The sequence below is a fragment of the Aegilops tauschii genome, chromosome 1 (genome assembly GCF_002575655.3).
Source record: "Aegilops tauschii subsp. strangulata cultivar AL8/78 chromosome 1, Aet v6.0, whole genome shotgun sequence".
In the NCBI taxonomy this organism is placed as follows: Eukaryota; Viridiplantae; Streptophyta; class Magnoliopsida; order Poales; family Poaceae; genus Aegilops; species Aegilops tauschii.
This window is the reverse complement of record NC_053035.3, coordinates 413,595,495-413,667,583: the sequence shown is the minus strand read 5'-3', so window position 1 is coordinate 413,667,583 and position 72,089 is coordinate 413,595,495. Positions and strand designations below refer to the sequence as shown.

Genomic DNA, 72,089 nt, shown 5'->3' with positions numbered 1-72,089 from the left:
CTCCGAAAGAATTCCAGCCTCTTCTAGGAACGGGGTGTGCGGCCATTCGCACGGCCGTACCTCCGCCAACCTCCGAGGGTGGAGATCACTGTCATAAGACTCCCCAATAACACCCTTGGAGTTCTTCTTAGAGCCAAACTTCTTGAAGATATTCATGTCCGCGTACAATTTTTCTTATGAATAAAAATCTGAATTTTTAGTTCACAAAATTATCTCAACAAAACTTCACAAAATTGATAGCAACTACTCATAGGGATACATAGAGGCCATAGCAAGCATTCAAACTACTTAGAACACTAAGAATTCAACATGCAAGCTCATCTACAGCAGCACCAAGAGTAGCTAATTATTCAAATTATAAACCACTAAAACAAACTAATTAGACAAATGGTGGAGTCACATACCAAGCAACAATCCCTCGAAACAATTTCGGAAATGGAGCTCCGAGCAAAGAGATCGAAATCCGCGGGTTTGAGCTCAAGAACACGGGAGAGAGAGCAATGGAGATTTTTTTTCTGGAGGTAAGTGATGATGTGGGCTAAAGAGATAAGTGAGGGGGCCACATGGGGACCACAACCCACCAGGGCGCGCCTAGGGGTCCTGGCGCGCCCAGGTGGGTTGTGCCCACCTGGTGCACCTCCCTCTGGTATTATTTGCACCAAAAATTCATAAATATTCAGAAACAAATCATGTTCATTTTCAGGGCATTCTGAGAACTTTTATTTTTGGGTCATTTTTTATTGCACGGGAAATTCAGAAAACAGACAAAACATGGCATTTTATTTTATTTAACTAATAAAAACAGAGAATAAAAAGTAGGGACAGAAGGTAGTGCTTACTAAATTCATCAATTTCATACCGCTCAAAAATGATTCATTATAAGGTTGATCGGGTCTTATTAACAACCAATTTCGATTAGCATGAAACCGAAGAACTTTAGTAAATCACTAATTTACCTCAATGGGGATATGGATGTCCCTAACGATAAGCATTTCATATTTCTTTTTGATAGTAGGTAGAGGTATTTGAAAACTTCCAATAGTGATTGTCGGAGATTTTTCAGTTACATTAATACCATTCACTTGGAATTGTTTCTTCGGAAAGTGCATCGTATGCTCATTACCATTAATATAAAAGGTGATCTTGATTTTATTGCAATCAATAACAGCCCCTGCAGTATTCAAGAAGGGTCTACCAAGTATAATCGACATGTTGTCATCCTCGGGCATCTCAAGTATAACAAAGTCAGTCAAAATAGTAACATTAGCAACAACAACGGGCACATCCTCACAGATACCAATAGGTATGGCAGTTGATTTGTCAGGCATTTGCAAAGATATTTCAGTAGGTGTGAGTTTATTTTAGTCAAGTCTTTTATATAAAGAGAAAGGCATAACACTAACACCAGCTCCTAAATCACACAAAGAAATTTTCACATAATTCTTTTTGATGGAGCAAGGTATAGTTGGTATTCCCGGATCTCCAAGTTTTTCAGGTACTCCATCTTTAAAAGTATAATTAGCAAGCATAGTGGAGATTTCAGCTTCCGGTATTTTTCTCTTATTAGTGATGATGTCTTTCATATACTTTGCATAAGGAGGCATTTTCAAGATATCAGTCAAGTGGGTACGCAAAAAGACTGGCCTCAGCATTTCAGCAAAGCATTCAAATTTTTCATCATCATTCTTTTTAGTTGACCTTGGTAGAAAAGGCATAGGTTTTTGAACCCACGGTTCTATTTCTTTACCGTGTTTTCTAGCAATGAAGTCTCTTTTATCATACTTTTTATTTTTAGGTTGTGGGTTATCAAGATCAACAGGTGGTTCTATCTCAACATCATTATCTGGTTCTTTTTTATTTAGTTGAGTGTCTTCATGAACATTAGCATTATCTGTTTCATTATCACTAGGTGGATGTTCATTACCAGACTGAGTTTCGGCATCAGAGATAGAAGTTTCATTTTCATTATCAGGAGGTTTTTCTATTTCAGGTTCACTAGAAGCATGCAAAGTCCTATCATGTTTCTTCTTCTTTTTCCTTCTAGAAGGACTAGGTGCACTAGTGTTATTTCTTTGTGAGTCTTGTTCAATTCTTTTTGGGTGTCCCTCAAGATAAAGTGGTTCCTGAGTCATTTTACCTCCTCTAGTTGCAACTCTAACAGCAAAGTCATGCATATTATGATTCATTTCATCAGGTAATTCTCTTTATGATTTAGCAACTTGTTCTAACTGAGTTTGAACCATAGAAGCATGTTTTCCAACTCCTCTAACATCATTTGAAATTCTAAATAACAAGTCACTCAAGCGAGCAATCATATCAGAATTATATTTCAATTGTTTCATAACATTTCCTTTGAAGTGATCTTGTTTTCTAATATAGTTTTCAAACTCATAAAGGCATTGACTAGGATGCATATTGTGAGGATTATCATTATCATTGAACTTCATTAGAGAATTTACCTCTACCACCTTAGGCAGTGGTGGTGTATTAAGCCCATGTATTTCTTCAATAGTAGGTAAATTTTTAACATCCTCATCTTTAATACCTTTTTCCTTCATAGATTTCTTTGTCTCTTGCATATCTTTAGGACTAAGATATAATATATCCCTCTTCTTTGGAGTGGATTTAGGCGGTGGTTCAGGAATAGTCCAATCATCATAATTTTTCAATATGTTATTCAATAATTCTTCAGCTTGAGCAATAGTTCATTCCCTGAAAACACAACCAACACAACTATCTCGGAAGTCCCTAGAAGCATCGGTTAGTCCATTATAGAAGATATCAAGTATTTCATTTTTCTTAAGAGGATGATCAGGCAAAGCATTAAGTAACTGGCAAAGCCTCCCCCAAGCTTGTGGGAGACTCTCTTCTTTAGTTTTAACAAAGTTAAATATTTCCTGTAAGGCAGCTTGTTTCTTATGAGCAGGAAAATATTTTTCAGAGAAGTAATAAATCATATCCTAGGGACTATGCACACAACCAGGAGCAAGAGTATTGTACCAAGCTTTAGCATCACCCTTTAATGAGAAAGGAAATAATTTTAGAATAAAGTAATAGCAATTTTCTCATCATGAGTAAAAAGGGTGGCTATATCATTCAAGTTAGTAAGATGTGCCACAACAGTTTCAGTTTCATAACCATGGAAAGGATCAGATTCAACCAAAGTAATTAACTCTGGGTCGACAGAGAATTCATAATCCTTGACATCAATAAAGATAGGTGAAGTAGCAAACTTAGGATCACATTTCATTCTAGCATTCAGGGATTTTTCTTTATACTTGCATAGTAATTTCTCTAGATCATCTCTATCCTTACAAGCAAGAATATCTCTAGTTGTCTCCTCATTCATAACATAACCTTCCGGTACCTTAGGCAATTCATATCTAGGAAGGCTAGTTCTAGCAGGTGTTTCAGGAGTTTCAGTTTCAAGCTCATCATCAGATTCAACAACATTATGTTGTATTACTCTAGCAATTTGTTCATCAAGAAATTCACCAAGTGGCACATCATCATTATCAAGCAAGGTACTAGCATCATCATAAGCATTATCCATAGTAGAAGTAGCATCATCAATAACTTGTGACATATTAGAATTAATAGCATGTGGTGGTGTTGCAAGTTTACTCAAAACAGAGGGTGAATCTAAAGCAGAACTGGATGGCAGTTCCTTACCTCCCCTCGTCTTTGAGGGAAATATCTTAGTCTTTGGATCCTTCAGATTCTTCATAGAGATAAATTGATACTAATCCCAAGTGACTCAACAAATATTGCTATCCTCCCCGGCAACGGCACCAGAAAAAGGTCTTGATAACCCACAAGTATAGGGGATCGCAACAGTTTTCGAGGGTAGAGTATTCAACCCAAATTTATAGATTTGACAGAAGGGGAGCCAAAGAATATTTGAAGGTATTAGCAGCTGAGTTGTGAATTCAGCCACACCTGGAGATTAATTATCTGCAACAAGTAATCAGTAGCACGGTAATATGATAGTTTTGATAGTAGTGACAACAGTAACGATAACGGTAACAGTGACAACAATAATTTTGTAGCAAGTGTAACAGTGATGATAGCAGTAGTAACTTAGCAGAAACAATATAAGATAAATTCGTAGGCATTGGATCGGTGACTTGTTGGATGATATTCATCATGCGACAGTTATAACCTAGGGCGATACGGCACTAGATCCAGTTCATCGATATAATGTAGGCATGTATTCCGTAAATAGTCATACGTGCTTTATTAAAAGAACTTGCATGACATCTTTTGTCCTACCCTCCCATGGCAACGGGGTCCATAATGGAAACTAAGGGATATTAAGGCCTCCTTTTAATAGAGAGCCCTAACAAAGCATTAACACATAGTGAATACCTGAACTCCTCAAACTACGGTCATCACCGGGAGTGAGCCCGGTTGTTGTCAATCCGGGGTTGCCGGGTCATAACACGTAGTAGGTGACTATAACTTGCAAGATCGGATCTAAAACATGGATATAATGATGATAACATAAACAGTTCAGATCTGAGTTCATGGCACCTCGGCCCAAAGTGACAAGCATTAAGCATAGCAAAGTCATAGCAACATCAATCTAAGAACATAGTGGATACTAGGGATCAAGCCCTAACAAAACTAACTCGATTACATGATGAATCTCATCCAACTCCTCACCGACCAGCGAGCCTATGAAGGAATTACTCACTCCCGGTGGGGAGCATCATGGAATTGGCGATGGAGAAGGGTTGGTGATGACGAAGAACGAAGATCCCCCTCTCTGGAGCCCCAAACGGACACCAGATCTGCCCTCCCGAGGAAGAATGGGGCTTGGCGGTGGCTCCGTCTCGTGGATCGCGATAATTCTTTCTCCCTGATTTTTTCCTCCAAAAATAGGAATTTATAGTGTCAGGGTTGAGTTCTGCGGGGCCACCAGGTGGGTACAACCCACCTGGGCGCGCCAGGAGAGGGGGGCGCACCCTGCTGAGTTGTGCCCACCCAGGGGGCCCTCTCTGGTGGGTCTTGGCTCCAGTAATTCTCTTTTATTCCATAAAAAATCCTCACAAAGTTTCGTTCATTCCGAGAACTTTTATTTCTGCACAAAAACAACACCATGGTAGTTGTGCTGAAAACAGCGTCAGTCCCGGGTTAGTTTCGTTCAAATCATGCAAATTAGAGTCCAAAACAAGAGGAAAAGCGTGAGAAAAAGTAGATACGTTGGAGACGTATCATTCTCCATCTTCTTCTTTTCTTCCCGTATCTTGAAATATTCTTCAGCGTTGACAACATTTTCTCTAAGCCTATCTCTATTCTCTTCCGCATACATGCTCCAAAGCTTTGCTAGGCACATCTTCAAAGACTGTGGCCACTCTTGATCAACCCACTCCGTGTAGGAACACATCCTTTCATTCTATAATATTTAAAACTAAATCAGCTACAATTGTAGGAAAAAAATGGGTTTCTAGCAACTTAGAAAATCACCACATACATATTTTGAAAAACTGAAGAAACACATTAATTATGACATATCTTCTCAAAATGTTCAATGTGCAAATGAATTAATTGCTAATGAGACAACCAAATTCAGCAACCTCACAAGCTAAAATTAACTGCAACAATGCTACAAGTTATTAGTCAGCTATAATAAAAATTTGACCATTTGATGAGGAAGCTAGATATAACTCCAACAACACAGCAACAGTGTTTGAATGACATAAATTTAATACTAACAGGTATGTACATGCACAAATTTTGTAAGATAGAACTAATAGCACTATGACCCTCCACTATGTAGGCCAAAAATGGTGCCAAATTAACTTTTGCTACATTTGGCACCGGTGCTCTGCACAGCCGAGCCGATGCCAGCAAAAAAATTCAGGGAACCGGAGCACCTAGTTGCTCCGATGCCCAGTTCCTTCCTGCCATAAAGTATTAGTATTTTACTGCTTGGCTGCTTGGATGTGTGGAGCAAAGATAACTACACAAACTACTTTATTCATGCATGGGTCCTACGTTTTTCAAATGTGGCAAACACACACTGCTGAAGTGGTGCCAAATAATTTTCTCAGGGCACCGCTGATAATATGATGATACGTCTCCGTCGTATCTACTTTTACAAACACTTCTGCCCTTGTTTTGGACTCTAACTTGCATGATTTGAATGGAACTAACCCGGACTGACGCTGTTTTCAGCAGAATCGCCATGGTGTTATCTTTGTGCAGAAACAAAAGTTCTCGGAATGACCTGAAGCTTCACGGAAATTATTTTTTGGAAAAATAAAAAATATTGGTGAAAGAATAAAGGCCAAGGGGCCCACACCCTGTCCACGAGGGTGGGAGGCGCGCCTGCCCCCCCCCCCCCCCAGGGCACGCCCCCTGCCTCATGGGCCCCCTGGAGCTCCACCAACCTCAACTCCAACTCCATATATTCGTGTTCGGGGAGAAAAAATCAGAGAGAAAGATTCATCGTGTTTTACGATACGGAGCCGCCGCCAAGCCCTAAACTCTCTCGGGAGGGCTGATCTGGAGTCCGTTCGGGGCTCCGGAGAGGGGAATCCGTCGCCATCGTCATCATCAACCATCCTCCATCACCAATTTCATGATGCTCACCGCCGTGCGTGAGTAATTCCATCGCAGGCTTGCTGGACGGTGATGGTTTGGATGAGATTTATCATGTAATCGAGTTAGATTTGTTAGGGTTTGATCCCTAGTATCCACTATGTTCTGAGATTGATGTTGCTATGACTTTGCTATGCTTAATGCTTGTCACTAGGGCCCGAGTGCCATGATTTCAGATCTGAACCTATTATGTTTTCATGAATATATGTGAGTTCTTGATCCTATCTTGCAAGTCTATAGTCACCTACTATGTGTTATGATCCGGCAACCCCGAAGTGACAATAATCGGGACCACTCTCGGTGATGACCGTAGTTTGAGGAGTTCATGTATTCACTATGTTTTAATGCTTTGGTCCGGTACTCTATTAAAAGGAGGCCTTAATATCCCTTAGTTTCCAATAGGACCCCGCTGCCACGGGAGGGTAGGACAAAAGATGTCATGCAAGTTCTTTTCCATAAGCACGTATCACTATATTCGAAATACATGCCTACATTACATTGATGAATTGGAGCTAGTTCTATGTCACCCTATGTTATGACTGTTACATGATAAACCGCATCCGGCATAATTCTCCATCACCGATCCAATGCCTACGAGCTTTTCACATATTGTTCTCCGCTTATTTACTTTTCCGTTGCTACTGTTACCATTACTACAAAACCCAAAAATATTACTTTTGCTACCGTTACCGTTACTACCATACTACTTTGCTACTAAATACATTGTTGTAGATATTAAGTTATCCAGGTGTGGTTGAATTGACAACTCAACTGCTAATACTTGGGAATATTGTTTGGCTCCCCTTGTGTCGAATCAATAAATTTGGGTTGAATACTCTACCCTCGAAAACTGTTGCGATCCCCTATACTTGTGGGTTATCAAGACTATTTTCTGGCGCCGTTGCCGGGGAGCATAGCTCTATTCTTTGAGTCACTTGGGATTTATATCTGCTGGTCACTATGAAGAACTTGAAAGACGCGAAAACTAAAATTTATCCCTCAACTACGAGGGGAGGTAAGGAACACATGGTCTTGATAACCCGACACAGGTAGTAAAGGTAAATACTCTCTATAGATATGATAAATTTGAAATCCCTCCTACTAAGTCTGCTAGCCAATGCTTAGATGAGTTTGATAATTTTATTGTCAAACAAGAAAACTTCAATGCTTATGTTGGTAGACAATTGAAACATAATGCCTATATGATTGAACACTTGAGTGATTATATGTCTAGAGTTAAAGGTGAACTTAAACTTATTAGTAAACATGCTTCTATGGTTACCACTCAAGTAGAGCAAGTACTTAAAGCTCAGAATGATTTGCTCAATGAATTAAATAGTAAGAATAATGACTTTGTTGTTAGAGTTACAACTAGAGGGGGTAAAGTGACTCAGGAACCTTTGTATCCTGAGGGCCACCCTAAGAGAATTGAGCAGGATTCTCAACGAACTAATGTAGATGCACCTAGTCCTTCTAAAGAAGAAAAAGAAAAATGATAGGACTTTGCATGCTTCTAATGAACCTGTTGTTGACACACCCGAGAATCCAAATGATATTTCTATTTCTGATGCTGAAACACAATCTGGTAATGAACATGAACCTAGTGATGATGTTAATGGTGATGTTCATGTTGATGCTCAACCTAGCAATAACAATGATGTAGAAACTGAACCTGCTGTTGATCTTGATAACCCACAATCAAAGAATCAATGCTATGATAAGAGAGACTTTGTTGCTAGGAAGCATGGTAAAGAAAGAGAACCATGGGTTCATAAACCCATGCCTTTTCCTCCCAAACCATCTAAGAAAAAGGATGATGAGGATTTTGAGCGCTTTGCTGAAATGATTAGACCTATCTTTTTGCGTATGCGTTTGACTGATATGCTCAAAATGAATCCTTATGCTAAGTTTATGAAAGATATTGCTACAAATAAAAGAAAGATACCGGAAGCTGAAATTTCCACCATGCTTGCTAATTATACTTTTAAGGGTGGAATACCAAAGAAGTTAGGAGATCCAGGAGTACCCACTATACCATCCTCCATTAAAAGAAATTAGTTAGAACTGCTTTATGTGATCTTGGAGCCGGTGTTAGTGTTATGCCTCTCTCTCTATATCGTAGACTTGATTTGAATAAGTTGACACCTACTGAAATATCTTTGCAAATGGTCGATAAATCAACTGCTATACCTGTCGGTATTTGTGAGGATGTGCCTGTTGTGGTTGCAAATGTTACTATTTTAAAAGACTTTGTTATTCTTGATATTCCCGAGGACGATAGTATGCCTATTATTCTTGGAAGACCTTTTTTGAATACTGTAGGGGTTGTTATTGATTGCAATAAAGGCAATGTCACTTTTCATGTTAATGGTAATGAGCATACGGTACACTTTCCGAGGAAACAACCTCAAGTTCATAGTATAAATTCTATTGGAAAGATTCCATCGATTATTTTTGGAGGCTTTGAATTTCCTCTTCCTACTGTCACAAAGAGATATAATATTCTTATTATTGGGGATGTCCATATCCCCGTTGAGGTAACATAGTGTTATTCTAAATTTCTCTGGTTCCATGTTATTCGGAATGAGTTTGTTAACAAGACTTGATCAACCTTGTTAGTGGATTCCTTTTGATGAGCATGAGATGGATGAAGTTAGAAAGCACAACCTTCTGTACCCTCCTTTTATTTTCTGTTATTTAGATTAAATAAAGTAAAATAGTATTTTCTGTCAATTTTCTGAATTATCCGTGCAATAAAAAATACCCCGAAAATAAAAGTTCTCCAAATGCCCCGAAATTGAAACATGATTTTTTCTGGAATATTTGAGAATATCTGGCACTGAGAACACGGCAGGGGGAGCAAGCACCTGGCCACGAGGGTGCAGGGCACGCCCCCTGCCTCGTGGGCCCATGGTGGCTCCCCTCCACTTATTCCTGCACCCACACACTCCTTCTTCCTCCCAAAAAAAATCACCAACTAGCTCAAGCACGAGTTCTAGCTCATTTTGCTGCGATTTTCGATCTCCTTGCTCAAAGCACCTCTCACAAAACTGCTTTGGGGGATTATTCTTCGGTATGTGACTCCTCCAATGGTCCAATTAGTTTTTGTTCTAGTGCTTTATTCATTGCAATTTTTTGCTGCCTAGGTGACCATGTTCTTGAGCTTGCATGTCAAATTTATATGGTTACAAGTAGTTCTAATGCATGATATAGTCTCTAGGCACTTGTGGGAGTAGTTGCTATCAATTTTGTTGAGTTTGGTTCACTTTTATTTGAAGTTACTAAAAATTTCAGAAATTTTTAGAAAATGATGAAGAGATTTTTGAGGGGCTCTTCGAGCCGAAGCTCGAAGGATAAGCAAAGTGAAGAAGAAGAGAGGCCCAAATATAATCTGCCTCGCACCACGGAGGTTCGGCCCTGTGAATGGCCTTGTGATGATTTCTTGAGAGCAGCCGGGATTTATGATGATTTTTATGAGTTGGCTGAGAATGCAGGCCTCACCGACTTCCTCCGCGACCAACGCGAACAGTATCTCTTACTCACTAATATCTTTGTGTAAAATTTTCATGTCCATTCTAGGAGGTCACCACCTACGGTGGAATTTTATTTATATGATGAGTATAAGGAGATGACCCTTCGTGATTTTGTGAGGTTTGCAAGTTGCCCTTTTCGGGCATCATAGAGGAAGCACATCGTGACGATGTGGATGGATTTATTGATACCATTGCTGTGGGGGAAACGAGGAAGGTTTCCGATGCACGAATCACTAGCATACACTTTCCTGTTCTACGTTACTTTGCTATATTTGCTAGTAGATGCTTAATTGGTCGCGGAAACTGTGGAAACCTGAGTGCCCCTGATATTGTTATTTTGTGCCATGCCTTATTTCGTGATGACACATTTAGTATGGGCGCTATTGTTGCAAAGCGGTTAAACCTTAACCGTACTAAGGGCCCCATCTTGGGAGGCATCTTCGCCTTGCGCCTCGCTGCATACTATAACTTACCTATTATGCATTATGAGAAAGAAGAAAAATTGCTGCCTCCTGTTTATCTAGATTATAAGAGTATGGTAGCACATGATTTTATTGTTAAGAACAAGAAAAAGGAGCTTAACTATAGACTGTTATTCGATAAAAATCACCCTGAGACTATTACTTTGCCTGCTCCTTCCTTGTTTGACTTATCTGCAGGCCAGTATCTTGTTCCGCTGGAGGCCATTCATGCCTACCGGAACCCCACCTCAGCTACAGAGCCAGATCCGGAACCACAATTTGTTCCTTCACGCCAATGGAATCCGGAGGAGATGGCCAGCCAGTGGCAACCCGAGGCTTCATCTCAGTACGACCCCAACTACAACTTTGGATATCCGCCAGGCCAGCCGTGGCCATAGACCAACTTAGGCCAAAAGCCTAAGCTTGGGGGAGTACGTATTTCTCACCGACATTACATTCATGTTCACACACTCATTCCAGTTGTCGGTGCTCATACTTTTTCATTGTATTATCCATGCTAGTTTATTTTCCTTTTTTATGCTTTCTTCTTGTGTGTTTGAAAAACCTTAAGAAAAAAAACGGAAAAAAATTTAGTAGTAGCTTTTAGCTAGTTTACTTTCCTTGTTGTAGTAGTAATTAAAAAGAAAACCCAAAAAGATTCATGTTCTTCTTTTGCTTGTTGGGAGCTTTCCCGTGTAAATAGTTTTATTTCTTTTCTTTCCTTTGGGGGTCGATAGGAGAAGACCATAATAAAATTGTTGAAGTGGCTCTTATATGCATTATTGTTGATTTAACAAGAGCCCATATTGCCTTGTCTCCTCCTGTTTATTGAATGCTCGCAGATTCCAGCTTAGTCCAATGCACGTGCACTATTATTATTATTCACATCGTTCAGTCGTGCAAGTGAAAGGCAATAATGACGATATATGATGGACTGATTGAGATGAGGGAAGCTGGTATGAACTCGACCTCTTGTTTTTGTAAATATGATTAGTTCATCGTTCCTGATTCAGCTTATTATGAATAAACATGTTTGCAATAACAATTAGAGATTATAGTTGCTTATCCCATGCTTAATTAGCTAGGAGTTTATAATTGTTTACCTTGCGTGCCAACATGCTATTAAAATGGTTGTGATGTGGTATGATAGGGTGGTATCCTCCTTTGAATGATTCGAGTGACTTGACTTGGCACATGTTCACGCATGTAGTTGAAACAAATCAACATAGCCTTCATGATATTTATGTTCATGGTGGATTATATCCTACTCATGCTTGCACTCAATGTTTATTAATTTTAATGCATGTTCATGACTGTTGTCTCTCTCTAGTTGGTCGCTTCCCAGTCTTTTGCTAGCCTTCATTTGTACTAAGCGGGAATACTGCTTATGCATCCAATCCCTTAAACCCCAAAGTTATTCCATATGAGTCCACCATACCTTCCTATATGCGGTATCTACCTGCCGTTCCAAGTAAATTTATATGTGCCAAACTCTAAACCTTCAAATGAAATTATGTTTTGTATGCTCGAATAGCTCATGTGTCAACTAGGGCTGTCCGTATCTTCCATGTTAGGCGGGTTATTCTCAAGAGGAGTGGACTCCGCTCCTCACTCACAAGAAAATGGCTGGTCACCGGGATGCCCAGTCCCATGCTTAATGCAAATCAAATCAAAATAATTGCAAACAAAACTCCCCCGGGACTCTTGTTAGTTGGAGGCACTCGTTGTTTCGAGCAAGCCATGGATTGATGCTTGTTGGTGGAGGGGGAGTATAAACTTTACCATTCTGTTTGGGAACCGCCTATAATGTGTGTAGCATGGAAGATATCGCCATCTCTCGGCTGTTATGTTGACAATGAAAGTATGCCGCTCAAAATATTATTTATCTCTATTTCAAGATCGAGCTCTGGCACCTCTACAAAATCCCTGCTTCCCTCTGCGAAGGGCCTATCTATTTACTTTTATGTTGAGTCATCACCCTCTTATTAAAAAGCACCAGCTGGAGAGCACCGCTGTCATTTGCATCCATTACTATTAATTTATATAGGGTATGACTATGAATGGATCTATTTTACCATGAATTACAATGTTTAGTCAGTCCTTGATCTTTAAAGGTGCTCTGCATTTATGTTTTGCGGTCTCAGAAAGGGCTAGCGAGATACCATCTTGTTATATCATATCATGATTGTGTTGCAAAAGTGTTGTCATCCGACATTCATTATTATTGCTCGCTAGTTGATTATGCCATTGACATGAGTAAACATGAGACCTAAGTGTTATTGTGAATATGGTTAGTCATAATCTTTGCTGAAAACATGAATACTGGCTTTACATATTTACAACAACAAGAGCAACCAGAGTTTGTAAAAGTTTTTCTTTATCACTTTCAGTATATCAACTGAATTGCTTGAGGACAAGCAAAGGTTTAAGCTTGGGGGAGTTGATACGTCTCCGTCGTATCTACTTTTCCAAACACTTTTGCCCTTGTTTTGGACTCTAACTTGCATGATTTGAATGGAACTAACCCGGACTGACGCTGTTTTCAGCAGAATTGCCATGGTGTTATCTTTATGTAGAAACAAAAGTTCTCGGAATGACCTGAAACTTCACGGAGATTATTTCTAGAAATAATAAAAAATATTGGTGAAAGAATCAAAGCCAGGGGGCCCACACCCTGTCCACGAGGGTGGGAGGCACGCCTGCGCCCCTAGGGCGTGCCCCCTTGCCTCGTGGGCCCCCTGGAGATCCACCCACGTCAACTCCAACTCCATATATTCGTGTTCGGGGATAAAAAACCAGAGAGAAAGATTCATCGCGTTTTACGATACGTAGCCGCCGCCAAGCCCTAAACTCTCTCGGGAGGGCTGATCTGGAGTCCGTTCGGGGCTCCGGAGAGGGGAATCCGTCGCCATCGTCATCATCAACCATCCTCCATCACCAATTTCATGATGCTCACCGCCGTGCGTGAGTAATTCCATCGTAGGCTTGCTGGACGGTGATGGGTTGGATGAGATTTATCATGTAATCGAGTTAGATTTGTTAGGGTTTGATCCCTAGTATCCACTATGTTCTGAGATTGATGTTGCTATGACTTTGCTATGCTTAATGCTTGTCACTAGGGCCCGAGTGCCATGATTTCATATCTGAACCTATTATGTTTTCATGAATATATGTGAGTTCTTGATCCTATCTTGCAAGTCTATAGTCACCTACTATGTGTTATGATCCGGCAACCCCAAAGTGACAATAATCGGGACCACTCCCGGTGATGACCGTAGTTTGAGGAGTTCATGTATTCACTATGTGTTAATGCTTTGGTCCGGTACTCTATTAAAAGGAGGCCTTAATATCCCTTAGTTTCAAATAGGACCCCGCTGCCACGGGAGGGTAGGACAAAAGATGTCATGCAAGTTCTTTTCCATAAGCACGTATGACTATATTCGGAATACATGCCTACATTACATTGATGAATTGGAGCTAGTTCTATGTCACCCTATGTTATGACTGTTACATGATGAACCACATCCGGCATAATTCTCCATCACCGATCCAATGCCTACGAGCTTTTCACATATTGTTCTCCGCTTATTTAGTTTTCCGTTGCAACTGTTACCATTACTAAAAAACCCAAAAATATTACTTTTGCTATCGTTACCGTTACTACCATACTACTTTGCTACTAAATACTTTGCTGCAGATATTAAGTTATCCAGGTGTGGTTGAATTGACAACTCAACTGCTAATACTTGAGAATATTCTTTGGCTCCCCTTGTGTCGAATCAATAAATTTGGGTTGAATACTCTACCCTCGAAAACTGTTGCGATCCCCTATACTTGTGGGTTATCATATGACAACATTTTTAGATACTAGGTAGAACTGTGACAGTGTCTTAATCACATCCAGAATAACATAGCATAATGAAAGTATCTGAATCACATCTAACAAATGTTTTCTAATAACAAAAGTGGGGATAACCTTCTCTACACATGCCAGAAATTTCCTCCCACTGTCCATAGATTGAAAAGCCACTAACTTCACGCATGGAGATTGATGCTGACAACAAGTAGGCAGATCTTCAGCTACCCCTCTCCATTACTTGCAAGTGATGGTCCTAGGGAGCTACAAGAGGAAGAAATGACTCAAATCAACCGCCGGGTTAAAAATCCTCAATTCCAAATCATTACCCTAAGCCTAGGGGAGCGAGAGAGAGGAGAGAGGCATACCCGGCTCGTGATGGAGTCATCATTGGAGGAGCGACCGCTGGAGAGGTCATTCAAGAAGACCATGGCCTCCACGGCGGTCGGATGCTAGACGACGAGATCGACCAAGCAAGAGGGGAAGCAGCTATAGCTTAGGAAGGGAGGAGGAAACATGGGAAATGTGGCTCATCGTCGGTGAGAAAAGTAGTCGGCGGCACATGAAGTTTTTCAATATGTGGGGGAAACTTGGCGCGGAAAGTGCCATCAAGCACGATTCACTTCGAAAAAATGTGTGCGATAACATACCATCACAAACGATTCTTATATTTTATGCGCATGCGATGAGTTTGAGCATTCAAATTTTGGTCCAAATTTCCCTGGGTACAGTACTCATCCACGTCATTGCATAATTTGACATCACTTGCTAATTTGGGTACACAAAAGAGGCCTACAGCACATAGAGCACACTTAGTTAATGTAGCAATTTTCGTAATTAAATAGAGCCAGTTGACCTAAACATTGCTCTAACAAAAGACCAGCGTTCTAAACAAAGGCTAAGTAATTTTAAACAAAGTCATCGCCGCATCGCCCTATGCCTTGCCGGTGTAAGATGAGATGTCGACGACTTGCCCTGGCGACATTCCACCATTGGTGGACTCTGCGTCCCCCAGGCTGAACACGGCCGTGGCGTCGTCCTCGTCCTTGGTGTCACCCTCAACGTTGCAGTACTCGTAGTAGTGGTGCCGCCAGAGCTCGCCTTGGTACTCCACCACTGATTCCTCGATTGACATGAGCTTCTCTACCTCCTCCTTAGCCACGTGCAACTCCTCCTCCCCACGCTCGTGCTCTCCGCCGCCTCCTCCATCTCCAACTCCAGCTCGGTGATCTCATGAGGAAGGGCTCCATGGCCTCTGTCGCCGCATCGGCGGCAGGCATCTCCGACGCCTCTTCGGACATGGGATGCATGCTAGATTCCTAGGAGGCCTAGAATATCTGTGCATGGGTGTCCATAATCTGGGCGTGGATGGCCTCGACCCGGGCCAGGGGGACCTCCGCGGCACGGACAGCTGCTCGAGCGCCCTCAGCGTTTGCAGCCGCTGCAGCCGTATCGGCTACTGCAGTTGCCCTATTGGCTGCCGCAGACGCCCTCTCAGCGGATGCGTCCACGCTCTCGGCAGAGGTGGAGCCGCTCGGGGCGAACGCGGCGACCGTACGGGCCCTCACGAAGAGTCTCCACGGCGTCATTCTTTGCAAGAAGGGGATGGAATGGGGATCGAGGATTGGGATTCGGGGGTGAACGAGACTTGGGCAGATGAAGTCGGCGAAGCTTATGAAGGAAGACATAAATAGACCCACGAATTTTCATCGCAAACGGTTCCTATAACCAACTATGTGTGATGTAGTTAATTTTTTGTATTAGTTTTGAAAGACTAATTTGGGGTAGAGTGGAAACGGATGGTGTTTTAATTGTACAATTTTTTTTGGTTCCATTAACATGCACTAATACAATTGTCTTGTTAAATTTTGAAAATTTGCAGGTATCATTTGACCTTTTTAAGACATTAAGTGAGTATCTGGCCATATAATGGTCATAATTCAAATTTGAACTACATCTACATGCAACAGCAAACCATCATGGGTTAGAAAATCATATTTGTGTTCTTGTATCACTAGTGCAGAGACGTGCTATACAAATGGTTTTTACCCCCGTTTCCGCAGCGGAGTTTTAAACCGTCGCATTGCCTGTGTGTGATAGAGGGGTTCCTTCCCACACGACCCAGAAACCATCGGCGATAGGTCATCCGGTCACACACGCGGGGCAAAAAGAGCCCGTGTGCAATCGGGCGAGCCATCGGAGACAATTATATAGGCCCAATCATTTCCGTTCATATGTACATCTCACAAGGTGAATCGCAGAAAAATGTTCCCGTTCGTATGTATATCACACACGATTTTTTATATGGAAATGTTTGTGCAAGGTGACCTAACGCAAACATTTGTTGAGCGGAAGTCGTGTGTAATTGTTCATTGATCCAACATGCCTACTTTCTAGAAACTGTGTGGGTTTTTCTTACTTCATCGCCCACGGTGTTGTCTGAGAAACCAGCAATAGAAAACCCCACTAATCAGGCTAATTGGCCTATTATTGATAATCCATTTAGTAATCAAATTTGACATTGCATATCAAACACACCATCTATTTCATATCCGTATTACGGCAACCAGGATTTCACAATTGAATTACATCAGATGGCTTCAGCACTCGGTTACACTATATTGGCATAATGAGCCATCCAATGTCATTGGAAGAGAGTTTTCTTTTTATCTCTCACGGGTTAATTTATACCAATTATGTTTGTATTCTCATGTGTGTTTGCTTGTGGTAGTCTTGAATGCAGAGACCGGAAGACAACTCTTTCATGGTTCTTTGACATAGATACTCAGTTTGGCAATTAAAGAAGGTGGATTTCCAATACCTTGAGGATAAGGCAGCTGGAAAACTGGTTACCTGGGAGGGCCAAAACATCACTACAATTGGTCGTATGACCCTTGTTAGGTTGGCCATCTCCTCCCAAGCGGTGTTCTCCATCACGCCCCTCATCGTGCCTCAAGGCTCTGTCAATAGCCTGAACAAGATTGAGAGAGTCTTCCTTTGGTCCAGTGCGGACAAGACCACGGGTGCCAAATGCAAGGTCAACTGGGAGGTGGTTTGTAGACCAAAATAGTATGGAGGCCTTCGAGTACTCAACACCGACAAATTCGTGCGTGCTTTGCAGCTTCAGTGGTTGTGGTTCGAATGGAACGATCCCCGCAAATAATGGGTTGGACTGGGAAGCCCCTGGGCCGCGGAGGACTATGAGTTTTTCTATGCCTCTACGACTATCACGGTGGGAGATGGCGCCAAAACGCCTTTTTGGGGCTTCCCGTGGCTTCTTGGTCGTAAACCCAAGGATATTGCACCGTTCATTTTTGGCCTCTCTCATCATGCTTTTCTCGTGGATCATTTGAAATGAAAGAAACGCACGGGTGTTTTGTCATAAGAGTGTGCCACTGACCATCCTACTCGCCGCCATCGTCGACGAGGCCAAGCTTGGGTGACCGCGGGCGCAAAGAAATTAGGGGATATTTTCGTGGGCGAGTAATTGCCATGCCGTACTTGTGGGCGTGATGTAAAACTCTAAGCTCTATTCTCTCCTTATTTAATAGATGAGACAAATCTTATGCCTCCGTTTCGAAAAAACATAGATACTCATATGCATAACCAAGAATTGATAAAACCTTTCATTTCAAAAAGTAATTACTCGCCCACATTACATAGCATTGCATTACAAATTTACAATATATATTGTGTGCTCTCTCTCGAATCTTCCTCTTCTCTATTAGGAGTTGAGGTTGGTTTGGCGTAGCTTGCGCTCGTCAGAGAGCTTCTTGGCGAAGCGAGCGAGCGCTTCCTCGTTGGTGCCCTCGCCATCGACGGGCTCGTACATCCCCGTGTCGATGTTCACCCGGGCCACGCTCATCTTGAGCAGCTTGTTGCCGATCTCAATGAGCGCCTGCATGTTCTCCTTAGTGGAGATATCCACCGAGGACGTGTGCCCCGTGAGTGAGTCGTCCTGGATGCGTAGGTAGTTCTTCTCGACACGTAGTGACTGGAACAGCACGGCGGCGTGGATGTCGACCATGTCGGCGCTTGCATGGGAGAAGATGTCGAGGAGCGGGGTGAAGCGGCCGTCTTTGAGCCAGCGGAGGACGCCCCACTTGGCGCAGTCGGGCGCGGTGTACTTCTCAGCCTGCTTGGCCGTCCCGGTGCCGATGGAGATGATGAGGTAGTTGCTGTACTCGGCCGGCTTGCCGTGCGTGAAGTCCGGGTTCCGGCGCATCACTTCCTGGGTGATCATGGACATGGCGACCATGGTGGGGTTGTTGGCGGCCACGCCGCCGTCGACGAGGTGGTACTCACGGTCTGGCAGCTTGCCCAGGGGGTCGTGGGTCGTGAAGTGGTGCGCCGGGAAGTAGGTGGGCGCCGCCGACGTGCTGATGCAGATGTCGGAGAGGTGCGCGTTCTTGAGCGGGTCCACCTTGGCCTCGTACGTGTTGAAGATGACCGGCTGCAGGTACTTGATGTCGAACGTCGGCACGACGATGTTGGTGACGGTGTCGGCGACGGTCACGTCATTGGTGAGGTTCTTGATCTTGTCGTGCAGGAACTTGCCGTCGTACTTGGGACCCATCACCGCGCCGAGCAGGTTCGCCACCGGGGTCAGGAACCCCCACCTGCACGCGACGCCGAAGCAACGCCGGCATCAACGTCGCCGCCGGCCAAATTTTGGTGCGTAGTCCACCGGGAGGAGAGGTGCGTGCGTACCTCCTCTGCGGGAAGATCTTGGGCCCGTTGTCGAGGTAGAACTGGTTGATGTCCTTGGCGGCGAAGAGAGGCCGCTTGTTCTCGCCGGGCGCCGCCAGCATCGACGTGACCAGCGCGCCCGTGCTCGTCCCGGCGATCACGTCGAAGTAGTCCGCGATGCGCGCGTCCGGCCCATCCAGCTCCTGTCAGGCACAGCGCATGTCACAATCAATCAATCGATCTAGGATGACGAAGATGATGCAGCTAGACAGTGGAGCTGCAGACGGATGGACGAACCTGGAGCTTGGACTCAAGACAGGCGAGGATGGTGGAGGGGATGAGGCCGCGGATGCCGCCGCCGTCGATGCTCAGCACGGTGATGAGCCGCCCCTGCGACGGCGGCGGGCACGGCATCGTCGTGTCAGCCTGGCTGCACATGCTTAGCTTCGCACGGGGTGTGCCCTGCCCTGCCCTGCTCTAGCTACTGTGGCCTAAATTTTGAAACAAGAGCTCTTTTGTCTTTGCGCTTTCCGATCTGGAGCCTCTACCGGCTCCTTAAATCCAAATTTGGTGTCAGTGGCTAAGATGGAATCTTGTTACTTCACGCTTATTTTTTGGTGCGCGCGTGTCACGTTTGATGGGCTGGACCTACTCTCCCCACCGGTCGACAGCGAGGAGCCAGATTTTCGTATCATTCATCACTGAGTTGTTTTTATTTTTCAGTCTATTTATCACTGATTTGTTGATGCAACGAAGTGCACCACGATCATTGGCAGTGCGAATTAACATGTGCTTGGATGGTTAGAAGGACAGTGGTATTCCCAGTCCACCAGTGTTCAAGTTCTAATGCTCGTATTATCCTGGATTTATTTCAGGATTTTTGATGATCCGTGTTTAGTGGAAGGAAATGTTTTCATCAATTACGAGGTGTCTATGGTGCCTTCGTCAGTCTCAAGATAATATGTCTGCTCGGTCTCTCGAATGTGCTCATATGGGTAGGATGTGTGTGAGTCCATGGGGATAAGTGTAAGCACGTATATATGAGCGTATGCGTTTGTACTATGTTCTAAGAAACAATCCTTGGTAGTTCTGATTTTCTTCAGAAGTTACACATTTCACCCAATTACCTCCCAGATCCCTCCTCTATATAGACCTCCACCTCGTCCCGCCGACAAGGCCAATGGTTCCTTCCCTTTGTTTGCTGTTTCGGTAGCGGGAGGTGGGGGGCCCTAGTTTTGCATGTTTTGGTTAGGTCTTGGTTTCGAGGTGGTGCCCATTCAGATGGCGGTGGCGACGTTGCATGGAACAATGGTACCCTGGTCTCAATCTAGATGAAAGTGAAATTCTATGTTGAAGGCCTCAATCTATAAGGATGTGTTTGGTGCTCTGCATGTTTTTTGCATCCTTGCATCTCTGACTTAACTGGGACAAGTTGAGGCAATGCAAACAAAAAAATCATGTTGTGCACATAGTTTAGTAGCCTCCATATGGGATGCCTGCATTAGAGAAGCAATTTTCCCTTAACATTTGGTTGCATGCATTGGGCTTGGTTCATAGATTACATGGTGTTTGGTTGCACACATTCGACCTGATTTGGCCTGATTAAGTTAACAGACACACATGAATAGAGGATACAGTAGGGTAGATAGTCAGCAATGGCATGCTTCGTTGCACATGGACTCACAGAATGGCCATGGTGACGATTGTGTCCGTCTCCGCGGGACACTGGCTTCCGCCCTTCCCGATGACCGGTCGCTGACATGTGGGACGGGAGTCGTGGGACATCAGCCAGGCATCCATGCAGCAGACGTGGAAGCAATATCCGCACCGCGGCAACACGCGCACCTTCTCGTCGTACACGAACTCGTCGAGGCATATGGCGCATACGTCGATGTCCTCTCGGGAGCTGTACACCAAGGTTAATATGTTGGTGATTAAAATGATATGTATGCTTTGGTGGTATAATTAAAATTTCACGAATTAATCCAGAGTCTCTAATTTGAAGATAGGATTCTTTGCGATAGTTTTGAGATAAAATGAGAGTAATAGATGAATGTGCCGGTAAAAAAAGATGAAGAAATGACATATATATCAATGAGTCGATGCCTCATTTTCATTAATTTACATAAAAGTGTGGCCATTGGTATTGCAGGGAGGTCCAAGTTGGTGGGCATTGTAAGTAAAAATCACGTAGTATGGGTCAGGGATGCGCAACAGGCTTCAATTGCGTCAAACACTTCTCCCTAAGAGTTGCATTGGTTATATGATTTTTCAAAGTATATTACAAGATGCTTATAATAAGTACTTGAGTTCTTTATGACTAATGCGAGTTTTTGATCTTACATGTGCTTCACCCATTCCACATTTGCTATACTTTTCGGTGTCTCGCATTGCCCACTCTCACATCGGGACTTGTTGCATCATTCGTCGGTACACCAAAAACCCATGGGAGAGCTTCTTCTTGTTCTCGTACACATAAAACACCCATCTTCCTCAAAAGAGGCACCATTCCTACCTATCATGACATTTTCATATCCATTCTGAGATATATATTCCTACGCTAGATCATTGCACATCCTAGTACCCTGCCAGAGGCGTTCATGAGACTCATGTTTATTTGGTTAAGTTGAGTTATGAATAAACTAGTGTATTGTTCATCATTATAGGGTGTTGCCCCTACCTTGTGAGGTATAAAAGAGCCATGAAGGCTAGCCAAATAAAAAAAATGGGAGAAAAAAGACAGGGGGCAACACTACTATCCTTTTTGCATACATAAATGCTTCAAAGTAGCACCATTGCATTTCTTATAGAGAGTTTTCATATGCTTTATGTTTATATATTCGTTGTGGATTTTTCACATCATAGAACTTACCTTGTGGATTCCGATGATGAGATTTCTCAAACGCTCTGGGTGTTCATGAACAAGCAATGTTGGATGCACACTCCACTAGTTCATTTGGAGAGGTTTCATATATTCATAGCTCTAGTGCATATGTTGCATGATAGTCCGTACTCCTTGTATTAAAATCGACATACTCCCCATTGCCTGATGATCAGTCGCGTTGATGCAAGACTGTCTTTCACTTTTTGACTTCTTATAAATCTCCATCATTATTCTCCTTTTCCATTGAAGTGCAAAGATCAAGTCTCGCACTCAAGTATTGCATAAGTGTTGATTGGTTGAAATAGGAGGTTGTGTAGTTGATGTGCTTGAACGACACTCTAGCTGGTTTATGACCAAAAAAAATTTGATACAAGGAAGACTTGGCATATTATGCTTTCATGATACGACGCTAGCTACTCTTTAAACCTAAAGGCATTGGTGAACTTGGTATGAAAGCAAGAGGTATCTTACTTGGACTTTTTTATTCTACTTGCTTTTAATCAACTATAGACGATTGCATTGCATCGCTATTCTTTAAAATCGTACCTAAATTACATTAAATTGATCATGATTCATGTTAGTAGAATTTACAATCAAAAAATATGGTGTTGTCATCTACCTACTCGAGGACGAGTAGGGATTATGCTTGGGGATGCTATATGTCTCAAAAGTATCTGTAATTTTTTCTTGTTCCATGTTATGTTTATATCACTTTGGTATAGTTTTGGCACCATCTTTTAACATTTTTATGGACTAAGGTATCAACTTAGTGCCCAGAAACAGTTGTTGTTTCCTACATGTTTTGGGGCTTTCAGGAAAATTAATTTTACGGAGCTCCAAAATCCCAAAAAAACAGAAAAAGTTTTCATCGAGAAGCTTCTGGAGGACATGGGCCCCACCTAGGGGTGACACACATCTACCACGCGACCTCACAACGTGGCCAGGGGTGGCCGCATGCTGAACCGGCGTGGGCCCCTTGTGGCTCTGATGCACCGCCTCTCCACGTCTATATTTTTCGTTCGATCCGAAAACCCTAAATATCATTCAGTTATACTTCCCACCGCCACACCTCTCTGTTCTGAAGTGGTCCGATCTGGAGGCCTTTCGGTGTCGATCGGTGGGGAAAATCATCTGGGGCCATCTCCATCAACTTGAAGGTCACCATGATCGCTCATGAGTAGTTTCCTTTGGACTATGGATCCATAGCGGTAGCTAGATGTTTTTCTCTACCTTGCTCCTCATTACAAAGATCACATGAGCTTCCCTACATGATTGTAATACATCTGATGTAATCTGTTGGTGTGTTTGTTGTGGTGTGACAAATTCTCACTTTACGATCAGAACTATCCATGAATTCTTTGAGATAAATTTGGTCTATTTGTTGCGCAATTCTTATACATATATGCTCTCTGGTGTATTTGTCTTTCTTTGGCCAAGTTTGATGGTTGATCTCCAAGAGGGAGTTATGTATGTTAGTTGGGTTTAATCTTGCAAATAATCTACTGTAGTGACAGAAAGTGGAGAAGGCTTGTACTGTATTGTTACCACTAGGTATAAAAAGATGATTGTGTAGTTGTCCTTTGAACGCAGGGTCAAGACAATATACCATCTACTTCATGTCATAGTACTTAATGCAATACTCTATTTCTTTACTTAATACTTTGAAATGCATGCTGGATAACGGTCTTGGGTGAAGAATTAGCTATAGATGCAGTTGGATAATGGTATATAGATGTTTGGATGTGATGTTCATAGGAAATTGCGCCATATATACTCATACTCATAAAAACTACGATTTAATCGATACGCAACTGTAATTTATTCATCACACCTTGCTATTTCTTTTGGAGAAAAGCCACTAGTGAACCTATGGATCCCAATATGTTCTTCTTCCGTTGCTTTTAACCTCGATCAAATGTTCTTTACAATTATTTGCTTTTATTTCTTTTTTTTGCAAATACAATCTTCCATACATACTCGTGTTTAATCCTTGTAAATAGCAAGGCTAGTAAGAAGGGCAATCTTACTAGTTTCATTGGGGGCTAAGGCAGTTTTGTATTTTTGTGTGCATATATTTATAATTGGTTGCATGACAAACTCCTACTAATTCGATAAAACTTAAGGTCATCCACTTTGAGGGGGGAAAATGCTTGCTAGAAACCCTTGCACTTGGGGCCCAACACCTTCCTAGTTGAGAGGAAGCAAGCAGCACGAGGAAGAGCACGGCCAAGATGATCACCACGTTTGTCTCGAAAGCAGCGTTGTATAGATTAGAAGGGACTAGGTAAACGATAGTAAGGAGTGAGTAAAACAAACCACATGCAAAGCTAAGTAGCATTTGTACAGTCTAATAGGAAGATGTAAATCTACTCGTCTACGATTGTTGAAACAGAAAACATAAAACATAAAAGTGAGATGAAGCTAGTGGTCAAATAATATTAGATGTAAATCTACTCGTCTATGATTGTTGAAACAGAAAACATAAAACACAAAAGTGAGATGAAGCTAGTGGTCAAAGAAATTTTCAAACGGGCAATTGTGTGACAAATATGCCAAAATTTGTCTAAAAAGGCTCCCACTGATGAGGAACACTAGATGAGAATAAACAAAAAACACATGCCAGATCTATTTGGCTACTTCTAGATGCTTCCACTCTAGTGTAGTATTTCTTTTGCTTTCTTTACCCTACCCATTGTTTCTAGAGTTGTCTAGTTATAAGTAGTTGTGAGTAGAGATGAATCCTAAATAATGTTTTCTAGAGTGTTCCAACTATAAGTAGAAGTATGTGAAGGCTTCCCAAAGCCCTATAAATAGAGGTCCTCACCTCTACTTTGTAGACCAGACTATGTACCTACTACCTATAATAGAACTTGTTGTTCTTATCTAAGATCTTGGAGTAGATCTTGTGCATCTAGGAGTTCTGGATTGAACTCTTGCTGCCCTATCAGCCTGCATTCGCCTCTAGAACGATATCTAGCGCATCACGTTGAAGTTGTTCCTTCAACACTTGTGATGTACACATTGTAGCAGCAAGGTGGAGTTTCTCCTCCACAGCCTTTGTGTTGCTTCAGGTGGTATCAGAGCCAGGTTGACCCACACTAGTTCTTGTTGTCATCTTCGAGAGCAAGCTGCAGCAAGCGATGGAGCAATTGGAGAAGAGGTTGGATGCTGCAGAACAACAAATCAAAGAGCTGCATGAAGATCTTAATCAGAGATTTGATCAGCTGGTTGAGATGATAAGAAAGGTGTCCCCCCTACTATCAATGAAGGATATTCATCTAAAGAAGAAGAAGATGTTCATCAAAGAAGAAGGAGAGGTAATCGTGGAGCAAGACCGCCACAACAACATGTTGTTCAACGTGCTTCAAGAAGGTCAATTTATGTTGAAACTTCTGAAGGTGAAGAATATGATGAAGCCCTTGAAGAACCTGATCTCTATGCATATCGGAGAGTACCAAACCCTACATATGCAAGGGATACATACAAGGTGAAAGCTGAGATCCCAACTTTTAATGGAAATGTTGATATTGAAGGGTGCTTAGATTGGTTATATGAAGTGGAGACTTTCTTTGAGGTCATGGAGGTTCCGGAAGATCGTAGAGTTCCTTTGGTCGCATACAAGCTGAAAGGAGGAGCCGGTGCATGGTGGCATCGCGTTCAAGAAGAGCGCAGGCTGAGAGGAGAACCTCGTCTGAGAACTTGGCGGCAAATGAAAAGTCTCTTGAAAGGGAGATTTTTGCCCGCTGATTATGACCAGATCCTATTTATCCAATTTCAAAATTGTGCTCAAGGAAATATGACTGTTTCAGATTATATGGAGGAGTTTCTAAGGCTACAAGTGAGGTACAAGCTTGCTGAAACTGAAGATCAGCAAGTTGCAAGGTACATCAATGGTCTCAATGATGTTATTCAAGATCAATTGATGGTGCAACAAATCTGGTCCGTTGATCAAGCACAAGCTCTAGCCTTAAAGGCCGAGAGGCTTGTGAGGATGAGAAAGACAACTAAGGCTCCATATCCTCCATATCCTCATACCAAAGGCTCATCTAGGAGCCAACCTAATAGAGTGAAAGAAAATAACACTCCACCAAAGACAAAAAGCCCATCCCGAAGCAAACTAAAGGCAAGGGTAAGGAAAATGAAGGCCCAAAGTGATATAAATATGGTAAAGAGGGACACATATCTAGCGGTTGCCCACTAAGGGAATTTGTTAACACGACTATCCATGATGGTGACGATGATGAGGAAGAATACGAATCTAAAGATGTAGATGAACAAGAGGTTTGTCAAGAAGAAGGTGAAGAGGTGGTATGTGTGATCCAGCGTCTCCTATGTTCCACGCCACAACCCGATGACACACAACGGAAGAAAATATTTGAGGGCAAATGCACGGTGAATGGCAAGGTATGCAAACTAGTAATTGATAGTTGCAGCTGCGAGAATCTTCTCTCCCAGAAGTTGGTGGACCATTTAAAACTTGAAACCCATGATCATCCAAATCCCTACACTATTGGATGGATCAAGAAAGGAGTGAATATGAGGATCACCAAATAATGCAACCTGCCACTTTCTTTGGGTAAGCATTATCACTCAAATGTGTTGTGTGATGTGGTTGACATGGATGCCAGCCATATTCTTCTTGGGAGACCTTGGAAATTTGATGTGGATACTAAACACAAGGGCAAGGAAAATTATTACTCTTTCATTTGGAACAAGAGAAAGATCATTATTCTACCAAAAAACTGATGGTAATATATCTAAGGACGAGGGGGAAAGTATGTTAACTATCTCCCACACCTCTAATGAGTTTATGGAAGACTTGAAGGAGGCAGATTTATGTGCTACACTTATTATAATAGGAGAAGAGCACCTGACTGTTGAAATTTCAGCAAAGGTACGTGGCTTATTAGCAGAATTTCATAACATACTTGGGGAGCCACAAGGCCTACCGCCGATGAGAGGGATTCATCGTAGAATCGACTTAATTCCGGGAGCAAGTCTTCCTAATCTTCCACACTATTGAACGAGCCCAAAAGAGCATGATATATTGAAGGAGAAAATGGAGGAATTGCTACAAAAGGGGCACATTCGAGAAAGTATTAGCCCATGTGTTGTACCAGCCCTGCTCACGCCCAAGAAAGATGGATCTTGGCGCATGTGTACGGACAGTAGAGCCGTTAACAAGATCACCATAAGGTATAGATTCTCTATTCCCCGTCTGGATGATATGTTGGATCAGGTTAGTGGAGCAAGAGTGTTCACAAAGCTAGATTTAAGAAGTGGATATCATCAAATCCGTATAAGACCCGGGGATGAATGGAAAACCGCCTTCAATACAAAGGAAGGGCTGTTTGAATGGCTAGTCATGCCATTTGGACTCTCAAATGCACCAAGTACCTTTATGTACTTAATGAATCAAGTCCTTCGACCCTTCTTATCCCACTTTGTTGTGGTCTACTTCGATGACATCTTGATCTATAGCAAGGATGAGGATGAACACTTTGATCACATTCGGAAGGTGCTAGAAGTACTAAGGGAAAGTGAGCTCTATGTCAACTTGAAGAAATGTGTTCTCCTACAAATACAACTTCTCTTCCTAGGATTCGTCATAACATGTGACGGCATTCGTGTTGATGATTCTAAGGTTGAAGCAATCCGAGAATGGCCAACTCCGAAGACCATTTCTGAGGTAAGAAGCTTTCTTGGCCTTGCAACTTTCTATAGGCGATTTGTGAAGAATTTCAGCACTATCATGGCACCAATTACCGAGTGTATTCGAGTCATAGGAGCTGCTGGTAATCAGCGATAGCGAGAAAAAGAGACAGAGGTTTGCACTTGGTCCTCTTGGTTAGGATGTAGACGGGATCGTGTTTGAAGAAAGGAAAGTTCCAATGAACAGAAGCAGCTGAAGCTAGTTTCAATGAGATTAAACAAAAGCTATCACAAGCTCCTGTCTTGGTGCTACCTGGTTTCAACAAGACTTTTGAGTTGGAGTGTGATGCAAGTGGAGTAGGCATTGGACTTGTCCTATCTCAAGAAAGGAAGCCCATTGCTTTCTTTAGTGAGAAGTTAAGTGAAGCTAGACAGAAATGGAGTACCTATGAGCAAGAATTATATGTCGTTTTCAGAGCGTTGAAAACTTGGGGAGTCTATTTGCTGCCTAAAGAGTTCATTGTTTATAGCGACCATCAATCCTTGAAGCATTTTAGAAATCAAAAGCATGTTGACCGCATGCTAGCAAGATGGGCAGCATATTTGGAGAGGTTTAACTATCTCATCGTGCATAAATCCGGAATAACTAACAGAGTGGTCGATGCTTTGAGTCGTCGTGCATGCCTCTTGACTTCTTTTGAAGCTGAACTTCCGGGCATGGATCAAATAAAGGAGTTGTATGAGGGTGATGAAGACTTTGGCCATGTTTGGGTAAAGCACGCAAGGGGCCAACCATTAGGTGGTGACTATTTGGTGCAGGATGGCTACCTCTTCAAAAATGATCGTTTGTGCATCCCAAGGAGTTCTCTGTGTGACAAACAAATTAGAGAACTCCATTCAAGTGATCTTAGTGGCCATGTTGGACGGGACAAGACTATCGCTAACCTGGAAGCTCGTTACTTTTGGCCACAACTAAAGAGGGATGCTGGAAAGTTCGTTCAACGGTGCCCCGTATGTCAAACCTGCAGAGGCCAACTCCAGAACACAAGGTTATACATGCCTTTTGCCTGTTCATGTTGCTCCATGGGAGGACATCTCTATGGACCTCGTCTTGGGCTTGCCAAGAACAAGACGAGGAAGTGATGTTGTATTTGTGGTCGTGGATAGATTCTCTAAGATGGCTCATTTCATGCCATGTCGCAAGACAACGGATGCTCATCATGTGGCAAACCTATTCTTTCGAGAAGTGGTCAGACTTCATGGAGTTCCAAGGTCCATTGTCTCAGGCCGTGATAGCAAGTTTCTTGCTGCATTTTGGCTCACTTTGTGGAAGCAATTCAACACTAACTTCAAATTTTTTAGCACTGCTCATCCACAAACAGATGGACAAACGGAAGTGGTGAACAAGTTTTTGGGTAATCTGATCCGTTGCATTTGTGGAGAAAGAAAGGGACAATGGGATTTGGCTCTATCTCTTGCAGAGTTCTCCTACAATAACTCCAAGCATAGATCCACATGAAGGAGGAAGGAGGCCTTTTTCCATTGTCTACACTAAAGTTCCAACACATGTGGTGGACCTGGTAGAGCTACCATCAAGGCGAAACACAAAATCAGCATTGTCCTTTGCTGATAATTACACTGAGTTATTTGAAGAGATTCATGGTGTTCTGAAAGCACAAAATCAGAAATATAAACAACTTGCTGATTGCAAAAGGAGGCCAAAATCATTCTAAGTTGGTGATAAGGTGATGGTCTACCTCCAAAAAGAGAGGATGCCTTTAGGTGTTAAGGGGAAGCTTAGGCAGCGAAGGTATGGGCCCTTCTCTATCATGAGGAAGATGAATGATAATGCCTATGTGATATATCTTCCAAGTGACATGGGTATCTCCAACACTTTCAATGTTGCGGACTTGACTCTCTACCATCCAGAAGAAGCGCTCTATGAAGATAACTCGAGGGCGAGTTCCAAACAACCAGGGGAGAATGATGAGGAAGACTAGATGAGAAGAAAGAAAAAAACACATGCCAGATCTGTTTGGCTACTTCTAGATGCTTCCACTCTAGTGTAGTATTTCTTTTGTTTTATTTACCCTACCCGTTATTTCTAGAGTTCTCTAGTTATAAGTAGTTGTGAGTAGAGAGATGAATCCTAAATAATGTTTTCTAGAGTGTTCCAGTTATAAGTAGAAGTATGTGAAGGCTTCCCAAAGCCCTATAAATAGAGGTCCTCACCTCTACTTTGTAGACCAGACTATGTACCCACTACCTATAATAGAACTTGTTGTTCTTATCTAAGATCTTGGGGTAGATCTTGTGCATCTAAGAGTTTTGGATTGAACTCTTGCTGCCATATAAGCCTACATTCGCCTCTAGAGCGATATCTAGCGCAGCACGTTGAAGGTGTTCCTTCAACACTTGTGTTGTACATATTGTAGCAGCAAGGTGAAGTTGTTCCTCCACAACCTTTATGCTGCTTCACCCACATACAGGCCTGGACATCTGGCACCCAGCTTGCATCGCCAAACCTTGGCGCCCTCATCACTCGGGCATGTCTCGTTGAAAACAACCTATTCGAGTGTTCCTCCAGTTAGGTCCAAAAGTGCTTTTAGGTTAACATTCATACGGACCAGGATTTTGGTGCAAGCTAGGCGATAAAATGGGCCAAACCTACACCGCGTGGTCTTGGTTGGGCTTGCTACTACTCGCACGCCCTCTAAACCAAGACGGAGGGAGTACCAAACACTTCTTAAGTGTTTTTTTGCCGCCAACTATCAACGAAGGAAGCATGTTAGATACAGCTCAGTTTTGCTGGAGATCAAACAGCATGCACAAGCTTTTGTTTCAGTTTGTCTCATACATGAGGGAAGAACATCAAATCATGAGGCGCATAATTTTGTAAAGAGTGTGTTATATCTAGACCATGGTCGCTACAACCATCAGATGCTACAATTGTACCCCTTATCATTGAGCAATAAAGTAACCATGTGTTCCTCAAAAAAAAAAATGTTTTTGCCGTCAACCATCTCTCTTCAGAGTAGAAGGCGTTTTCTATGCCACATATTCCAATTGTTTATGTTTACAAGATCCCAAACTCAACAACAACCAGACACATGACAGACAGAATGAGGTATCACTATTTCAGGTAGCAGAGTTAACTACCAGGAAGGCACATTACATGAGGTACAGTTTGAGAGCTCGCCTCGAGACATCTCCAAGGCTACTACAGGCTATGGTAAAGCACATGACAAGCACTAACTCTACAACAAATCTTCTGTCGGTAAAGAGCAGCTCGACACCACAATAATCCACATCAACAAATTGCTAACGGCTGGAGACCCAAGACCTCTTGGCGGCCAGCACCACCTGAGGCTTGGTTGTTAAATTGGTCCGCCTGCAAACCAACAACACCTTGTTTGTCCCTGAAATTTGCTTTCTCAGCTCTCAGTTCGCCCACACATGAACAAGGCCATGACGGTTGCCGGTGTAGATCTCATCACGCTCTTCGTCGTAGTACAGAGCTGTGATGTCCTCAAGAGCCTCTGTGATTGTATTCTGGAACTTCCACGTCTTCTTTTGCTCGTTGAAATTGCCAGCCTTTATTTTAGCCAAGCATTTCCCTGTCAGTATGTTGCTGATGTTTATAGAGCCAGCTGCACATGAGCAAACATAAGATGAGTAATGTTATCCACGACCATAAGATCCCGTTATCTGCTGACTGGTGGAAAGAAGTCACTATGCAAGCCTAACTGACCAAGGGTACCTACCATTCATTAAAGGAGGGCCAAGTATGATATGATGCAACAGCATGTTTAATTAAATTTGCTCAATGCCAGAAGTATATGGAGCATGAATGCACAACCAAAGAATGTCAAAGGAAACCAAAACAATGATAACTAGCAAGACGCAACACACAGTGATTCAAATGTATAACAAAATGACACAATTTAGCCTACAACAAACAGCAAAGGAAACCAAATCTTACCATTTTCCTCTGAAAATGAATCAGTGGAATCAGCCTTGCAGTAAGAAATAATAAGATCTTGATCACTGGTTATGTATATGTTATTGGTATTGCAGTCAGGGTGCCACAGCAGGTGATCCTCAAATGATGTTACTAGTTCACCTCGGAAATTCCAAACTGCTACAGATCGATTCCGGAATGTCAAAAACAACTGGAGTTCATACAGAAAGATGAAGGCAGATGGAGTCATGAACTCAGTACTGCTCACTTCAGTCAACTGGAAGTTCCGTACCTGCAACAAAATGAGATGAAGGATAAGCAAGAAACAACAGTCATTTTTATTGATTGCCCTGAGCAATTAAGGAAAATACTTACATCAAGTATTTGAAGATTCTCTCCATCCTGCTTGACCAAGAGCTTTTCATTAAACTGTTCAATGAAATCCACCTTCTTATTTCGATGGAGGAGGTGGTTGAAGAATTTCAAAACTGTGCCATCCTCAATATTAAGAATCTTCAGAGGAATGGAGCTGCTTGTTCTTGTATAAATCAAAAGCATTATACCAGGACTGTCAAAAGTTAACAAGTATTAGACAAATATATAAACATGCATTCCTACTGAAACAAATCAGTTATTTTAAGCTTGAAGTACATAAATCAGGTTCAACTAGGATGCACAACAAATTGACAACACCAGCGATATAAGATTACTGCTACCCTTTGTATGTGCATTGGATGAATAATTTCTAGCTTTAATCAGTTTTGCCTATGGAAACCAACATTTTTCTCAGTTTTGTTGCAAGTAAGAGAAGAGGCATTCCAACGATAACAAAAGAATTTGTTGAACAGCAAAGTGACAAGGAGAAGTGAGAATACAGTTACCTGATCTTTATTTCTTGAACATTCTTGTCAGATATGGAATACAGTAGGGTGTAGTTTTTCAAGTCGAAAACCTTGTAAGTGCTGTTTGCAGAATGAGATACAATCAGCATAGTTCCAGAAAGTGCATACAGCCATTGCAGAAGTTAAAATTCATCCATTTTCAAAAACAAGTCATTACATAAGTTAAAGTACCTGTCTTGAGCGGAATAAGTTAAAACCTTTCCATTGACATCATCAAACTCAACAAATCCAGGCCATTTCAAGGACTCTGTCTCAAAAAGAGGGAAACCAGCATCTGGTGTTCCACGACGTATATACCTTGAAACGGTTGAAAGGGGTCTTAATCAAGATGAAAGAAACAGATATTCACGGTTGAAAGACAAGGGCTGAAAGCTTACTCTATTCGAGTTGTCTTGCATCGCAAGGCACTAAAATTTTCAGAACCATATACTGACACAGTAATGAGGGAATCATTGTTCTTGTTGTAGAATAAACTACGAACAACTTCATCTGGACTCCCATTTAGAAAGCATATTCTCTTATTCGTCACTGGAAATATAAGAAGAGCATCTCAGTATCACCATATGAAGCATGGGCGCACGGCAAGAAAACAAGCATACCTCTACTAAAAGCAGCACATACTCCTGATTGTGATAAAGCAAAAACTATATCACGTGCTGCAACTATCTCAATAATTTTTGACCTCTTCCTAATGTAAGGTAGTAGCGCATTGTTCTCCTTAGGATCATGAGTGTCAAACTCCTCCTAAAATGATAGCAAATGGGCAATGTTAGAGGCAAGAACAAACAAGAATGATACTAAAAAAACAGGAGGGGAGTAAAACCAATTATTTCAGCAGAGACAAGGGATATGAGAAAAGAACTCCAAGGTTAACAGTTCTAATAGGTGTGACTTCTGGCCACAAAGTAGGTTGTGGAGCAACCAAGTTCTGATGTCTGGTTTTGTTGAAAACAAGGTGCCCTCATGCTCTTTGTTCAGTGCAGGAAGGACAGCAATAAATCGGTTATCTGAGCACTGTAATGTGACCAAAGCAGTGAATAACCGGGAGTCCAGGACAAATACACCCATCAGCAACACTCATGTAATAGACAGGCAACTGATTCCCAGCATTCATAAACTTGGAATCAAACAATGATTAAATAAAATGAACAAACAGCTTAACTCAAAGGCCATATGCGACAGATAAGTAACAACTGTCATCTTATTTGCTGATTGCAGCAATTCACAAATTGACAGGAATACAAACATCATGGGTCTTGCGCATTCATGAGAAAGGAAGTAAATACTAATATGATTACATATCCATCAACAATGCCTAAATTTCATCAGAAGTTGCAGGACAGGACAGATAGAATGTTTGCAAGATGCACAGTACAGCCCATCTGGCACACATCTGCTCAACTGGACTACAGACCGGATCCTCGTCAAAAAGAAAAAAGAATAACTGGACTACAGACCGGCGACTACCACAAATCCTCATTACTGTTTGAGCGCCTGCGCTAAATGCACAAATTCTCCATTACATCAAGCAAATGAAGCGTAGCGAAGCCTTCACCATCACACTGGGATCCCAAATACCACCGACAGTTCACCGAAACCTAACAAGATCTCACTTTTCCCTGCCTACCAAACCCTAACCCCCACACCCCGTCCACGAATCGGCTACTCTAATCCCGGCTATAATCGTGAGGTCCAGAACATCCGAGGGCCGCGATTCCCACACACGCAGCAAACAGAGCCTGCCCTCAGATGCACTCGAACAAAAGGTTAAAGAAAGTTGGACACAGGACCGGGGTGCAGGCAAGGGAAAGCGGACCTGCAGCTGTATGTTGCGGAAGCGCTCCTGCGCGGAGTTCATGGCGAAGGAGCGTTCCCGGCGGGAGCTGATCTCCCGGCGCTGCAGCTTCCTGACGCTGCTGATGACCGCCTCCTGCCTCGGCCTCTTCCTCGCCACCACGCGCCGGCCGTTGCACGGCCGGGGGGTCGCCGAGATCCGCCTCGCCTCCATCCCCGCCAGCCCGACTCCCTCCCGCCCGCGCGCAACTCCCCGCCGACGCCGCGCGCGACAGATCCCGTCTCACGCCGACGCGACGAGGGCCATCGCCGGCGCCGGAGGCTAGGGTTTGGGAGCTCGGCTCGGAGATTTGGGGTGGCACACGAGGAAGGGGAGGGGGGGAGAGAGAATGAGACGGTCGGAGAGAATTAGACGGGCGTTAAAAGATGAGGCTGCCCGGGGTGAAGGCCTGACGCGCGGGCCCCGCGCGCCAGGGACACCGGGGCGGTGCGCGGGCGGGATCGAAACGATGGGTTACCGCTGGTTTGAAATTTTGCGGGGTCGTGTCCGAACGCACAGGACCCAGCCCTACGCACCGGAAGTCCCACCGACAGGCGGGCCAGGGGGTTGTTCTCGCCCACCTGTCAGTGAGATACGTGCTAGATCTAGGACGGGGGTGTCCGGAGAAGGAAGTTGTTTATGTCACGTGGTGAGCTGGTAGATTTCGAAATGGAAAGCAGTAGAGCGGCTGGTGTGGACTGTGTGGGGTCTGCCCCTTTTTGGAATGGTTTGGTTTGGTTGGCCTCATAGTTCGAAATTTGAAATGGAGCGCCCAGGCTTGAAATTTGGTTTCTGCCACCAGCGAAGGCGTACACGCGCGCTTGGTTTCCCTTTTGCGACTTGCAGTCCTTGTGCCCAGATTTTTAAATCTTACTATAGGATTTCGCTTCACGGCGCGCGAGCGGATGCGTGCGGGGGTGAGGGGCCGCGCATGGTTTGAATTCTGCGAGGTGCTTTTTTCAGTTTGGCGGCTTGTCTCTGTTTCCCGTGCTTTGTTTCCCGCGCACCCTGTTACCCGCGCACGTTGCAAACCCCCCCCCCCCCCCTTGCCGCGTCAAGGCGCCAATTCCCTTTTTCGCGCGCTCCTCTTGTGGGCCAATTGGGCTTCCACTGTGATTGAAATTCGAATCGGCACATTCTTTATATTAGATGTAGTGTTCAAGGATGGTAAGGAGTAAACATATCACTTTCGACTGAAAATAGCGAGCTAGCAAATACATCTGAGGTGACTTGACCATTTCAATGGATTCTTCTATTCCCGTTGAACCCATATATTGTAGGTGCTTATTGCGTTCGAGCTTCTGAAAAAGCTTAGATTAATTGTGTTGTTGTGGAAATAATACAATAAAGGGTATTAGGTCGTTAGCAAACAAACCAAATTTAGCATGGGTGTGTGTAGGGGGGCTATGGGTGTATAAGGGGACCTATAGCGAAAGTTGGTATACACCGACAAAGTGGACACATGAACGTTTGGTGGAGCACACACAACCCTTGTGTTAGGAGAGGTGAGAGAAGTACTTGGCTCGTGAGGCATCAAGGACACATCCGCTTTCGAAACTCTCCTCCTAATGATATAACCAGCCACAAGCCTTACTAGGTCACAACCCTTGAGTTTGTTCATGTGAGAGAGGGTATGGGAGTGCATGCCCATATTGCTTATTTGTAACGAGAGAATGAGAACAGGAGTCCAAACAATAAGGGTTTGTAATGGCTATACCTTTGAAGTACCTGGCGGTTCCATCTAGAAAATCTCGACAACTCTGAAGTATGGAACTAAGGTAGATATAGTGGAGGAATTATGGAGGCTTTTGAGAGCATTGGAGTTTGATCCTTAAGCACGTGGAGAAAGAAACTCATCACAACATCCTCGTCCCCTTTTGATAGTATTGGCAATGCTTATGGACTCATGTGATATTTGGTCACTAAAACAAAAAGAGAATTCTTGGGCTTGGCCAACACTTGTCCACATGTAAATTTGCAGGGGGCGCCTTCATTCCTTTTTGCTGCACACTCAAGGAACTTTCCTGAGATAAGTAAGATAAAGCATTAGTTCTTTGAGATATGTTGGCATTAATTACCAAAATCAACCAAGGGGATTAGATGCACTTTTAACCTTTAAAAATAACTATGTGAAGCTTGCTTTATGCAGTTTAGGTGCATGTGTTAGTATTATTCCTTTTTCTCTTTATAAGAAACTTAACTTGGATAAGTTGATACCTGCTGACATATCTGACGGTGTCCTGGATTAGGGGGACTCACCACATTGTCTCCCAACAAGGTGGGTCGGGCCAAGGACCCCCATGATGGTTAGCTGATGGGCCACTTTCAGGCAGCCCATGACATATACGAGGAAAATTCCACAAGACTTGGTGATCATGACAAGGACTCCTCTCCACTGATGTAGCTGACTAGGACTCCTCTAAATCCTAGGCCTCCGGTACATTATATAAGCCGAGGCTAGGCTAGTCAATAGATCATCGAATCTCATATTCTTTTTAACATGGTACAAACGCAAAGTGCTCATACATACGCGCATACACTTGCCCCTATGAATGCACACACACACCCTACCCCTATGAGCACCTTCGACAGACTGAGCCGTCATATCATCTTGAGATTTACGAAGTCACCATAGGCATCTCGTCGTCGACGGGAACATCTCCTCCCATTGAAAGTGTATCACCGAAAATCCTGAAATAAATCCAGGAATAATGCGAGCACCAGGACTTGAACCCTGGTGGGCTGGGATACAACTGTCCCTCTAACCATCCAACCACATGTTGGTTCGCTCGAATCTCATATTCATTAGAACAATCCCGTGGTAGATACATGTACTCTGTACTATACCCCATATCAATACAATGAAAAGCGGAACGTAGGGTATTATATCTTCGAGAGAGGCCGAACCTGGATAAATCATGTGTCCATGTTACCATCGCTCCAAGACACCTAGCTTAGGGCCCCTACCTCGAGATATGCTGGATTTAGCACCGACATTAGTGGCCCATATAGGTATGCGCGGGCAGTCGCCGCGGTGCGATGGGAATTCACATTGGATCCAACGCAATCTACGCGGCGAAACCGAGCTTCGTCATCGATGCCGACTCGACTAGTCACCTCGGCTGGGCCAAGGATCACGTCCCACGTCGGATCATCAAGATCGGACCGGTGTCTTTATCATCATCAACTTCGATCTCACCCTAGATCATGGAAGAATCGTCCATGAAGCTCGGGGGCTCAACGTCAATGTTGTCGGGGACTTCGACATCACCAGCCGACAAGCTTCATCACGGTAGCCGGACCAAGGGCTTTGCCTTGCCATAAGCCCAGACCGCTTCATCAATGCTGAGCACATTAACCAGCTAAGTCGCTTTCATGCTTAATTTAAAAAAAATCAATTTTTGTTCGGTTCAACCAAGAGTTATGTTTGTTTTAAACAAAAAATTAGTTTGTTCAAAACTTAGTTTGTTAAAAACATTGTCTGTTAAAAACAACTTCTTTTACTCAAGTTAACTAGGCGCTCTTAAATTTATATGAGCCATTTTTTCTTCTAAGTTGTTGCAAAGTATTTTTCTACTACTCCTTTTCCAACGCTAGTGTGTGGTCAATAGCAGGATAGTCTGATTTCTCTCTAAAGCCGCTTGAGTTTAGTTTGCTAAACTGGCCTCTAAGAAGCACTCCACCTCCGGGATAAGGAGGTTGAAGCAGAAGGCTGACCTGCTTGATGTCTGGAGATCGGACATATCACGTTAAAGCATGACGAAAGCACAAATTAATTTAAAACACAATTTCGGATTGGCACAAAGAAAACTTGATTTAATTTAGACGTAAAATTTTATGTGGGTTTTTTGGTTTTCTGAGCTTATGGCATTTTTAACCTATTTGTGTGTCTCCGTGCTTCATCAACGTAGTGCAAGGTCGGGTGCCTTTAAAGGCATTGGCAATATAAAACGAGGTGTTGTGACAAGAGCCGAACCCACCAAAAGCCAAGTTACTCCATGGATTCCTCTACAAACATTCTCAGATATTGCCTTATATTTATCGGTTTCGAATTGTATCTTTGGTCACTATTTGGGTCGCCCGGCTCCTGTGCTTACTCTTTACGTTCCTGATTGTTCGGCTAAGGGTAAAGGGAGAACCACCGCGATTGTACTTCTGATTTAACTGGTCAAGTGCCTCAATGGAGAAAGCTGAAAACTGACTGTCACAATAAGCGTAAACTGGTTAGCGATCCGACGACTATGTCAAACTACGGATCAATAAAGGTTAACCCATGTTAAACGATGGGCCTTTCATAAAATTGGCAGAAGTGTTAATGGCTTGACCTAGGCTGACGTCGAACACTAACCGAGGGCTAGTAACTGGCCTCCCAACTTTAAGCTCATATGACTAAGTAAAAGTTATAAAGACTGTGTATCTGATTTCCTCGTTTCCGCTAACACAACCACCTCCAGGCACCGAGACGTCGGTTAAGGGTTGTCTTGTTACTGCGGAAACACCCTGCATAACATCTACAAAGGGGTGGAAGCTGACAATGGACCACTTTCAAATGATAAACGGTCACAACAGAGTTAAAATAAGCATATAGCATAAAGCTGCAAATACAGCTTAAAAACTAACTATCACAACATGCACAAATTAGATCGGTCGGTCAGTAATATTAACCATAAAGGTTGCTTGTGTAAAACAAAGGACTTTTTGATAAGTCACCAAGCTTGCTTTCATAGAGGTGTTGGGGTTGTCTGAGGTCACTAATAGAAAAGCAGTTCGACCGTCTTTAAAGAAACTGTGCAATGCTAACCTCGAGTTTTTGGTATAAATACTTTGGAACTATAAAAGAATCCAATAAACTGTACCGAGGGCTCCTTGAGGCACCGAGGCATAGTTACATCGGGACTCCTGGACAGCCCAACATATTATTATCGTTTTCTCTCGAGTTTCCAACTTCTACCTTTCATGTCTGACACTACTAAGTTGTAAAACTCTCATTAACTTCTGTGCTATAATGTTAATAACAACTCCTGCTTCACCACATCTCTCGTAGTATCTGTTTTGCAGGTGGAATTATTATCAGAAGTTATGAATGATTGCACTATGCTATCTCTTGATATTATTCATCAGTGCAAATTAATTCTTCTAGAAAGATTGAAATTTCCCTCTATACACACTACAACTTGCAGGAAAATGATCTCAAACCTATATCCCTTCATACATTTAGGGGGAGTCCATTTCATCTTTGAGTAAAGTAACACTTGTTCACTCTCGATTGATTTATCTTCGCATATCTATCCTTACTCCGATGATTATCTGTTTTGTCAACAATCATCCAAAAAGGGGGAGATTGTTGGTGCAATAATTTGCCTGCATATGTTTTTGAGATTCTTGTCATAAATACTAAGGGACTCATGTGTTTGCTAGTGCACAGAGAGTGACAGGTCCCTGAAGTCATGTGGAGTTTGGCACAAACTCCAAAGATAATCTCCTACATGGCAGCGAGGATTATCACCGAAGATTATGCTATCGAGAGTGACCCCCAAAAATTGTTGACGCAAAGCAATCGGTTCGGTGTTTGTCCGGACAAATTGACTGCAGCCGACATGTTGAAGACGTAGCATTTATTTCGTTGTTCTTCTTTCTCTTCATTGAGTCGTAGGACCACTATACTATTAATATGGGTACAGTGTTCGAAGCTTTGATTCTCTGATGCTAAACCCAAACCCTATGTGAGCTGAGAGAGAAATCTCTGTGTTCTAAATAAATACTCGCCAGCAAGAGACGATGTTCTTATTCGCTACGAGATATTTGATTTGGACCAAGGAGTTAGCATTACTTGTTATTCAAATAGTAATGTGTCAGTTGGCCATTGGCTGGACCACGTGTCAAAAATGGTCATTTCCGATCAGAGAAGGCTACGATTATAAATAGCCACCCCGCACCAACATTGTCCGTTGGTTGTCCATTTGATCCCGAGAATTTTGTGTGAGAGACCCTTTCTCCTGAGTGATTTGAATTTAAAATCCACCGAGATAAACACCCCAAGGCCGAAAATTATATCGTGGTTTAGCATCACTCGAATCTAAGTCCAGTACGCTTCACCGATTACTCTTGAGAGCTGTGAACTCTCTAGACGGTTAGGTGTCAATTTCTTCAGAGACCAAGAGTGATTGTGGTTCTCGAAGAAGTCTATAAAGGTTCGGAGTCACCTCAGCTACCTACCATGAGGGATTGACATTTATTGACAAATTAATTGTCGAGGATAATAGGGCGAAGAGAGTTTATCTTATGTGTTAAATCACAACCCCTCCAACCAGACGTAGTTTGCAAAAGGGCAATCTGGTCTACCAAATACCTTGTTGCCATCGAGCATCATTGGTCAACCATGCCCTCACTTATTTAAATTCGCTCGATGATGTATGATATGTTTCAATCACGATTCCTTTCAATGAATGTTTTAGTGTTCGTTCATTAGTTTGTATTCGTTTACTATACTCTGTTTTCATTCGCTCCGGTGCTGGGTTCTGAGAATTTTGAAGTTTCTAAAAAAAATCCCATTCACCCCCTCTAGTAGACATACTTTGTTCCTACAAGCTCCCCTACCTAGCTTATTCTAGAACCCAGCCAAAAAAATTTAGAAGCATACTAGTCAAGTCTTAATTAGTAGGATTTAAAATAAATATATTTAGCTGTAAACATAAGTCCTCATACCCATGTCCATACGTAATTTGCACAATCCCTCACATCCATACGTAGCAAGCACATCTTGATGGATGACTTCCAGGGCAAAAATTAATATCATAATAACCCCGACTCAAATATATGGTTGTAAGCATAAGTCCTCATGCCCATGCCTATTTTTATTTTAAGTGTTTTCAGTGTCAGCTTGATTTACGATCTAGTCAAAAGCTAGAATTTAATTCTCTTGCAAAAGCTTGTTATAAACCCTTGCTTAAAGGGCGCCGTCCTCTCGTGGGTTCGATAACTCAGGGTCACCTCTAGGGGAAAAAAGTGGTATCCTTTCTGCTCCGTTATCGAATCACAAAAGGGATTAATCAAATGGAAAGTCCTCTATAAGAAATAGGAGTGTGACACCATCGACGACTTATTAGTTAGACTCACTCTCTTGCTCAGCGCATGATGACCCACGAGTATAGGGGATCAATCATAGTCCTTTCGATAAGTAAGAGTGTTGAACCCAACGAGGAGCAGAAGGAAATGACAATCGGTTTTCAGCAAGGTATTCTCTGCAAGCACTGAAATTATCGGTAAGACATAGTTTGGCAGCGAGGTAATTCGTAACAAGTAGCAAGTAACAATAGTAACAAGGGTGCAGCAAGGTAGCCCAATCCCTTTTATAGCAAAGGACAAGCCGGAACGTTCTCTTATAGTAAGCAAAGTGTTCCTGAGGACACATGGGAATTCATCTAGTCACTTTCATCATGTTTATTCGATTCGCGTTTGTTTGTTTGATAATTTGATATGTGGGTGGACCGGTGCTTGGGTGCTGTTTCTATTTCAACAAACCTCCCACTTATGATTACCCCCTCTCGCAAGCATCCGCAACTACAAAAGAAGAGTTAAGATAAATCTAACCATATCATGAAACATATGGATCCAAATCAGCCCCTTATGGAATAGCGCATAAACTAGGGTTCAAGCTTATGTCACTCTAGCAACCCATCATCTAATTAATACTCCACAATGCCTTCCCTTAGGCCCGAGTATGGTGAAGTGTTATGTAGTCGACATTCACATGACGCCACTAAAGGAAGCAACAACATACATATCATCAAAATATCGAACGAATACCAAATTCACATGATTACTAACGGCAAGACTTCTCTCATGTCCCGAAGAACAAAATTAACTACTCACAAATCATATTCATGTTCAAGATCAGAGGGTATTGAATCTGAACATATAATCTTCCACCAAATAAACCAACCAGCATCAACTACAAGATGTAATCAACACTACTGGCAACCCACAGGTACCAATCTGAGGTTTTGAGACAAAGATTGAATACAAGAGATGAAATAGGGTTTGAGATGAGATGTTGTTGGTGAAGATGTTGATGAAGATTGGTCCTCTCACGATTAGATGATCGTTGATGACGTCGATGACTTCGATTTGCCCCTCCCGAAGGGAAGTTTCCCTGGCGCAATCGCTCTGCCAGAGAGCAAAAGTGCTCCTGCCCAGGTTCCGCCTCGAGACGGCGGCACTTCGTCCCGAAACCCTTCTTCTGATTTTTTTTCTAGGCCAAATGGCTTCATATAACAGAAGATGGGATTTGGAGGCCTGCTAGGGGCCCCACAAGCTCCGGGGCGCGCCCAGGGGGTAGGGTGATACGTCTCCAACGTATCTATAATTTTTTATTGTTCCATGCTATTATATTATCTGTTTTGGATGTTTTATATGCATTAATATGTTGTTTTATATGATTTTTGGGACTAACCTATTAACCTACAGCCCAGTGCCAGTTCCTGTTTTTTTCCTTGTTTTAGAGTTTCGCAGAAAAAGAATTACAAACGGAGTCCAAACGGAATGAAACTTTCGCGATAATTTTTTTGGGACCAGAAGACACCCAGGAGACTTGGAGTGCAAGTCAGAAGAGCCACGAGGCGGCCACAAGGGTGGAGGGTGCGCCCCCCTGAAAGTGCTAGTTATCGACTAGAGGGGGGGTGAATAGGCGATTTTTATGGAAGTCTTCAAAACATGGGAGTTTCGAAGACAAACGATAGAAATGAACCTATAAACATGCAGCGGAAGGTAGACTACACTAAGCAAGCCATAGACAAGTATTCAATGAAGTGAAAGCATGAAGACTAATAGCAGCTAGGTAGTAAAGATCAGGATGGAAGATAGTATGAAGCCAAACAACAATAGAAGTCACACAGTGAAGTCAAATAGGTGAAACAGGCAGGCAATGACTTCATGAAGACAAACTGTAAGTAAAGAGAGGGAGAAGATAGAACCAGTCGCTTGGTGAGGACAAGGATTTGTTGGACCAGTTCCAGTTGCTATGACAATTGTACGTCTGGTTAGGGAGGCTGAGATTTAACTCAGAAGACCGCGTCTTCACCTTATTCCCCTTGAGCTAAGGACACCCAGTCCTCGCCCAATCACTCTGGTAAGTCTTCAAGGTAGACTTCCAAACCTTCACAGACTTCGTTCACCGGCGATCCATAATGACTCTTGGATGCTCAGAACGCGACGCCTAACTGGCTGGAGGATTCACAGTCCTCAAGTGTAACAAGTCTTCAGGTCACGCGGACAGAAAGACTTCAGTGATGCCTAACACTCTTTGGCTCTGGGTATTTGGGCTTTGTCCTCGCAAGGATTTCTCTCTCTCAAAAGCTTCGGAGGTGGGTTGCTCTCAAACGACAAAAGCCGTGCACTAACTCTGAGCAGCCACCAATTTATGGTGTAGGGGGTGGGCTATTTATAGCCACTAGGCAACCCGACCTGATTTGTCTGAAAAATGACCCTGGGTCACTAAGGAACTGACACATGTTCCAACGGTCAGATTTCAAACACACGCGACAACTTGACTTGGGCTACAAGTAAAGCTGACTCATCCAACTCTGGATAAGGTTTGCTCTCATTGTCTTCGCTCGAAGACATAGGATTTGGTTGAGCATCACTTCAGTCACTCTTACTTTGTTCACTGGGACCCCACTTAACAGTACGGTGGTTCCTATGATTCAACAAAGAAGAAAAGGAAACAACGAAACAACTAAGTCTTCGCGCTCCATATTCTTCACGCGATGTCTTCTCTTGTCATAGTCTTCAATGTGAATATCTTCACATACCACCATCTCTTCAATGTCTTCATACATTTTTAGGGGTCATCTCCGGTAGGTAAACCGAATCAATGAGGGACTACTACCTGTGTTATCCTGCAATTCTCACAAACACATTAGTCCCTCAACCAGGTTTGTCATCAATACTCCAAAACCAACTAGGGGTGGCACTAGATGCACTTACAATCTCCCCCTTTTTGGTGATTGATGACAAACTGGTTGAAGTTTTTAACGGGGATAAAAGTATGTGAAATTGTAAGGGTTTAATGTATTTTCTTCATAAGTGGCGAAAGGCTCCCCCTGAAGATGTGCATATAAGTAATTTGCTTTTGGAATGCAAATGCACATGGCAGGTTGTACTTGTGGAGATCCTCTTCGACTTATGAAGACAATTCATCATGCATGATTTGATATAACAAAGATAATGACATGCATAATGAAAAATGGACGTCTGCAATATGACTTCGTGCGGGATTTAGCATCGCACATGCGGAATTTATCATCGCATGACAGAATAGCAAACAAGTAGCAGACGGCCATCAAGTTTAAGTGTTACAACTCAGAGAACCAAAAGAACCAAAAGTGTCAAAAGCGAGAGTTGTAAACACTTGGCAAAATATAAAGCAACCGCCCATATGGACCCGCTTGAAGACTATCAACTCATATGCTTCTCCCCATTTTGTCAGTAAGGACCAAAAAGGTTTGAAGACATAGAGCTCTACTCGTTTCCAGAAGGAGTAGGAGAAGCTGCTGGGTCGGCGTAGGGGTTTGGCGGTGCAGAGGAACTTGGTGCAGTGTCGACACGCGCTGAAGTTGGAGGTGGTGAAGTAGCATCATCTTGGTCATCTATGACTCTGGCATTCACGGTTGCAGCTGAGGAGGAATAGTCAGAGTCTTCAAGAGAGGGAGTTCGACGCAAGACAGCATTCCTTGGAGGAGTGGAGTCAAACTTGAATCTTTTAGTGAAGCCATCTTCTTGAAGATCTGCTTCATCACTCAGCAATGTCAAACTCTTCCATGACCTCCGACAGGTTTCATGAGTGACAAAAGCATTCTTGGTGGCAAGGTTGCGAATGCGATTGACATCCACCAAGAGGCTTTGCATCTGTCACTTCAGCCAGTGGTGATGCTTATCCTGTTTCTGATGCAGGGCAACGAGAAGCTCTCGGTCATTGAGAACACGAGATCGCTTTCGAGGCCTTTGCGCAATTGTGCTATCAGTGGCTTTAGTATTGGCACGATGAGGGCCACGTGTATTGCCAGCCAAAGGATAAACACGAGCGATTGCCTGGACTCCTGCAATGGGCTGGGTGAAGCTTTGGTGATCAACATTGTGAAGATAAATGGGCTCCTTTGCAGGCTCTGGGTATATGGCTTCAACTGACATATCAACCTCTGGCAAAAAGATCAGATGGTTGCGAGCAGAAGGCTGATAGTTGACAGCTGAATGAAGCTTGATCAGGCGCATAACCCATGGAGCGTAGAACTTCAGACCAAAGAGATCAGAGTCGGATGCAGCCAATTGCCTGATAAAGAAGTCTTGAGCATTGAAGCTAATGCCATTGAAGATATAAAAGACCAATGTCTTCATCATTCCTTCAAGCTTTGCTGCAGAAGAATGCCCCTTGATAGGCCATAGAGTTCGCCTGATGATATGATAAACAGTCCTGGGCAGATACTCTAGGTCTTCAACAAAGAACTCTCTTGGGTATTCAGCGTCGCGTGGCAGAGGCTTCTTCATCATGCTTAGCATTTGGCTCATGTTGGGCTCTGGCTTCTGAAAGATGCTCTCCAATGCATTGCGGTGAAGCTGACAACCAGGCTCGAAGAGTTCACCTGTAGTGGGCAGGCCAGTTAGCTCAATGATATCAAGAGCTTTGGCTTCATGATGGACATTGCCTGTCATCCACTCAAGGACCCAAGTCTTCGGATCCCTGTTGTAGCCGCGAATGTGGAGGGTAGCATAAAATTGTAGCAGAAGCTCTTCATTCCAATGCTCCTTATCAGTCACAAAGTTCAGTAAACCAGCATCATGGAAGCAGTCAAGGGCTTCTTCAAGGCAGGGCAGTCCAGCAATGGCTTCACAGTCTAGACGCATATGTGGGAAGATGCGCCCTTGGTCATAGAGAACACAGGAATAGTAACTGCGCTGCTGATAGCTCCAGAACTGATCAGAGGAAATCCTTAGCTTGGAATAGGGGTTCTTGGCGCTATCAAAGAAAGTGTTGTGCGCAATGAAGCCATTGGCATTGAAGAACCCTGGTGAAGTTGCAGTACCTGGAAACCTGGGCAGTCTTGGCTTAGGCTTCTAGACCTGAGGCCTGTGCTCTACATGATAGTCAAATTGCGGACCAGCAGCAGGTGGAGGAACCAGAATGGGCCATCGGACTGTAACCAGCTGACCATGATCAAATGCTTGCTCGATAGTATGTGGTCTTGGAGGTGGTACAGGAGCAGTGGCAGTGGCAGTGGTAGTGACTTCAGGCTGCGGATTTGCATCAGGTGCGGCATTGACTTCAGGTGCAATCACTTCAGGCATCACATTAACTTCAGGCGCCACATTAGCGTCAGCCATGATGACGTCATTGGCTTCAGTGTTGGTGTTGGTGGTCGCCTCAATGTTATCAACCTCCACTCGAGTAGCTGGAGGGTCGGACACGTTCTCCTCGAGAACAACTTCAGGGTTGGTTGGGGGTGTAGCAACACGTTCTTCTTCATCTCTTGGCTCTTCTTGTTCATCGGCTGATGCAGCCGGAATATCTTCAGCCGCTTTGGCTTCAAACTCTGGGATGTTCGCAGTAGGAGAGGCGTCAGGAAATACTTGGCGTGATACTAATTGGTGCTCTTCTCCTTCTGGAACACTTGAAAGAGTGACTTGTGGCCTTGGACCTTTGCGAAGCCTGCGGAATGCTGGCGACGCCTGTGGAGATGGAGTAGGTTGGGCCTTAAAGTCATCATCTTCAAGCACCGGAGCGGTGACTTGAGTAGGGGGGGTACTTGGGGATTCTTCTTGACGGGGGGAGTCTTGAGGGTGATCAGCCCATGAATCATCCTGAGCAATTGGCGTCAGAGGACGACCAATGCTGATGAGTTCGCTGTTGGTGAGAACAGGCGACGATACCACGTTGTGCTCGATCTGAGGAAGGACTTCATCATCTTCTACATTGTCTTGGGGACCAATGTCTTCAGCTGCGGTAGGGTTGTCAGCCGGAATGTCTTCAGCTTCAGGAGCCTCTGGGGAAGTAGGCTCATGAACTATCAAACGACGCTCTTGTTGTGCAGATGCAGGACGGGCAACAGAAAGTGGCTCGACGACAAGGGGCTCTGTGGGAGCAGCCCGATCTTTCTTTGTCTTTCTCTTCTTGGTTGGTGGCGCATCATCAGTGGTGTTCTTGGTCTTGCGCTTTCTAGCTTTGGCTTCAGCTGCCCTTGTTTTCTTGAGCTCTGAAGCCACTGTGGGGACCTTAGGCTTCACGCCTGTCATACTGGTGGGGAGGACAATGCGAGGTTCTTCCCTCCTGGATGCATCAGCTTGGTCCACAGCGGGCTTCTTCTGCTTGGCAGCCATCTTGGGGTCGATGCCAGGACGCCCAAGTGCCTTGCGCTTCTCAGCTTCATTGTAAGCTTGAACACACTTTGCAGCCAGATGCTTCATTCGCTCTTGAGAACCTTTGGCTTCATCACGTTTCTTGTGAAACGCCTCCTTGAGCTCATGCATCATTGTCTTGAAGTTCTGGACATCTGTCACACTGAGCTGGGCCATGTGCTTCTTGAACTGAGCCTTTTTATAGTCGATCTTGTGCTACAGTTCAACAATTCTCTGAGCTAGAGCCAGCTCAGGAGCAATGGCTCCATGGAAGGAGACACTGAGGCCAATGGGGAGTTGCAGATCATCAAAACTGAGGTTTGGGCTGTCAAACCACTCGTCAATGAACTTGTTCAGGATGTCCACATCGAATAGGGGAAGATCATTGAAGATTTCCGCCTCTTGCTTGCTCTTTATCAGCATCTCAAGAGCATCATCACCAAGATCGTCGTCACTAGATAGATCAATGGCGTCGTTCTCATTCCTTAGAACATCAGCAGGGGTCAGTGCTTGACCAGTAGTTTGCATGGGCTTCTTCTTCTTCTTAGACTTGGAGATGCGTGAGAGATCTTCAGAGTGCACACTTGGTGCAGGAGGAGCAGTGGCCAGAGGCTTCGGTTGCGAAGCTCTTGGTGCAGTGGAAGGCTTCGAAGCCTTGGGTTTCTTCAGCTTCTTAGGCTTCGGTGGTGCAGGCGCTTCGTTAGAATCAGTGTTATCTGCAGAGTGATCCACGGCTGTCCCTTGAACCCTGATGTGAGTGATGAGACCTTCAAGATTGTAGAAGGGCCCAACAAGATTAGGTTCAGCATCGCGTGTGCCATCGGCACGAGGAGCAGAGGGACCTGGGTTGAAGTCTAATCCCCGTGACTTCTTGTTCTCTTTGGCCGAGTTCTTGGCAAACTGGAAGTTACGTTTGAACAGATTGTCGTCACGACACCATAGCAAAGACGATGGGTCGGCATCAGCAGGCTGTGGTCCACGGACCATGCAAGGGTAGAAGCCTTGATCAATAGCTTCAGTTCTGGACCTGGATGGAAGATTTTTGTACAAGATGTCTCCCCAGGGTTTCTTGATGGCATTCTTTTTAGCATATTCCTGAGTGACGAACCTGTACTTGTACCATTGTTCTGCCCAATATCTTCGAATCCATTGGATTCGAGTTTTTCGCTGATTGTAGTCCTCCTCTGGATCTGTCTTGTATAGCTCATAGAGATCAGGTGGCAAATCTCTTGATGTTCCCCCACGGCGCTGTCTGCCTCCCTTCCTTGCTGACTTATCTGTGGCCATGTAGGTCAAACTGAATGGCTTCAACACTGTCAAAGGCTTCCGTCTGCTGGTCAGACAGGAACTAGCTTCGGGAGAGTTGATATGATGCTATAAGAATTCTGCAAATGAATGCAGACTATGAGAACCAAGGGATTCTCCCACGGACATGTACCTGTGATAGCATTAGACATGCGAGGGAAGGGGAAGAGGTCATATGCATTCTCAGAAGATTTTGAAGATAAATCAGTTTGAAGACATTGACCTCATAGCGCGAAGACATTCACTTATATGTTGAGAGTTGGTTCCAGATTTGTACGAATCCAAGAATAGGTACAAGTGAGGAATCTAACTATGTGTGAAGCATAAGTGAATATACTAGGCACCATATGAGATGCAAAATAGGATAGATCCAAATTTGTGGAGGCAGAAACCACTTTTGGTGGCAGGATTGAATCTATCGGATCAAAAAGACAGTAAAAAGAGAGTTTTAATTTACCACACAATGAACTGCTAGACGGAGTAGAAGATGAGGCCGAGCAGTTCGATCTTGCGTGCCCTAACTTGGCGACGGAGGACACCTACAGCAGCGGCGGAGATGACGATGTCCGCGGCCGGCGTGAAGATGGCGTTGGTGAGGTCACGGCAGCTAAGCGCTTCGTCGCCGGCGTCGTCGAGGGCTAGCGGTGGTGCTAGGGTTTGTCGAGGTGGAGAGGTGGAAGAAAGATTTTGACCGCGATGGGATGTGCATTTATAGGGAGAGGGACGACACAACGCAATTACACAGGTGCCCCTGGCGGTTTACATCTGAGGAACACGTGGCGAACATGCAACACATTGGAAGTTGTTCCATGTTCCAACGCACGCCTGGACTGTCGGGTGGTCGTTTCGGCTTCTCCGGGTTTCAAGTAATAAGAATTGAGCATTTAAAACAGATTTAATGTTTGTCTCTGTATCTTCTGCTGACAAGGACGCAGAGAAGACATTCGACAGTTTCAACAGAATGCATATGATTTGGATAGATAGAGTTTGAGGTAGAAGCATAGAGAGGTTAGAGTCCGATCACATTCACTTAGTCCAAAAGATTCAAACGAGAAGACATAGCTATAAGTGAATGTTGTAGAGGACAGAACACAAGTATATGTATATATCTGAGTAAAACTAAATCAACAAGGTGAATATCATCAAGAAGACAAAACAATGTTGAAGATAAATCAAATGCGAAGACTTAGCAAATGTAACGCCATGAGAAAAACACTTCAAAAGAAGAATTTGGTGGTGGCGTTACCCACCGTATAGGAAGTATTAGACCCAGACACGGCGCACAATTATCGTGGCGCTCCGAAGTCAAATTCCGCATTAATGTATTCACACTCAGAGTGTAAGTCTTCATTGATTGAAGATATACATTACTTCGTGTGTTGCACATATAAGTCATCAACATGCATAAGTGTTAGGATGTGTGCCTGATCACAGGACATTCGAGGATTCCAAGATATTTAGCTCACACCGCAACTTGCAAAACCTTTTCTCATCCAAGAGCTTTGTGAAGATATCTGTCAATTGCTCTTCAGTGTTGACATGTATGATATCAATATCTTCCTTCATGACATGATCTCTGAGAAAGTGATGACGAATTTCAATGTGCTTTGTGTTCGAGTGCTGAACTGGGTTGTTGGCAATCTTGATGGCGCTTTCATTGTCGCAGTAGAGTGGTACTTGTTTCAGATGGATGCCATAGTCCTTGAGAGTTTGCTTCATCCATAGAAGCTGAGCACAGCAAGATCCAGCAGCAATGTATTCAGATTTAGCAGTGGAGAGTGATACACAGTTCTGCTTCTTTGAAGACCAACAGACAAGTGATCGTCCCAGAAAGTGACATGTGCCTGATGTAGACTTGCGATCCACCTTGTCACCAGCATAATCCGCATCCGAGAATCCAACTAGACCAAACTCTGAGCCCTTTGGATACCATAATCCTAGTGTTGGGGTGTATGCCAAATATCGAAGAATTCGCTTCACAGCTAAGTGATGTGATTCCTCTGGTGCCGCTTGGAATTGAGCACACATGCAAACACTAAGCATAATATCTGGCCTAGATGCACATAAATAAAGTAAAGAACCAATCATGGAGAGGTATACCTTTTGATCGAACTCCTTACCATTGGCGTCAGGACCTAGATGACTCTTGGTTGGCATTGGCGTCGTGTAACCTTTGCAGTCTTGCATTCCAAACTTCTTCAGACAGTCTTTGAGGTATTTCTCTTGAGATATGAAGATGCCATTGCTTTGCTGACGAATTTGAAGACCAAGGAAGAACTTCAGCTCACCCATCATGGACATCTGATATTGCTCTTGCATCATGTGTCCAAACTCATCACTGTATTTCTGGTTGGTGCAGCCGAAGATTATGTCATCCACATATATTTGGCACACAAACAGTTCACCATCATATGTCTTCGTGAATAGTGTGGGATCCAGGGAACCAGCAATGAAGCCTTTGCTCTTCAGGAAGTCTTTGAGTGTGTCATACCAAGCACGAGGGGCTTGTTTGAGGCCATACAATGCCTTGTTGAGCTTGTATACCATATCAGGATGTTTTGGATCTTCAAAGCCAGGCGGTTGTGCAACATACACTTCTTATTCAATCTTGCCATTGAGAAAAGCACTCTTAACATCCATTTGATACAAAAGGATATTGTGATGATTTGCGTAGGCTAGCAGTATGCGAATGGCTTCAAGCCTAGCCACAGGAGCAAATGTTTCATCGAAGTCAATCCCTTCAACTTGAGTGTATCCTTGAGCAACGAGACGGGCCTTGTTTCTGACGACTTGGCCATGCTCATCTTGCTTGTTGCGATATATCCATTTTGTGCCTATTATGTTGTGCTTGCGAGGGTCAGGACGCTTGACAAGTTCCCAGACATTGTTCAGCTTGAACTATTGAAGCTCTTCTTGCATAGCTTGAATCCATTCAGGTTCCATGAAGGCTTCAGCAACTTTCTTGGGTTCGGATATTGAGACAAATGCAAAGTGCCCACAGAAATTTGCTAGCTGTGTTGCTCTTGAACGAGTGAGTGGACCAGGCGCATTGATGCTATCAATTATCTTCTCAATTTGTACTTCATTTGCAACACGAGGATGAACTGGACGAAGATTTTGTTCTTGCTGATCATTGTCATCGTCAGGAGGATTGTCTTCAGGCTGAGCATTGTCTTCAGATTGATTAGGTGCAGAAATGATAAGTTCCTCTTCAGGCTGTGCTTCAGACGGTATGATTTCTCCAGTTCCCATAAGCTTGATGGATTCACTAGGTGGAACTTCATCTAGCACATTTGGCAGGTGCTCTCTTTGCGAGCTGTTAGTTTCATCGAACCACACATCCACAGTTTCAACCACTTTATAGTGAAAGAGGTTGAAGACTCTGTAGGAGTGCGAGTCCTTTCCGTAACCAAGCATAAAACCTTCATGTGCTTTCGGTGCAAATTTTGAAGTGTGATGTGGATCCTTGATCCAGCACCTAGCACCAAATACTCGGAAGTAACTGACATTTGGCTTCTTACCAGTGAGGAGTTCATAGGATGTCTTCTTCAGAAGCTTGTGAAGATAAACACGGTCGATGACATGGCATGCAGTATCAATAGCTTCAGGCCAGAACTTTCTTGGAGTCTTGTATTCATCGAGCATCGTCCGTGCCATCTCAATGAGTGTTCTGTTCTTGTGCTCCACGATGCCATTCTGCTGAGGTGTGTACGGAGCTGAGAACTCATGAGTGATACCCAATGTATCCAGGTAAAGGTCGAGGCCGGTGTTCTTGAACTCTGTGTCGTTGTCACTTCTGATATGCTTGATCTTGACGCCATAGTTGTTCATGGCATGGTTGGCGAAGCGTCTGAAGACATCCTGCACTTCAGTCTTGTAGAGAATTATATGCACCCATGTATATCTTGAATAATCATCAACAATGACGAAGCCATAGAGACAAGCAGTGGTAGTAAGAGTAGAGTAGTGAGTAGGGCCAAATAGGTCCATGTGTAGCAGCTCGAAGGGTTGAGATGTCGTCATGATTGTCTTCGAGGGATGCTTGGCCCTTGTCATCTTTCCAGCTTCGCAGGCACCACACGGATGATCTTTCTTGAACTTGACGCCCTCAATGCCTATGACGTGCTTCTTCTTTGCGAGAGTGTGCAAGTTCCTCATGCTAGCATGCCCTAGCCTTCGATGCCAGAGCCAGCACTCTGAAGCTTTTGCTAGAAGACATACGGCAAGCTGTGGTCCTGCTGAGAAATCTACCATGTACAAGGTACCCTTCAAAGACTAGAGACTTGTCAGATTCCATTAGTACAAGGCAACGATATTTTCCAAATATCACAATCATGTTCAAGTCACAAAGCATTGAGACAGACATTAAGTTGAAACCAAGGGATTCAACAAGCATCACGTTATCCATGTGTTGATCCTTTGAGATTGCAACTCTACCTAGACCCAATACCTTGCTTTTACCAGTGTCAGCAAATGTGATGTGACTCTTGTCAGATGGACGTAAAGTTGAGTCCATGAGAAGACTTCGATCACCAGTCATATGATTAGTGCATCCGCTGTCCACAATCCATTCTGTAGCATGAGGTGTCATACCCTACAGTACAGTTAGGGGGATAGGCTTCACCAAGAGTATTGTGAAGCATAAACATTTGACGCACAAGAGGATTATGAAAGCTCAGATCAAGATTAGGACTGATAGGATGATTGGCAAGTGATTCAGGAACAAAATACATAGTAAGACCATTTGGGCATTTGATCTTGCGCCCTAGAAGATGTTTTAGGTCCCCAGCAATAGCATCGGACGCCTTTGATTTCCGGCTGGAGACCTTTCCCTGCAAAAGAAAGTTAATTCTTCTTAACCACCCACATCTTCAGGGGTGGCTTAGAAGCAATGAGTCTAAGTGCAGCATATGAGAACTTTGGCTTTGGAGCCCTAGCAAATAGCCTTGCAGGAGGAGAATAGTACTCATATGAATAAGCGGAATAGTTCTTAGTCTTATGAACACAGCGGTTTGAAGAAACACGCTCATATTCATACACCTGAGTATGATTTCCCTGCAAAACATTGGCGTTAGGGTGACTCAGGTGAGTCCTGTATCTGTATGAAGCCTTTGGACCATATGAAGCTTTTGGTCTGGGATTTGTCTTCTTTCCAGGCGGTGTCATGATGACATTCACAGGAAGATTCTCAAGACAACTTTTGGGGACCCAGATCTTCTTCATAGGTGGCCCATTCCTGTAGTTAGTACCAATATACCTGGCAAACACTTCACCATTCTGATTCTTAAACAATTTATAGTTTGCATCAAAGGATTCATCAATGATAACTGGGTTAGCACAAGTGAAGCCAGATAAAGTGGATGGATCCACTGAAGGTCCCTTTGCATCAAACCAAGTGGTTTTGGGGTACTGCTCAGGCTTCCAGTAGGAGCCATCAACATTCATTTTCCTCTCGAACCCAACACCCTCTTTCCTAGGGTTTCGGTTCAGAATATGCTTTTTGAGGACATCGCACAGTGTCTGATGCCCTTTGAGACTTTTGTACATCCCTGTTTCAAGCAATGTCTTCAACCTAGCATTTTCATCAGCAATAGTAGTGGTATCCTCAGCAGAGGGGTTAGTTACCACATCAACAGTTGAAGATATTGCAACAGTAGCAGCAGTAGAACATTCAGCAAAAGAAGTAGCATTATCACGCTCAAGGCATTTTAGACATGGTGGTTCAAATCCTTCCCAAGCGGGACTGATCTGTTGAGCGCGAAGTGACTCATTCTCTTTTTGAAGATCTTCATGAGTCACTCTCAATTTCTCAAGCTCTTGCTTCCTTTGAAGATAATCATAGGAAAGCTTTTCATGAGTGGTTGAGAGCGTTTCATGACGACTTTCAAGTTCCTGGTACATAACATGAAGATTTTTTATGTCTTCAATTAAGGACTGAGATCGGGTCATTTCCGCGTCCAACAGGTCAACGCTTTTGTCTAACAGTTTTTGAGTATGTTCCATAGCTTTCAGTTGTTCAGTTGCAATTTTAGCAAGTGTTTTGTAGCTGGGTTTGGATTCACAATCAGAGTCATCTTCACTTGATGTTTGAAAGTAAGCATCACGTGATTTTACCTTAGCACCACGTGCCATGAAGCAGTAGGTGGGAGCAGAGTCGTCCTTGTCATTAGCATCAGCGTTGGTGACGGGGCCATTGTCTTCAGTGTTGAAGATGGACTTGGCAACGTAGGCTGTAGCTAGAGCCGGACTTGCAACGCCAGGGTCGGACTCCTCCTCAGACTCCACCTCCGCCTCCTCAGAAGTAGACTCCTCCTCTGAATCCATCTCCTTGCCAACAAAAGCACGAGCCTTGCCAGATGAGCTCTTCTTATGTGATGAAGACTTAGACGAGGACTTGGAAGAAGACTTTGAGGATTTCTTCTTCTTCTTGTCATCCGAATCATATTCCTTGCTCTTCTTCTTCTTCTTGTTCTCATTGTCCCACTGTGAACACTCAGAGATGTAGTGTCCAGGTTTCTTGCACTTGTGACATGTTCTCTTCTTGTAATCATGAGTGGAAGCTTCATCATTTCTTGAGCTGGATCGTGAAGACTTTCTGAAGCCCTTCTTCTTAGTGAACTTCTGGAACTTCTTCACAAGCATAGCAAGCTCCTTTCTAATGTCTTCAAGATCACCAGAACTGCAGTCAGATTCTTCTTCAGATGAGGAAACAGCTTTTGCCTTCAAAGCACGAGTTCGGCCATAGTTTGGACCATAGATATCTCTTTTCTCAGATAGCTGGAACTCATGTGTGTTGAGCCTCTCAAGTATGTCAGACGGATCGAGTGTCTTGAAGTCAGGGCGTTCTTGTATCATCAGGGCAAGGGTGTCGAACGAGCTGTCAAGTGATCTCAGGAGTGTCTTGATGATTTCATGCTTGGTGATCTCAGTGGTGCCGAGAGCACGAAGCTCATTTGTGATGTCAGTGAGGCGATCAAACGTGAGCTAGACATTCTCATTGTCATTTCTCTTGAAGCGGTTGAAGAGGTTGCGAAGAACACTGATCCTTTGATCTCTCTGGGTTGAGACGCCTTCGTTGACCTTCGAGAGCCAGTCCCAGACTAGCTTCGACGTTTCCAGAGCACTCACACGGCCATACTGTCCTTTGGTCAGATGACCACAGATGATTTTATTGGCGGTAGAATCCAGTTGAATGAACTTCTTGACATCAGCAGGGGTGGCACCTTCACCAGTCTTGGGAACACCATTCTTGACGACATACCAGAGGTCGACATCAATGGCTTCAATATGCATGCGCATCTTATTCTTCCAGTAGGGATATTTAGTTCCATCGAAGACGGGGCACGTAGCGGAGACTTTAATTATCCCTGCAGTCGACATAGCTAAAACTCCAGGTGGTTAAACCGAATCACACAGAACAAGGGAGTACCTTGCTCTGATACCAATTGAAAGTGCTAGTTATCGACTAGAGGGGGGTGAATAGGCGATTTTTATGAAAGTCTTCAAAACATGGGAGTTTCAAAGACAAACGATAGAAATGAACCTATAAACATGCAGCAGAAGGTAGACTACACTAAGCAAGCCATAGACAAGTATTCAATGAAGTGAAAGCACGAAGACTAATAGTAGCTAGGTAGTAAAGATCAGGATGGAAGATAGTATGAAGCCAAATAACAATAGAAGTCACACAGTGAAGTCAAACAGGTGAAACAGGCAAGCAATGACTTCATGAAGACAAACTGTAAGTAAAGAGAGGGAGAAGATAGAACCAGTCGCTTGGTGAGGACAAGGATTTATTGGACCAGTTCCAGTTGCTATGACAACTGTACGTCTGGTTAGGGAGGCTGAGATTTAACTCAGAAGACCGCGTCTTCACCTTATTCCCCTTGAGCTAAGGACACCCAGTCCTCGCCCAATCACTCTGGTAAGTCTTCAAGGTAGACTTCCAAACCTTCACAGACTTTGTTCACCGGCGATCCACAATGACTCTTGGATGCTCAGAACGCGATGCCTAACCGGCTGGAGGATTCACATTCCTCAAGTGTAACAAGTCTTCAGGTCACGCGGACAGAAAGACTTCAGTGATGCCTAACACTCTTTGGCTCTGGGTGTTTGGGCTTTGTCCTCGCAAGGATTTCTCTCTCTCAAAAGCTTCGGAGGTGGGTTGCTCTCAAACGACAAAAGCCGTGCACTAACTCTGAGCAGCCACCAATTTATGGTGTAGGGGGTGGGATATTTATAGCCACTAGGCAACCCGACCTGATTTGTCCAAAATGACCCTGGGTCACTAAGGAACTGACACGTGTTCCAACGATCAGATTTCAAACACACGCGACAGCTTGACTTGGGCTACAAGTAAAGCTGACTCATCCAACTCTGGATAAGGTTTGCTCTCATTGTCTTCGCTCGAAGACATAGGATTTGGTTGAGCATCACTTCAGTCACTCTGACTTTGTTCACTGGGACCCCACTTAACAGTACGGTGGTTTCTATGATTCAACAAAGAAGAAAAGGAAACAACAAAAAAACTAAGTCTTCGTGCTCCATAGTCTTCACGCGATGTCTTCTCTTGTCCTAGTGTTCAATGTGAATATCTTCACATACCACCATTGTCTTCAATGTCTTCATACATTTTTAGGGGTCATCTCCGGTAGGTAAACCGAATCAATGAGGGACTACTACCTGTGTTATCCTGCAATTCTCACAAACACATTAGTCCCTCAACCAGGTTTGTCGTCAATACTCCAAAACCAACTAGGGGTGGCACTAGATGCACTTACACCCCCGACCTTGTGGGCCCCTCGGTGACCCCCTGACCTAGATCTTCCTCCTATATATTCTCAAATATCCCAAAAACTTCCAGGGGAGCCACGAAACCACTTTTCCACCGCCGCAACCTTTTGTACCCATGAGATCCCATATAGGGGCCTTTTCCGGCGTCCTGCCGGAGGGGGATTCGATCATGGAGGGCTTCTACATCAACACCATTGCCTCTCCGATGAAGCGTGAGTAGTTTACCACAGACCTACGGGTCCATAGCTAGTAGCTAGATGGCTTGTTCTCTCTCTTTGATTCTCAATACAAAGTTTTCCTTGATGTTCTTGGAGATCTATTCAATGTAATACTCTTTTGCGGTGTGTTTGCCGAGATCCGATGAATTGTGGATTTATGATCAACTTATCTATGAATGTTATTTGAATCTTCTCTGAATTCTTTTATGCATGATTTGATATCTTTGCAACTCTCTTCGAACTATCGATTTGGTTTGGCCAACTAGATTGGTTTTTTCGTGCAATGGGAGAAGTGCTTAGCTTTGGGTTCAATCTTGCGGTGCTCAATCCTAGTGACAGAAGGGGAACCGACACATATTGTATTGTTGCCATCGAGGATAAAAAGATGGGGTTTTCATCATATTGCTTGGGTTAATTCCTCTACATCATGTCATCTTGCTTAAGGCGTTACTCCGCTCTTTATGAACTTAATACTCTAGATGCATGCTAGATAGCGGTCGATGTGTGGAGTAATAGTAGTAGATGCAGGCAGGAGTCGGTCAACTTTACACGGACGTGATGCCTATGTTCATGATCATTGCCTTAGATATCGTCATAACTTTGCGCTTTTTTATCAATTGCTCGGCAGTAATTTGTTCACCCACCGTAATAATTTCTATCTTGAGAGAAGCCTCTAGTGAAATCTATGGCCCCGGGTCTATTTTCCATCATATAAGTTTCCGATCTACAATTTCAGTTTCCTATTTACTTTCTTTGCAATCTTTAGTTTCCGTTGCATAAACCAAAAATACCAAAAACATTACTTTACCGTTTATCCATCTCTATCAGATCTCATGTTGCAAATAACCGTGAAGGGATTGACAACCCCTTTATCGCGTTGGTTGCAAGTTGGTGTTTGTTTGTGCAGGTATTCGGTGGCTTGCATGTTGTCTCCTACTGGATTGATACCTTGGTTCTCAAAATCTGAGGGAAATACTTACTCTACTTTGCTTCATCACGCTTTCCACTTCAAGGGAAAAACCAACGCAAGCTCAAGAGGTAGCAGGAAGAATTTCTGGCGCCGTTGCCGGGGAGATCTACGCCAAGCCAAGACATACCAAGTACCCATCATAAACTCTCATCCCTCACTTTACATTATTCGCCATTGGCCTCTTGTTTCCCTCTCCCCCACTTCTAAAACGATTTTTGAAAAGATTTGCCTTTTCTTCGCCCCTCTTCCGTTCATCTTTTCGTTTGCCTTGATGTCTTATTTGGCTCGTTTGCTCGTTTGGTTGGAATAATTGTGTATTTATTGCAAATCAGAGAACCTAAGATATGGATCCTCATCCGCTTGCTAATCTTTTTAAGAGATCCAATTATGATGAACCAATTGCTAGTGTGTTTTGTGCACTAGATTATCTTTATGAAGTTTTGCTTGAAATCCATGAATCTGAAAATTGTGATGAAGTGCTTTATGAAGTGATTCACGATAGATCTTTGAATAAAAAGCATGATTGCAATGATGTTATTATAAATTCTATTAATGTCAATTGTGGTAATAATATGTAAAACCCTAAGCTTGGGGATGCTAGTTTTGCTATGTCCACTACTTGTTGCAATGATCATGATTGGGGTGATTCTTCTTACGATCTTGAAAAAAAATTAAGCCCCATGGTGAATATGAGATTGATAATAATGTTTGCAATAATATTGAAAGTGGGTTTTGTCATGGAATTTTCACGACAGATGTCCTAGTGTGAGGACTTGTCGTGAGGCCAACGCAATTAGGTAGTAGCCTGAACGGGGTCGATCAGAATCGAGAGATGCGAGGCGGGCGAACACATAAGACAAGGGTTTAGACAGCTTCGGGCCCCGGGAAACATCATCCGGTAATAACCCTGCATGTTGTTTGTGGCTAGGTCTCATTATGCTCATGAGGGAGTCGCCGCATAAACCGGCTCTCCTCTTGTTGTGTCTAGCCTCCAAGATCATTCTGCCTCCTTGGGGTGCCCTGCCCCTCCTTATATAAGTTGGAGGGGCGGGTTACATGTGGAGTCCCAATAGGACCAGGACTAGTCTATTTCTTAATACAAACCGGATACAAGTCCAGGTCTTGATTCCTTGTAAGGGAAATATTCCTCACGCCTTTCCTCTTAAGCCGGCCCACCATACCATGAGTCGGCCTTCTGGGCCTTGGGCTTTGTCATCCGTCTGACCCGCCCGCCGGGTCACCAGTGAGTCGCAATGTTCAAGTGTGGGTTGCCCATAAACCGCCAGGTCCGGGCGGGTCGCCAAGCTCCAGCCGGGTCATACATCCGGCGGGTTACACGGCGGGGTATATCCCCGACATTAGCCCCCAGTTTAGCTTGGACTTATCCATGGTAAACTTATGCTGCAAAATAAACACAATAACAAATTTGACAGGTTGTGCTCCGGTTTAAAAGTTTTCCTGAGCCGGCACCTGATCATCCTTAAGTCCTTGTCATTTCCTTCTTGATACGTGCCCATGAACTCATAGCAAATTTCCTTTAGCAGATATGTTCAAACTTTGCCAATGCAAAAAATCCGGGCACTTCTTCTGAAAATTCCGGGTCAATAGACCAGCTTCATAGTCAATTTGTTGACGTTGGCTTCTTGCAGAAAAATATTATAAAGCATAATCCATTTGACTCAGCTTCCAATGCTCTAGCTTGATAAAAATATTGGTCTTGAAATACTCATCTAATTTTCAGTCGGTTTAAACTGTCGGTTTGTAAATATTGACGGCACCGGGTCATAACTATTGCTAACACCAAACTTGAAAGTGTACCTCCCTTATATGCATATCACCTATAGCCCCCAAGTCTTAAGAAGAGAGCGTAGTAATAGCTTAAGACTTGCTTGAATGTTAATGCTGCAACTTTTGGAGAAATCCGGGTTGTTCATGTAAGTCGCCAATCATAAACTGAACACTTTGTACTTCCCATGTGTAGCCCCAAGTGCCGGGTCATTATGCAATAATGAGCAGGGACTTTGTATGTATGATCATGTAGACTTGAGCTGCAACGTGTAGCCCCCAAGGGCCGGCTCAGTAAGATAATACTGAGCTGGGACTTTATATATACTTCATTGAAAATAACATCATATGATGTAACCCGCACCATGGGGCTCGGACCCACGTCCACAAGGTTAAGAGCCTTGTGCTCTACCAACTGAGCAGTGGACCCTTCAATATAATGGATTAAGGCTTGTGTACTTTGAATTTTTGACAGGAGCAATTGGTAGCCCCCAAGGGCCGGCTCATTACGATGTGATGAGTCGGATCTTCAATAAGGCAAGTAAAAAATGACCTTGCATTAGCCTCCAAGTGTCATGGTGCCTGCTTGCAGCAACATGGGACTCCCATATTTGGTATAATCATGATTTGAATAATGTAGCCCCCAAGTGCCAGGTCATAAGCCTGCAGTGACTCGGGACTATTCCTTCCATTGTAGAATAAATCATATCCATTGATAAAATAATAGCCATTGCGCTGAAGCGACTTTGAAAACCTCAATAATAATACTGGTTATTGATAACCATAATAAAAATCCATCCATGTTGGCTATTCAAGATTTGAATAATATAATCCGGTATGAAAAACCTCAATCATTCAATATCATCATGACAATCCAGCCAAGTTTGGCTATTAAAGATTTGAATACCTTATCCGGAGTTTAAATACACAGTGGCTCTTGGCCGATGGTGACTTAATGCGCATCCATTGTAATACGGGATTTTTGTGACCCGGTGGCTTATAGCCTTTGTGAAAATCAATAATTGATAACCCTTTTGAAACACCAATTTCAACTTTTGATGATGGGCTTGAACTTAATCATTTATGTAAGTCATAGCTCTGCAAATCCTGCACAGAGTTTAAACAAATATGCCCTAGCGACTTAACGTCAAAAGCCAGGGCGGGTAACAACCCAAACATAATATAGTCTTATGAAATTATGGAAAAGACTAGCATTAAGGCCATTCAAGCCTAAACATACTGGCAACTTAAAGTTAAAAACCAGGGCGGGTTATCAAACCTCGCATATTCATATAACCAGGAAAACACACCTGTAGGATTGATTTATACTGCTGGCTTACATCGCCATATCCAATGAGGGTAACAATCCAAAATATACTGGCGACTTAACGTCCAAAGCCAGGGCGGGTTATCAAACCGCGCATATTCATTCAACAATTTGAAAACATACCTGGAGAATTGGCTCAAATTGCTGGCTTATAGTGCCACATCCAGTGACGGTGACAACCCAAGCATTCATAAGCACATAATCCCAATTGTGCAATCGAAACATACTGGCGATTTAAAGTCCATAGCCAGGGCGGTTTACCAAACCCAAAATATCCATACCATTATTAAAAGACATACCTGCAGATTGATACCATGGTGATGCCTTGATAATTATAATCCGGTGCCAATATCAACCCGGAGTCATGAATATGTAACACCCCGAGAATCCTGCTACAGTAACTCTCTGTGATTAAGCTAATCATGTTGCTAAACAGGGCTTGATCACATTGGAATCACATTTCTTTTCAAACTCCTAATTCAAACTTCAATTAAAATTAAAGTGGAAAATAAAAGTTTTCAAAAATTTAAACAAAAATGTTCGGTGGGTGCCAAATAATACACTGGTAATTATGGTGGAGAAAACACATTTTTATAAAATACCTAAATACTTTTAAATGAAATAAAACAGAAAAGAAAATAAATAAATAAAAAGAAAATACAACAGAAAACAGAACAGACAAAGAAAAAGAAAAAGGAGAAGGCCCCCCCCACTGGACCCCTGGCCCAACTGGGCCGACCCCCGGCCCAGCCGGCCTAGCCCATCTCCCACTCGCCCTCCCCCTCCCTGTTCCCCCGACCGGGGTCGGAACAGGGGCCAGCCCCCGCCGCACCACCTCGCCGGCGACGGGGAGGATAAGGACGCCAGCTCCCCCCCCGCCTCCTCGGGCCCCTCTCCCACTCACCCCCGCTCACCTCTCGGCCTCTACGCCTCTCTCTTCCCCCCCCAGATCCACGCCGCTCCTCCCTTCCTCATGCCCGACGCGGTCGCCGCCGTTCACCGTCGTTCCCACGGCCACCGTGCCCACCTCGCCGCCCCACGGTGTCTCCAAGGACCGCCGTCGCCCGCTGCATCGTCTGGTGCAGCCCGTTGGAGACCGGAGCCCCTGCAACGACCTCCCCGAGCTCTTCTTCCCCGCACGGCCGCCGTCGATCGCCGCCCCGTTTCGCCTCCGACGAGCCTCCCCGAGCACGCTGCCGTCCCCCTACAGCCTCGCCGTGAGCTTCTCCCCCTCCTCCCCTGTCCTATCGCTCTCGCGCGCCCCCTAGCTGCTTCCCCACGCGCGCCCAAACGCCGCGCCGCAGAGCTCGTCGCCGGCGGGTCTCCGGTGACCTTTTGGTCACGGGCTCAAGCCCGCTGCACTCCCCACAGCGCGTAGATGCCCCCCAGCCCCTCCGCTTGCTCGATAGCCCGCCGTAGCCTCGTTTCCGTCGGGCACCCGTGCGCGCCGCCGCCTCCGCCGCTCGCCGGCGCCAATTCCGGCCAAGTCCGGCGAAGCCCCGGCCACCACTTGATGCGGCGCTGCGAGCTCCTTCGAATGGGCCTAGCCCCGCTCCTCCCCGAGCCCCGTAGCGCGATTCCGGCCAACTCCGGCGAGGAGCCGCCGCTGTTTTGGTCGCCGGAGTCGCTCCGCCGCCGGCCGCCGACGTGGCTGGCCTGGGGCCACCCCAGTGCCACTGCCAGTGGGCCCCGTGGGCCCCGTTGACTGGGTCAACCCAGTCAACGTGCTGACAGGGCAGGCCCAGCCACTGACATGCGGGCCCCGCCGCAAAATTAAAAAAAAGAGAAAAGAAAAATGTTTTTATAATTAAAACTAATTAATTAATCTAATCACTCACTGACAGGTGGGCCCAGTAGTTAATTAACTAAAAATTAATTAGTTTAATCTTCTGTTAGCCCACTGTCTATGACAGGTGGGGCCCACTGGTCAGTTTGACCTGGTCAGCCGCTCTGTTGACCTGCTGACGTCAGCATTGCCTCATGCTGACGTCATAATTCATTTTTGCTTAATTCAAATAATTCCAGAAATTCAAATAAACTTTGAAAATTCATATCTTTTAAACCGTAACTCGGATGAAAATGTTTTCTATATGAAAGTTGCTCAAAACGACGAGACGAATCCGAATACGCAGTCCGTTCGTCCACCACACCTCCCTAACCTATCGAACTAGCAACTTTCCCCCTCCGGTCCGTCTGTCCGAAAACGCGAAACATCGGGAATACTTCCCGGATGTTCCCCCCCTTCGCCGGTACCACCTACTGTCGCGTTAGGGCACACCTAGCACCGCTCATTGTCATGTCACGCATCGTCATGCTTATGTTTGCATTGTATTTACTGTTTCTTCCCCCTCTTCTCTCTGGTAGACTACGAGACCGACACTGCTGCTGCCCAGTTCGACTACGGAGTTGACGACCCCTCCTACTTGCCAGAGCAACCAGGCAAGCCCCCCCCTTGATCACCAGATATCGCCTATTCTTCTCTATACTGCTTGCATTAGAGTAGTGTAGCATGTTACTGCTTTCCGATATCCTATCCTGATGCATAGCCTATCCTTGCTACTACTGTTGATACCTTTACCTGCAATCCTACATGCTCAGTATAGGATGCTAGATTTCCATCAGTGGCCCTACATTCTTGTCCGTCTGCTGTGCTATACTATCGGGCCGTGATCACCTGGGCGGTGATCACGGGAATATACTTATATACTACATACATGACACATGTGATGACTAAAGTCGGGTCGGCTCGTAGGAGTACCCGCAAGTGGATCTTTGTGGCGGAGCGACAGGGCAGGTTGAGACCGCCTAGGTGAGAGGTGGGCCTGGCCCTGGTCGGCGTTCGCGGTTACTTAACACGCTTAACGAGATCTTGGTATTTGATCTGAGTCTGGCCATTTGGTCTATACGCACTAGCCATCTACGCGGGAGTAGTTATGGGTATCCCGGCGTCGTGGTATCAGCCGAAGCCTTCTTGACGTCAGCGACTGAGTGGCGCGCGCCGGATTGGACTGGAACGCCACTAGGCTAGGTCTGCTTCCGGCCGCGTACGCAACGTGCAGGTGTGCATAGGGCGATGGGCCCAGACCCCTGCGCGCATAGGGTTAGACCGGCGTGCTGACCTCTCTGTTGTGCTTAGGTGGGGCTGCGACGCGTTGATCTTACGAGGCCGGGCATGACCCAGAAAAGTGTGTCCGGCCAAATGGGATCGAGCGTGTTGGGTTATGTGGTGCACCCCTGCAGGGAAGTTTATCTATTCGAATAGCCGTGTCCCTCGGTAAAAGGACGACCCGGAGTTGTACCTTGACCTTATGACAACTAGAACTGGATACTGAATAAAATACACCCTTCCAAGTGCCAGATACAACCCGGTGATCGCTCTCTAACAGGGCGACGAGGAGGGGATCGCCGGGTAGGATTATGCTATGCGATGCTACTTGGAGGACTTCAGTCTACTCTCTTCTACATGCTGCAAGATGGAGATGGCCAGAAGCGTAGTCTTCGACATGATTAGCTATCCCCCTCTTATTCTGGCATTCTGCAGTTCAGTCCACTGATATGCCCCTTTACACATATACCCATGCATATGTAGTGTAGCTCCTTGCTTGCGAGTACTTTGGATGAGTACTCACGGTTGCTTCTCTCCCTCTTTTCCCCTTTTCTTTTCTATCTGGTTGTCACAACCAGATGCTGGAGCCTAGGAGCCAGACGCCACCGTCGACGACGACACCTACGACGCTGGAGGTGCCTACTACTACGTGCAGGCCGCTGACGACGACCAGGAGTAGTTAGGAGGATCCCAGGTAGGAGGCCTTGCCTCTTCGATCGTTGCTACTTTTGTGCTAGCCTTCTTAAGGCAAACTTGTTTAACTTATGTCTGTACTCAGATATTGTTGCTTCCGCTGACTCGTCTGTGATCGAGCACTTGTATTCGAGCCCTCGAGGCCCCTGGCTTGTATTATGATGCTTGTATGACTTATTTATGTTTTAGAGTTGTGTTGTGATATCTTCCCGTGAGTCCCTGATCTTGGTCGTACACATTTGCGTGCATGATTAGTGTACGGTCAAATCGGGGGCGTCACAAGTTGGTATCAGAGCCGACTGCCTGTAGGAATCCCCCTTTCCACACTCCTTGGCCGAAGTCGAGTCTAGACATTACAAAACTTTTACTAACATGGCTGTGTGTCTTACGGGCCCACGTCGCCATTGGGTGGTACTAGGATCTTTTACTCCTCGACCTTTACTCTGGGACTCTGAACTCTCTTCTACTCGGGTTAAACGAATTTACTAACTCTAACACTAGGATCCCGTGACCACATTCACCCCAAAGTTGGATAAGCCATAGTTGTTTCTTAGAGTAGTATTTTGAACAATTCACCCACTGTCATTTGACTCCTTTGAAACGTCTTTGCTTTCAGATGGAACCCACGAGGCAGGTCGTTTGCCACACGACGGCCATTGGTGCCTCGGGATCACCTGCGGTGCTAGCTGAGATGATGACCTATCTGGGTTATCGCTGGCACCCTGAGTACACCGTCTACTAGGAGTACCAGGACTTTAACCAGGAGCAGTACCGTGCCATCGTCCACCTCTACTCTCGGGAGTATGACTCCACTACTGTGCTTCACACCGCACATGGAGTTGGTGTGACCATCGATATGGCTGTCCACGATGCTGCCTATGCTTCTCTGACACGTCTTCGTGGAGAGTATCGGGAGTTGGACACCTCCCCTTTCAGGCACATTGCTATCGCATCCGATGATGGTGCGGAGGGATACTATACTGCTGCCTACTCCACTGTCACCCGAGAGCCCTTCTACCATCAGAACCTGGTTCTGCATGCTGATGGGCTAGATCGAGCTAACCGAGCTCTTCGCCACGAGATGTACACCACCCGTCAGCACCTTTACCGTGCTCTGACGCTGCTGCACCCCTTTGTCCGATCTGGACAGGTACCGCGTACTGCGATCTACCCAGCCAGGACCGTGATGCCCCACGGTGTCGGTTGGCCAGAGGTGGGAGGCTACTCCCCCGCACTTGGTCCTCTTCTGCCACCTGAGCGTCGGGCTCTACACCTGAGTATCCGCGGCCCCCAGTCTGCTGACGTGGAGGGCTATCCGTTGCCTCACTACCAGCTGTCGGGCTACGATTACCTCCACAGTACCTCTTGGGACTGATGTAGGCTTGCTAGTAGTATTAGTTGCAGTCGCCGCGAGCCTGTGTGCCGCCTATGATGTATTAGTCTATGTACTGAACTCTGTGTACTGAACTCTGTGCATGACCCCTTTTGTAAGCTATGCCGACTACTATGTAGTAGCTATCGTGCTCCTTTCGTTATGCATGTTTCATCATGAATGATTCTTGTCTTAGCACATATTCTCAATGCTGATCTACCCCGGTTATATATTAGCAGGATGGTTAGACCAGGTGGTCGTGGTCGTGGTGGCGATGCCCCACCACCACCTGAGTACATGGCTGGTATGATCCAACAGTTTGAACTGAACCGCCAATTCATGGAAAATATGATGGCCCAGTTTCCTCGCCCCAATATGAACCAACAGCCAGCTCAAGTGACTCTTCAAGATTTCATACGCCTCAACCCAACCATCTACCGCAGCTCAACTCAGCCTCTGGATGCTGATGACTGGCTCCGTGACATCACCTATGAGATGGAGTCTGCTGATGTAGCCCCTGCCAGCTATGTCACCTTTGCTTCCTTCTTCTTGAAGGGAGCCGCAGCTCAATGGTGGGACAGCCACAGGCGTACTCTGCCAGCTGGAACAATCATCACATGGCCAGACTTCCAAGCTGCTTTCCGTGCCCGCTTCATTCCTCAAGGAGTCATGGACCGGAAGAAGCGTGAGTTCCGCAACCTCACCCAAGGCAACAAAACTGTCGAAGCTTATCAGCGGGAGTTTCTGGACTTGTCCCGCTATGCTGAAGAAGACATTGCAACTAATGCACGCAGACAGGAGAAGTTCCGTGATGGCCTTCAAGCTGACATCAAGCTCACACTTCTAGTGCATGACTTTGCTGATTTCGCCACCTTGGTGAACAAGGCCATCAATGTCGAAACTGGTCTGCAGGAATATCAGAGCTCTCACAGACGCAACCGTGACACGGGCTCATCTTCGGGCTCGCCCGCACAGAAGCGTAAGATATGGATCCCGAACAGCATGTACCGTCCAAATGCATCTACCCCAAGGCAGACATATGCTGCACCTCGTCTGCCTCCACCACCATCTAGGCAGTCAAGACTTCCAGCTCCACCATCCCAAGCTCCTGTTCCCACTCCGAATAATGGCTTGTGCTTCAGGTGTGGTCAACCAGGACACCGTGCTAAAGAATGCAACCAGAACCAGAATCAACTGGCCCTTCCAGCAACTGGCCATGGTAACAATCAGCCCCGCAACAACAATGCTAAGTCTTATGGTCGTGCTCATGCCAACCACGTTGATCTCAACGAAGCTCAAGACCAGCCTGCTACTGTGATGGGTACACTCCTCGTAAATTCAGTACCAGCATCCGTTTTATTTGATACAGGTGCATCGCATTCATTCATGTCAGAAGATTTTGCATACAAGCACGATGTTAAATGTGAGGAGATGAACACCTCGGTATTGGTCAAAACCCCCGTGGGACAATGTCAAACCTCCCTGGTTGGCATCGATGTCCCCGTGGAAATCGAAGGGCTGGAATTCTATGCCTCTCCCATTATCCTGAAGTCGTCTAACATCGACCTCATTTTGGGTATGGATTGGTTGAAAGCGCATACTGCTTCTATAGTTTGCGCCACTAAGACCGTCCATCTGCTACACCCTTTAGATGAAATAGTTGCTTACCAAGCTCATCTGGTGCAAAATGCCGAGGCAAGGCTCTATGCATTGAATGCATTGAACGCTGCACCACTCGAGGGCATTGAGAACATTCCCGTCGTGCGTGAATTCCTCGACGTCTTCCCTGAAGAACTTCCAGGGATTCCCCCTGCTAGAGTTGTCGAATTCATCATCGACTTGAAACCAGGCACCACTCCTATAGCCAAGCGACCCTACAAAATGCCGCCGCATGAACTCCTTGAGCTTAAGGAGGAAATCGACAAATCTCTTCGCAAAGGATTCATTCGCCCAAGTTGCTCTCCTTGGGGAGGACCTTCTCTCTTTGTCAAGAAGAAGGATGGGACAAACCGGTTAGTTCAAGACTACCGTCCTATAAACCAAGCTACCATTCAGAATAAGTACCCTCTTCCTCGGATCAATGATCTGTATGATCAACTGGCGGGTTCGTCAGTGTTCTCTAAGCTCGACTTGAGGTTGGGCTACCACCAGATCCGTGTTCGAGAAGAGGATATCCCAAAGACCGCCTTCGTGACTCGCTATGGTTCATACGAATACACTGTCATGTCTTTCGGTTTAACCAATGCTCCAGCCACCTTCTCTCGTCTGATGAACTATATATTCATGGATTACCTCGACAAGTTCGTCGTGGTTTATCTGGATGATATCCTGGTATTTTCCAAGAACGAAGAAGAACATGCCGAACATCTCCGACTTGTGCTGGAGAAGCTACGAGAGCATCAACTATATGCCAAGTTCTCCAAATGTGAATTCTGGCTACCGGAAGTAACCTATCTTGGGCATGTCATCTCTAAGGTTGGTATTGCCGTCAACCCCGAGCGAGTTCAGGCTATTCTTGATTGGACTCCTCCCAAGAACGTTAAGCAAGTCAGAAGTTTTCTCGGTCTCGCCAGCTATTGTCGTCGATTCGTCGAGAACTTCTCTAAGATCGCCAGGCCTCTGACTAACCTGTTGCATAAGGGTGTCAAGTTCCAATGGACAGACAAATGTCAGGAAAGTTTCCAGGCACTCAAAGATAAGTTGACTTCGGCTCCAGTTCTAGCTCCACCTGATACTAAGAAGGACTTTATCATTTACTGCGACGCTTCCCGTCAAGGATTAGGCTGTGTCCTAATGCAAGACCGCAAAATGATTGCTTATGCCTCTCGGCAATTGCGCCCTCACGAAGAGAACTACCCAGTTCACGACCTCGAACTTGCTGCTGTCATTCATGCGCTGAAGCAGTGGCGACATTACCTTCTCGGTAATCGTTGCGAGATCTTCACTGACCACCAAAGTCTGAAATATCTGTTTACTCAGCCAGATCTGAACCTCCGTCAACAGAGATGGATGAAGCTTGTTGCAGACTTTGACTTGGGTATTTCCTATACGCCAGGCAAGGCTAATGTAATGGCTGATGCCTTGAGCCGCAAGTCTTACTGCAACCACCTCCAGGTTCATAAAGTTCAGCCCTCGCTTGTTGAAGAATTCAGGAAGCTGAACCTCCATATTGTTCCTCCGGGTGCACTCGCTCCCCCTCCTAAGGAGTTTGGCAAGGTGAACCTCCACGTTGTTACCCAGGGTTCCCTCAATACCCTAGTTGCTAAACCAGATCTCGAGGACAGCATCAAAAGGCTACAGAAGTATGACTCTGAAGCCCACAAGATTAAGCGCTACCTCGCAGAAGGAAAGCCCTCATTCTTCACCATTGCTGAAGATGGCACCCTATACTTCAAGGGCCGCCTAGTGGTGCCATGTGCAGAGAAAAACCTGGATATGACACAGGAAGTTATGAAAGAAGCTCATGATACGCCTCTATGTATCCATCCTGGTAGTACAAAGATGTACCAAGACATCCGTCAGAGATTCTGGTGGTCTAATATGAAGCAAGACATTGCTCGTTATGTTGCTGAATGTGACGTTTGCCGTCGTATCAAAGCAGAACATCAAAGGTCTGCTGGAACTCTGCAACCTATCTCTATTCCTGAATGGAAATGGGACCATGTTGAGATGGACTTCATCACTGGATTTCCCAAATCACAGAAAGGTAATGATGCTATTCTTGTCGTCATTGACCGGCTTTCCAAAGTTGCACATTTTCTGGCAGTCAAAGAAACGATCACTGCTAGCCAGTTGGCAACACTCTATATGTCCAGGATTGTTTCACTCCACGGTATTCCATTGGTTATCAGTTCAGACCGTGGCAGCTTATTCACTTCAAGATTCTGGGCAAGTTTCCAAGAAGCTATGGGAACTCATCTGTCATTCAGTACTGCGTTTCATCCTCAATCGCAAGGACAAGTTGAACGCGTCAACCAAGTTCTCGAAGACATGCTTCGAGCTTGCGTTATTTCCTTCGGCAAGAAATGGGAGGAATCTCTCCCGTATGCTGAGTTCTCTTATAATAATAGCTATCAAGCTAGTCTGAAGATGGCCCCTTCGAAGTGTTATATGGACGAAAGTGCCGAACCCCTCTGAACTGGTCAGAAACTGGGGAACGTCCACTCTTCGGTCCGGATATTATCCAAGATGCCGAAGAACAAGTACGCATTATTCGCGAAAATCTCAAGACTGCTCAGTCACGTCAGAAGAGTCAGTATGACCGTCATCATAAAGACATGGTCTATCAACCTGGCAAAAAGGCTTATCTTCGAGTCACACCTATGAAGGGTGCTCACCGCTTCGGGATCAAGGGCAAACTAGCTCCTCGCTATATTGGCCCATTCACTATTCTTGAAAGGCGTGGAAAAGTGGCATACCAACTGGAGCTACCGCCGAACCTTTCTCAGGTTCACGATGTGTTCCATGTGTTACAGCTCCGCCGTTGCTTCAAGGACCCAATCCGAGCTGTGGATCATGAAGTGCTCGAATTGCAGCAAGACCTCTCCTATAAGGAGCATCCGGTCCGCATTCTCGACCAAGCTGAACTCCGCACACGTCAGAAGGCGATCAAGTTTCTCAAAGTCCAGTGGTCGCACCATTCTGAAGATGAGGCCACTTGGGAACGAGAGGATCGTCTGCGCGAAGAATACCCCGCACTGTTTCCTTCTACCTCCTAAATCTCGGGACGAGATTTCTTGTAGTGGAGGAGATTTGT

The 72,089-nt window shown here is 44.5% G+C and overlaps 2 protein-coding genes across 2 annotated transcripts; both read right to left on the bottom strand.

Moving 5' to 3' along the window:
• Positions 1-18,011: 18,011 nt before the first annotated feature.
• Positions 18,012-19,684, bottom strand: LOC109785711 (patatin-like protein 1). The gene is made up of 3 exons (XM_020344309.4): positions 19,443-19,684; positions 19,167-19,348; positions 18,012-19,075 (listed from the first exon to the last, which is right to left on the bottom strand). The coding sequence occupies exons 1-3, from the start codon at positions 19,581-19,583 to the stop codon at positions 18,181-18,183; spliced, it is 1,218 nt and encodes a 405-aa protein (XP_020199898.1). The 5' UTR covers positions 19,584-19,684; the 3' UTR covers positions 18,012-18,180.
• Positions 19,685-30,687: 11,003 nt separating this feature from the next.
• LOC109785712 (uncharacterized) lies at positions 30,688-34,752 on the bottom strand. Its single transcript, XM_020344310.4, has 8 exons — positions 34,361-34,752; positions 33,144-33,288; positions 32,922-33,072; positions 32,716-32,841; positions 32,524-32,604; positions 32,018-32,210; positions 31,664-31,934; positions 30,688-31,331 (listed from the first exon to the last, which is right to left on the bottom strand). Exons 1-8 carry the CDS (start codon positions 34,550-34,552, stop codon positions 31,123-31,125), a joined length of 1,368 nt encoding a protein of 455 aa, XP_020199899.1. The 5' UTR covers positions 34,553-34,752; the 3' UTR covers positions 30,688-31,122.
• Between the last annotated feature and the right edge of the window lie 37,337 nt (positions 34,753-72,089).

What these genes read in the sequence shown, in the direction of transcription:
- LOC109785711 (XM_020344309.4), bottom strand. Translation starts at nt 19,583, where the DNA reads ATGTGCAGCCAGGCTGACACGACGATGCCGTGCCCGCCGCCGTCGCAG. An exon ending in GTCTTGAGTCCAAGCTCCAG is followed by an intron (nt 19,349 to 19,442) that starts GTTCGTCCATCC and finishes TGTGCCTGACAG; the next exon opens with GAGCTGGATGGGCCGGACGC. An exon ending in AAGATCTTCCCGCAGAGGAG is followed by an intron (nt 19,076 to 19,166) that starts GTACGCACGCAC and finishes CGTCGCGTGCAG; the next exon opens with GTGGGGGTTCCTGACCCCGG.
- LOC109785712 (XM_020344310.4), bottom strand. Translation starts at nt 34,552, where the DNA reads ATGGAGGCGAGGCGGATCTCGGCGACCCCCCGGCCGTGCAACGGCCGG. An exon ending in ACTTATTCCGCTCAAGACAG is followed by an intron (nt 32,605 to 32,715) that starts GTACTTTAACTT and finishes TTCTGCAAACAG; the next exon opens with CACTTACAAGGTTTTCGACT. An exon ending in AGAATCTTCAAATACTTGAT is followed by an intron (nt 31,935 to 32,017) that starts GTAAGTATTTTC and finishes ATTTTGTTGCAG; the next exon opens with GTACGGAACTTCCAGTTGAC.